Source organism: Apodemus sylvaticus, chromosome 3 (genome assembly GCF_947179515.1).
Source record: "Apodemus sylvaticus chromosome 3, mApoSyl1.1, whole genome shotgun sequence".
In the NCBI taxonomy this organism is placed as follows: domain Eukaryota; kingdom Metazoa; phylum Chordata; class Mammalia; order Rodentia; family Muridae; genus Apodemus; species Apodemus sylvaticus.
In genome coordinates, this window is record NC_067474.1 from 132,918,342 (window position 1) to 132,979,289 (window position 60,948).

General features: G+C 49.0%; 2 protein-coding genes across 6 annotated transcripts in view; both read right to left on the minus strand.

Annotated features, from left to right (window-relative positions):
• Positions 1–12,489, minus strand: part of St3gal3 (ST3 beta-galactoside alpha-2,3-sialyltransferase 3) — a 206,034-nt gene extending 193,545 nt beyond the window's left edge. For 2 of the 3 annotated variants that reach the window (XM_052177154.1, XM_052177151.1), the window contains exon 1: positions 11,939–12,489. The gene's annotated coding sequence lies outside the window, so the exon portion shown is untranslated. The remainder of the gene's footprint in view (positions 1–11,938) is intronic. The other variant, XM_052177152.1, reaches the window with a different exon arrangement.
• Positions 12,490–14,542: 2,053 nt separating this feature from the next.
• Positions 14,543–60,605, minus strand: Kdm4a (lysine demethylase 4A). 3 transcript variants are annotated; one of them, XM_052177162.1, is made up of 22 exons: positions 60,449–60,605; positions 57,598–57,779; positions 55,704–55,879; positions 50,506–50,620; positions 49,131–49,324; positions 47,364–47,413; positions 45,991–46,094; positions 45,526–45,663; positions 43,493–43,737; positions 42,744–42,943; positions 40,253–40,623; positions 31,734–31,854; positions 28,609–28,790; positions 26,918–27,122; positions 26,403–26,479; positions 25,895–25,950; positions 24,051–24,159; positions 23,577–23,762; positions 20,472–20,642; positions 16,427–16,546; positions 16,041–16,133; positions 14,543–15,924 (listed from the first exon to the last, which is right to left on the minus strand). In XM_052177162.1, exons 2-22 carry the CDS (start codon positions 57,733–57,735, stop codon positions 15,784–15,786), a joined length of 3,192 nt encoding a protein of 1,063 aa, XP_052033122.1. In that variant the 5' UTR covers positions 57,736–57,779; positions 60,449–60,605; the 3' UTR covers positions 14,543–15,783. The 3 variants fall into 3 exon arrangements, with proteins under 3 accessions (XP_052033122.1, XP_052033124.1, XP_052033123.1); XM_052177164.1 differs by having other exon boundaries at positions 60,418–60,605; XM_052177163.1 differs by lacking the exon at positions 60,449–60,605 and adding an exon at positions 60,160–60,248.
• Positions 60,606–60,948: the final 343 nt, after the last annotated feature.

Sequence of the window (60,948 nt, forward strand, 5' to 3'; positions counted from 1 at the left end):
TCAGTGGCTAGACACTTATGATTAAGGCTTACAGCCTGACAACCTGAGTTAGATGCCCAGATCCTGCAGTGGAAGGGGAGGGAGAACCAACTCTCAAAGGTTGTCCTCTGAAGTGCGGACAGGTACCACAGTTATGCCCACTGGCCCACCGGCATTAACACACACACCCCACACATACACATGCAATCATAACATGCACTATACATTGCTCATGCTTGCTAGGAGTTAGGAAAGGCTGAAAGAAGGGGCTCGTGCCTGTAGCTGCACAGCTTTTTGGAGACTGGGAAGGATATGGGGAGCGAAAATCCACAGAAAGAAAATTTTTGGTTTTGCACAGGTGAATTCATCATCACTTTTACTGGAGGGAGCTGGGAGTCTTCAGAAAGAAGCTGTTAAGGTATGGTCTTAATATGTGTGTGTGTGTGTGTGTGTGTGTGTGTGTGTATGTATATACTGTTTGTCTCAGTGGTGTTCAGAGGAAAAAGTTGTATACATAATTTTTATTAGGAAAGGTGACTTCTACGAGAACAACCAGAAAGCTAAGTGGCCCGCCTGAAATAGAGGGGTAGGGGTCTTGTGGAAAGTCAGGCTGGGAAATGCAGTATGCCCAGAAAACAGGAAACCACACTATAGCTCAAAAGCAGCTGCTAACATATGTAACTGAAGGAACATGGCTGTGACCCCTACAGGCCAGTTCGCTGTTGCATGCAGATGCAGAACGTGTAACCCAGACTGGAAACATAGGTGAGGAGAAAAAGCACTCAGAGCCAAGGCTAGCTTGTCTCCAGTGAGAGAAAAACACTAGGGAAAACACAAGAGGGCCCATAAAGAGAATGCAATGCTCTCTGTCACAAACCCCAAACTGAAGCCATGGGACAGCCTCAGATTTAATGAGTCCCACTAGCCCTGCCGTTCTTGCATCTATATGTATAGATTTATTTTTAACTGTGTATCTGGGGGTGGGGTATGCACATGGGTGGGTGCGGGTGCTGGCAGAGGTCAGAAGCATCAGACAGATGCCCTGGAACTGGAGGTACACTTGATGTGAGTGCTGGGAACCAAACCTGGGTCCTCTCTAAGAACAGCCCTGACCATTCTACGCTTACATGTCCTGAACAGTCTATGGTTGTAAATGTGAGGGAGAAGCTCCTTCTGGCTCCTTCTCTAAGACCTGTATGTTTAAGCCTATGCAGTGGCTCCAGATTGTTTACACATACATCTTTTAAAACAAACAAAAAGCAAAAAAAGAAACAATAGTGGCCAGTCCTCGGGAGCCAGAGGCAGGCGGGTCTCTAGGAATCCAAGCGAGTCTCCTCTGTATAATGAATTCTGGGCCAGCCAGGGCTGCACAGAGAGCCTGCCTTAGAAGCACAGAGTGAGTGAAGACGAACCGCCGTGCCTCAGGATTGAGGACAGCCACGCTGGAAGCCTGCTATCTTATCAGGGCAAACAAAGCCATTATTTACCTGCGCAGGGATAACTGCTGCCAACCGCTGTGAAGCTGCTGAACAAACAAGGCTCAGACATTATGGGATGGCGGTAATTAATGGCCGTCGCTTCCAAGAGGTGATGCCTGGACTAGCCTGAGCCTGGGAAGCTGGTACCGTAACCCTGCAGGGGAATGCGAGCTTTCTCCGGCTGGCAGTAAGGGACCGCTACGGGATTATGTAGGGAAACATGCTCAAACCTCAACCCGAGGACACAGGACAGAACTGTGCCAAGACCAACATGTGGCCACCATAGTCTCACGGGCCACCTGCCTCCAAAGGGTGCATCTCCAGGGGTGCTCAAAGTGATCCAGCAAAACTCTGCCTTTGTAGAAATTCACCCAACCTTTCACTTCGCTGGCACTGTCTCCCGTGGTTCATTAGTGAGGGCTGCACAGGTGAGAGGTGGGACACGTCACTTCCTATTGTAACTGTCCATGCAGTAGTAAACGACACCGAGGTGGATGTGAGCGAGTGCGGAACAATCAGATGCACAAAGCAGGATCATCACCACATGTGACAGTGAATACGGGGACACCACAGACTTGGTCAGCCAGCATCCGGACAGCTTCTTACAAATCCCCGAGAACTTAGCTGGCGCTTATGCTGTCTTCCCTCCATGGGATTATTGGTTTTCCTAGTTTCCAGACCATGTGACCCACCTGATATGCCAGGAGTGCACACACCTGCCCTTCTAAGACAAAGCACCTGTCTCAGCAAAGGCTAGAGATTAGCTTTCTTCACAGGAAACCCGCTGGGTGCATCTGAGAGAAGATTTAGTTTATCAACCCTACCATTCTTGTTACTTTGTTAGCAGAAGCACATAAAAAACATCATATAAGCACTCTCAGCTTCACATACACATACTGAACACACCACACTACACACATACATACACACTCTATACACATCACACACACACACACACTACACTATACACACACCACACTACTACACACACACATATACACTATACACACATACACACACTCTATACACACACAACACACATACATTCTGTGTATACACACACACCACACATACCTAAACATCTCACACACACAAAAATACATACACATACACTCTATACACACCACACACACTATATATATATCAAACAGATACCAAACACTCTATACACACATACCACACATGTTCTGTATACACACATTCAATGCACACAAATATACACATCATACACTATCTACACACACAAATATACACACCACACACACTTTATATACACACACATCATACACACTACACACCACACACACACACACACACAGAAACAATTCTCAAAGTGTATTCCAAGGACCTGTGACCCCAGAACTTTTCAGGGACTCTATTTACACAATTACTCTAAGATACTATTCTTCGTTCACAGCCACTCTCTCATAAGTATGTGGCAAAGTGTCTTGGGACCACACAGTATGACATATAATACAACTGCTCTCACAACTATTGGAAAACATGCCTGTGTATTCTTGTGATCTAAAGTTTTCTTAATAGCTAATAACTTTTTAAAAATGATTTATTTGTGTGTGTGAGGAGGGAGAGAGAGATGGGGGGGTCAGGGGACAACCCAGTAAGCCATCTCACCATCCCTCTGGTAAATTTTAATGCATTCCCTATATCTAATACAGTAAATAATTAATCAGCAAAACTCATGGAGATGCACATCCTGTGGGAGTATTTAATAGTTTTAACTGTTAAGGAGATCCTGAAGCCAGCCCTCTCTGTGACACTTGGTTACAGGCTTTCACTAGTCTTGACTTTCTAAACAAAGGGGCTGGGCGATAACTCAGTGGGCGTGCACCTCCCGAGCACTGTAACCCCAGCAGTGGAGGGAGGGGGCAGGGAGAGATAGGTGGACTCCTGTACATCCTTGGGGCTCACCACCAATCAGCCTAGCCTAATCGCTAAGTTCCAGGTTAGTGATCTCTCTCTTTCTCTCTCTCTCTCTCTCACACACACACACACACACACACACACACACACACCCTACAATACAACACAACACACAAAACAAGAACAAACAAGCAAAAACAAGGTAATGATTTCTGAGGAACAACTAAAGCTGACCTTTGGCTTCCTGCACACACACAGGCATGAACTGAAGCACACATATATACACATACAATACACTTCAGGTAGGAAGTTGGCTCAGTGAGGAAAGCATTAGCCATGCAAGTGTAGAGACCTGAGTTCAAATCCCCTGAGCCCATGTGAAAGTGAGGCGCAGTAGCACACCAGCCTGGAATCCCAGTGCTCCTAGGTCAGCAAACCTGGCATAGCTGACAACAGACATCCTGTCTCAAACGGAATGAATGGTGAGGGTTGACATGTGAGGCTGTCCTCTGGCATCCACATGCCTGTACTCAAACACATGAACACATGCATGCACTCATAACACAAGGTTGGTAGGCATGGTGGCACACACCTTTAATGCCAACAGTTAGAGGGGGCAGAGTCAGGAAGATATTGTAAGTTCGAGGCCAGCCTGGTCTACAGAGTGAGTTCCAGGACAGCCAGGGCTACACAGAGAGATCCTGTCTTGAAACCACAACAATGCATATGAATATGCCACTTTATCATTATTTTCGAGAAAGCCTGACATGAAGGTAAGAGCGATGAACTGATACAGTGATCGGTACTGACAGGCAACAGATAAAGAGTCATCAGGACAAAATACAACAAACTCTGCAGGGTTCAGAAAGCAACTGATGCTCAGCAGGGACAGCTGGAGAGGAAGCTGACAGAAAAAAATCCAAATTAAACCCTAATTAAAAAAACAAAAAACAAAACTCTTCAGAAGGCAGAAGGAGAATAAAATCTCAAGGGAAAAGACGTCAGCAAGAACAGACAGAGCAAGAAGCCAAGGCGTTGGCACCCAGCATCATGTCACCATCGGTAGCTCACCGCGTGCTGCACATGAGGTCGCATCCCCGTGAGCAGTGGGAACGGAATCAGTGAGCACTCAAACACTGTTTTAATTGGTATGAGCCTCATATCAATTCTCTCTTCTTAATGTCAGAATAAATTCCCTTATGCCTAACGCTCCCATACAAGCTTCATCAATCACTGAAAAGACATTACCAAAAACAAAACAAAACATGAAGCAGGCGGTGGTTATCTTTGGTGAAGGGAACTTAAGGCAAATGATCACTACCACGGCTGACGTAATATGCATTAAATGTTAGGAACAGCAAAATCATAATTTTTATTGCAAGACATTCTTTATAGGACTGTGGGCATGGCTCAGCTGGTAAAATGCTTGCCACATAGCAGGACCTGAGCTGAATTCCTCAGGATCCATAAAAGCCAGACTGTACTAGTGTAAGCTTGTAATCCCAGCGATGGAGTCGGTGGCCAGTCAGCCTAGCTTACTCAGAGGGCCCTAGGTCAGGGAAAGACCACCTCTCAAAAGAAAGCAATGTGGACAGCTCCTAAGGAACAATATCCAGCTTCTTCATGCAGCCACAACATGTTCGTGCCTCCACCACACACATACACATTCATACCTACAAGAGAGACAGAGACTGACAGACAGTCAGTCAGTCAGTCAGTCAGAGATCCTTACACATCTAACAGCACAGGCCCAGGCCCTTTACCTTTTATTCTATGATGATCATCACAGTAACTGTGGAGGGTAACAAATTTTATCTCTAATTTTCAAATCTGGAAATCAGGAAGACACAAGAGGTTTGCAGCCCTCCCAAGGTCATACGTTAGAAACTGGCGAAGCTGACTGTACGCCAACAGCTCCACTGGCTCTTATCTGCGCTTCCGTAGGCCACGGACTGCACCTGGCACCTGACGGTATCAGCCTCTAGTATCCTTCCTCTCTCTTACCTCACTGTAATCTCATCTATAAATCTTTTATGACTAGTAGTAGGCTTGGGACTGTGGCTGTAAACCTCAGAGCTTTCTGCATCAAGATCATCACCCTCCTCTCTCCTCCCTCCTCCTTCCAGTGATCCTCCTGAAAGGCAAAGCTGATAATGTCATTTCCCACTGGCCAGTCCTTTCCTGGCCCCTAATCACCTTGAAGCTTTAGCTCAATCTTCTTGACTGACTCTTACTTCATTGCCCCACCGACTGAAGACATCCTGCACTCCTACCTTAAAGTGGCCTCAGGATGTAGCCATGTTCTTGGGTCTCTGGGCCTGGGGATACACTGTTTCCTGTGTGAAAAGCCCTCTAAACCCACATCCACCTAGCTAATGACTGCTGGTTAATAAAGACTTTAATTAGGTATTAATTTCTCTAAAAAGCCATAACTTAATTCTCAATCTGACACCTAGCCCCCTTAAGACAGCTACAAAACTCTCAGCTCAGCCCTGTTCTAAGGTGGCCAACCCTCCACCTTTGCCTGTTCCACATTCTATGTCTGGGAATCCGGAGAGGTGGCTGAGCAGATAAAAGTATTTACTGTGCAAGCTAAAGGGACCAAGTTCTATCCCCAGAACCTACATAAAAGTGGAGGAAGAGAATCAACCCACAAAATTATTCTCTGAGCTCCACACACACGCTATTGGCACCCCCCCATGCACACAAATAATAATATATATAAATAAAATTCTAAAATACTGTATTTCCTGCAGGACTTGAATACAGTTCTCAGTACCCAGACTAGGGAGCTGAAAAGCTCCTGTAGCTCCAGCTTCATGGACACTCTCATCTCTGCAGATACCTGTGTTCACACTCACACACACACACACAAACACACTCACACACACACACTCACACACACACACACACACACAGAATCACACACACAGAATCACAAATTTGTGAATAAGTTATGTTTGATGGCCATGTGGTATACGCCTGCTCAGCATCCAGGAAGAAGCAGAAGAATAAGAAGTTCAAATTTATCCTCAGCGATATAATGAATTATAGGACAGCCTGGACTAGAGACCCTGGGTTAAAAAAAAACAAAACAAAACAAACAAACAAGCAAACAAAAACGTGTCTGAGGCGTTGGAGAGATGGCTCAGCAGTTAAGAGCACACTGACTGCTCTTCCAGAGGTCCTGAGTTCAATTCCCAACAACCACATGGTGGCTCCCAACCACCAGTAATGGGGTCTGATGCCCGCTTCTGGAGTGAGTGAAGAGAGGGACAGTGTACTCACATACATAAAATAAATAAATAAATATTTAAAAACAAGCAAAAACTGTGTCTGAGCCAGGTATTATGGGTGGTTCAAGCCTATAATCCCTACAGGTAGACAAAGACAGGAACACAAAAAGGGTTTACAGAGCATTCACACTGTATCGGAGGCATAGTCACAGGTCTGGGGTTATATGTAAATACTAAACTCTCTTAGTAAGAGAGTTGCACATTCTCAGAGGTAGGTACACTCAGGGAGTCTAGGAAGTTACTCATGGGTACAGAGAGTTGATAGTACCACACCTGCTGGTTTAGCTTAGCAAGTCAGAGATGTATCATTCCAATCTGTAATGCTACAATGTTAGAGGCGAGGCCGCACCAAGCCATGTTTAAGGAATACAAGGCAATGACTGGAGAATCTGCTGGAGTGGCACAGAATGCCCAGCACAGCTCAATACCATGTACGTGTAAAAATAGAACACATACAGTAGCCGGATATGGTGGCACACACCTTTAATCCCAGCACTTGGGAGGCTCAGCATGAGCTCTCTTAGTCCGAGGCCAGTGTGGTCTACATACTGAGACTGTTTCGAAAAGGAAAAGACAGGACAAGACACTAGATGGGGATGTGGTTCAGTGGCACCACTCTTACCCAGCATGAACAAGATCCTGGGATTAAACTCCAGCACAAGAAATTAAAACAAAACAAAAAACTTGTTAAATGTCAGACAGGTGATGGTGACAGAGCCAAGACCCAAAGCCAGAAAGTCAGCTCTTCTGTCTCCCAAGTCAGAGCTCCAACCAACACTTAGCTTTATCAAAAGCAAGCCCAAGTACCAAGTTTAAAGCCTCATTTAAATCCAATTAAACCACTTAAATGCATCTTAAAGTTTTATACTCTTGACTTTTTTTTTTTTTAATTCTGGGACAAGGTCTCACATATGTAGCCCAGGCTATCCTTGAATTTGAGACTCCTGACTCTGCCTCCCCTTTCTGACTTCATAAATGAAAACACTTAAATATGATACTTACTATACTTATTATTTCTTCTTATTTGTTTGTTTGTTTTTACACAGGGTTTCATGTATACCAGGTTGGCTTCCTGGGACTTCGAACCCCTGCCTCTCTCCACCTGGATGCTAGGTTAATAGACATCCCATACTCTCAGTTCATAGTGATAGGCACTGACCCCACCCATAGCCCTGTGCACACCAGGCAAGTACTTCAGCAATTAAGCTACATCTTAGCTGTTACTTAATTTTGAGAGACGTCTGAGGCTAGCCTTAAACTCTAATCCTTCTGTCTCTGTTCTTGAGTGGGTAGTACAGGTGCGTACTTCCTAACATCTCAGAATGCTATAGCACTTGAGAGGTACAAACAGGAGGATTCTGAATTCAAAGTTATCCTCAGCTACATAGAGGATTTCAGGCCAGCCAGAGCTCCGTGAGACACTATCTCCAGACAAAACAGACTGCTAGCAAATAGTAATCCTCTAGGGAATGGCTGCATTATCATCGGGGTGTGATTTATTGCCCTTGTACTTCTAGCCTTGGCTTATGAGCATTTAAACAGGTTCTGATGGAGTATTGGCCCTGAACACACCCTTCTGTTTCTTGCTGATATCTATATACTTGCCTCTAGTGCCCGTCTGACTTACTCGCTCTGATCTTCAATGGTCTGTGATTTAATACAGATATGTAGTAGCTGTCAGTGCCAAAAAAAAAAAAAAAAAAAAAAGCTTTAACTCTTTGTGCATTAGTCATAAGCTAAGTCTGCTATTCCCCACCCTGCTTTAAAGTTAGGTAAGGCCACATGCCCCTCTCTGACCAGCGAGATACCCGAGAAGCAACAGAATGGAAGCTGTAAAAGCTGGTACCCACTTGACCACCCACTAGTTTCCAACTGGCTCCATCCCTGATTATGTGTGACAGTCAGAGCTCTCTGGGCACTCACGGTAAACGGGCTACGTGAACAGGAAGCCGACTTAGGTACTGTTAAGCCACCAAAATCTTTAGTTTTTTGTTTTTTTTTTTTAACTCTAAATTGCCCAAACCAATGCTTCAGATCTCTCAGTAAAGCAATCTCCCCTATGGTCAATTTACTTGCAGGTTTTTATGACAAATATTTTGACTGCACAAAGGATGTTTTTGTAGCTATCCTACTTCAAGACTATTTTCTTTTCTTTGAGGGGAGTGGAAGTGGAGAGACAAGATCCCATGTAGCCCAGGCTGGCCTCAAATTCCACAAACAGCTGAGGATCTTGAACTTTTTTGTTTTTAACTTTTGTCTCTCTTTTAGGTTTGTTTGCCCACCAGACAGCACCCACGTGGCACTCAGAGAATCAGTTCTTTTTTTTTTTTTTTCCTAACGTGGTTATTCCAGGAATCAAATCCCGGTCGTGAGGCCGACACCAAGTGCCTTTACCAGCACAGACAACAGATGGCTCCTCAGCACCTGGGCTTCCTGCCTCCACCTCCAGAACACTGGGATTGCGAGTATGTCCTACCATACCCTCTTTATGAAATGCAGGCATGGAACTCAGAGCCTCATAACTGCCTAGCAAACACTCAACCAACAGAGCCCCTCCCCCAGAGTCCCACCCACCCTTTTTCCTTTTAATTAGAATAGCTTTTGAGTATGCTGCAAGAGAGCAGTGACCAGTAATTACAGTGGGCAGGAGCAGTAGACAATAACTATAGTATTGCCTGTATCAAAATACTGTTTTGTACATAAAATGCATACACCAAGTACCTAACTATATAAAAACACTGTGCCAGACAACAGGGAAGACAGTCGTGTCTTTTCTTTTAAAGTAGGTCTAGCATTGTGAGAGGTAGTAGTGAGGCAAACAGGCAAACTTTGAAGCCTGCAGAGCTGAGGGGAAAGGAAGATTCTGAGTTCAAGTCCTCAGCTGTTTGAGGCTGACCTAGGCTGCCCGAGGTCTGGTCTAAAATGGAGGGTCAAGGGGGAGTTCAAGGCCAGCCTGGGTTAGACAAGATCTTGCCTCGAAAAAACACCAAACACACAAACAAAACCCACCCACACACCACACCCAAGAGAACCGAAGTCAAACAAATACAAATACAAAAGGCAGAGCCCCAGAATTACAGAGAGACAGCTCATCTAAGTGGAGGGAAAAATACAGAGGGCTTTACAGAGCAAGTTCCGTATGGAACGGTCATAAAACACGGGCCAGGGTAACAACAGAGCACTAAGGGCTCATTTAAGACATAAAAAGCCAACACATGCAAATACACAGAGTTCAAGAAACAAAACACAAAGCCACATGGATGAAGGGACCCAGAAAGGGCAATATATCAAAGGGTATGGCAATAACCTGCCGATGCCAGGCCGCCTCGGGCCTAACCAGAGCCCTGGAGGCCAGGGAATCGGCGTGCCTATCTGTGATGGTGGCTGAGGAGACATGTTAGGGGATTCTGGGGCAATTCCCAGAAATCCCAGGCCCCAACCTGTGTGATGACTGTAAGAGGTGAAAGAAATCTGTCAGCGCAGTGTGGTTGCAGACCTAGGACCTGTCTCTAAAAGCACGAAGCTAGTAAATGACAACAAGACACCACATGGACTCCAGCTCTGTGGTGGCGGAGCGAGGCAGCTGCAAAAGTGACATCCATCCAGGTGTCTTTCCTGCCAGGTCCTGGTCCTTATGATCATTGGTTTAGCCTTTGATCCTCATAGGACAAAGGTGCTTCTCTAACCTGCCTTTGGGTTGTTTTTGTTTAAGACAGGGTCACTAGTGGCCTAGGCTAGCCTCAAGCTCACTGTGTAGTTAGAGATGACCTTGAACTTCTCATCTTCCTGTCTCCACCTCCAAACTTGTTAGGATTATAGGCAAAGAGTATTGGAAAACATACAGGAGCCAGGCCTGGCTTTACGTGGTACAGAGGATCAAATCTAGGGCTCCCTGCATGCTAGACAAGGACCCTACCAACTGAACTGCATCCCCAACCTCCAACTTCTTTTGTATAACCTCATCTCCTTTTCTTTTTCTGCTGTGAAAGCCCTGGAGCCATACACACACACACACACACACACACACACACACACAGGCATTGAGTCCTCCTCTGCCATCTTCCTTCTGCATCCTGGATGTTCATTGGCTCAGTTCTCCTCCAGGCAGCCCTCCTACTCTTGGTAGTTCAACTCAAAAAACTTCAGTTCTGCCATGAAACCTTCCTTAAACACACTCGCTTCTCCTCTCGGAATTCTAGAGGCCATACCTTAAGTTCATCATTTGTGTGCTTCGTTCCCACAGCCTACACAGGTCTAGAGAACAGCTTCCATATTTGAATTGTCCGGTTCAGGGCACTCGCTCGCCTGGGGAGCAAGCTCTCCAGTCTCAAGGAACACAGTTGCTTTGTTTCATCATTAATAACTTACTTGTTAGGAACCACAGACATCAGATTTATGAAATGGAGCAACTAACACCATTTTATATTTCAAACTGTTACTTTTGAAAGTATATGAAATTCCCATTTGGTCATAAGGTTTTACTCCAATTTTTAATCCTCCAAACTTTCTTCTTTTCCTTTCTTCAGTATTTTGAGACTGGGTCATGCTATGTAGTTCTTGTTAACCAGGTACTGTTCTACGTAGCCCAGGCTAGCCTCTGAAGCAATCCTCCTGCTTCAGCTTCTGAGTGCTATTACAGGTGTATCCCTACCACCCTAGGCTCTGATTCCTCTGAGTCTTTTTTTTTTTTTTTTAAGATTTATTTATTTGTTATATGTAAGTACACTGTAGCTGTCTTCAGACACACCAGAGAGGGCGTCAGATTTCATTTTACAGATGGTTGTGAGCCACCATGTGGTTGCTGGGATTTGAACTCAGGACCTTAGGAAGAACAGTCAGTGTTCTTAACCGCTGAGCCATCTCACCAGCCCATCCTCTGAGTCTTTAATTCAAAGTTTAGGGACACAACTGGAATTGTCATGATGTCTACTATGCTACATGTCGAGAACCTATCTGATGGTTTTTCCCACCTTCATAGTCCATTATCTAGTAATAATTCAAAGGACCTCTCAGAGGTCCTTTCTGGGATAACAGTTGTTTCCCTTCATCGGTCACTCCCTGCCTGGGTTAATTACAGTGACTCAGTTTTACCACCTCCCTGTACTTGAGAGAAACAAACGAAAATGAAATTTATTGAGGAATCATAAAAATGGGTGCTACTATAAAAAAAGAGTCTAAACACATCTGTGGGATATCCTAACCAAATCTGTCATCCCAGCTAAGCTTTTCTCTCGCAAACAAAACCACTGGGAAGACAATGGGGAAACACTCCAGAAGAAAAGGTAGCGAGAAGAGAAGACGTACTTTGACAAACTGACCCGGTCGCTCCGAGGAGAATCTGGCCCCGGGGAAGGCAGAGATGACAACCGCTACTCTTGGTGACTCCCGCTAGGCTTTCCCCGGACTTTCTTGCGCTTGTCCCACAGCCGGTCCCGGGTGACCGTGACCCTCCTCTGTGCCCAGACTCGCGCGCCCTGGGGCACTGCACACAGGTGACCTCGGCGCGCTCGGCCCGGCTTGCACGGCCCTCCGCAGGCCTGGCCCCCACCCGGGCCCGGGCTTTGGTCCCCAGCGCGGCTCGGGCCGGTCTGGTCCGGGGGAGGGGCGCGGCGGCCGAGAGCTGCGTCGGGGACGCAGGGCAGGCCTTACCGCAGCGGAGAGGGAGGCCGGGGGCGGGTGGCGCCAGGGCGCACGCAGAGCGCGAAGGCAATTGCAGCGTGAATAGAGGGGACAGCCGAGGGGACCCCAGAGGGAGCCCAGGACGCGGCAGGCTGCACGGGCGCCGCCATGGTAGGGACGCAGCGGCAGGACCACCAATCCTGCGGTCCGCCTCGGCGGCCGCGCCGGGGGTCGGGCATCGGCAGCCAATGGACGCACCGGAACCGGGCGGGGCGCCGGGCAGACCAATGCGAGGCTTCGCCGCAGGGGTGGGCGGGCCCGGACCCAGAAAACCCAATGGAAGCCCGAGGCCGAGTGCACCCCCCTCCCCATCCCCGGCTGTTCTTGGGGCTTGGGAGGAGCGCCTCGTGGAGCTGCTGTGCGTGGGGCGGCCCGGCTGCGGTCAGGTCTCCTCTGGTTCTCAGAGGAAGTCTCCTGTCCTCACCGCTCTGCTGTCAGACCCGGCCGCTGGTGGTACCCACTAGAATGCCTCCCGAAGCCCTGCCCAATCCTGTGAGCGTAAGAGGCCAGCTAAGTTCAGGCTTGACCTCGTAGAAAGGTCGCAAATAGGCCACAAAGCCACCCCACATATCCACCAGTTCAGGAGGCCGTACCCTCGTCCTGCAGCTGAGTGCATTATCCTAAGCAGAATTTAATACAGAATTTCCCCAAAGAGGAGGTGGGGACATAACTTGCCACTCTCTGATGCCAATCCAAACACTGCACCTTATACAAGATATATGAGACATATGTTTCTGCTTTGGCAAAAAGAAAAGTCTTTGGCTATGGTCGGTCATGAACCCAGACTAGACTGCGCTGGCCAGGAACTGCCTAAGGCAGAGCCAAGTCTCAAGTTTAGCAAGCTCAAAGCCCCAGGCCATCCCCAGCACCAGAACAAAAACCACAGGCCAGTATTATAAGACTTGGGAAATTCCCATAGTTTTGTTTTTTTTTTTTTGAACTGGGAATTTTCTTATAATTACATAGGCCAAAAATGTTTTTGAATGATTGACTTGGCTAATCACAGTGGTGGTGGTATGTACTTAACTACTCTGTAAACTGAAGCAGGATTCAACATCTTCGTGGGTCCCAGTGTCTTTTTTGGGTTTTGATTTTTGTGTGTGTGTTTTAGTGTCTGCATGAATGCATGTTCTGGTGCCTGTGTATCCCAGAAGGCCTCAGAGCCCCTGGAACTGGAGTTACAGGCAGTTGCAAGCTACCAAGTGGATAGTGGCAACTAAACCTGAGTTCTCTGTAAAAGCAAGTATTCTTAATGGCTAAACCATCTCTCCATCCCACAGTGGGCCCACCTTTAGGGACAAAAAAGAAGAGAGGGCTGTCAGTGGATATAGCTTGGCAGTAGAGTGTTTGCCTCAAACATTCAAAGGCTTGAATTCAATCCTCAATTCCCACAGAGCTGGGATTACACCAGGCACAGATGATCTGGTCCTTCAGCAAGGCTGTGGTCTCGAGAATCCTGGGGAGGAACTAGGGGTTCCCCGGGAAGATGAAGTTTTCCTCTCTTCCAGGAAAGCTCAGCAATACTTAGCTTCCCCGGCCATTTTCCCCTGAAAATTCCTGAGTGAAGAATAGAGGGCAACCTTCTTTCCTCGGCTCCAAGGAGTTAGCTTTGAAAAAATATCTTTGAAACTCTTCTCTCTTTCCCCACAACCAATACTAAGTGTAGCTGCCAGGATGCAGGAATAGCACACACATTGTCTAGCATGGGGGCGGGGGTACAAAGCTGAGGCCAGCTCTAATACGGAGGCTGTGCAGAAGCCTTGCACCAGCTAGGATGACCTATTCTTGACAAAGACTGGGTCTTCCTCAAGCAAAGCACTCACCAACTACAGGCATTGCAGAGAGCAGCTTCTGCAATCCACGGGGAGAGAGTGTATCTCTTGCTTTTCAAACACCTAAAGTATACTCCCTCCTGGTTCCACATGAATGGAATTCTGATGCAGGTGCAAAGTAATTTGCATACCAGGATACTGATGACATCAGGAGGGGTTTAAGTGAAACCTCTCTTGAGTGGTCCAATCCTTTCCAGTGGTCCAATCCTTTCCGTTAACTTCTCTAGGAAAGGAGCCACAATGCGCTGGATGCCCACGGGCCTCAGCACTTGGCCCAACACAGAAGGTCGACACCCACCTCAGTGAACTTCCCAGTCCCAGAGCTTCCCAGTCCCTGCTCCACAGCCTGACCCTGGGCCACTTGGGCTCCATGGGGGGGGCAGACCACAGTCAATCCTCTGTTCAATCCATTTTATTGCTAAGGACAAGGTAATGCACCAGTTTTCAAAATAATTTGGTTTATAGAGTTCATACGTAACAAAAAAGGGGAAGTATTATAAATCTGACTCCTGTGTACAGAGCAAGGTATGAAGCCCTCCAATATTGGGCCCAGGCAAACAAATTCAAGAGGAGCAAAAACCTGTTTAACCCCTTCAATGTTGCCCTCTAGTTCCACCCCCCCACCCTTAACCAGCCCCGCCCCACCCCTGACCAAGGGCTTAGCTACACGGGCCCTTGGCCTTCAGTGGCCCCAGTTCATCCTAACCCATAGATAAGCCCCTGCATAACTGCAATTTTCCCCTGCACAAAAATCACCCACCAGGCTCTGCCTGTTTCCATCATTAAAATTCTCCCTTCAAGGCAGTCCCCACCCACACCCTCTAACACTGTGCCACGGGGCTTCCTTCCATGCCTGAAGTTTGTGGGCTCGTGTACACAGCCTCTGAGTTCTACTTCAAGGCTGGACAGAGGTGGCGGCCAGCCCCTCAGCTCCAATGCTGCAGCTTTGCCAGCTCTCTCTTGAAATCGGTCCAGGGAGGGACAGATGGCAGCCCACCTCTACCCATCCCCCAGGGCCCTTACTCAGCTTGGCTGAGGGCAGAATTTCACATTTTGTTTGCCCTGCAGAGGCAAAGAAGAAAGTGAAGCCCAGGGGCTGGCAGAAGCTAGTCCTGACCAAGCACACACGCACTCATGCACACCCACACACACATTCTCAAGCACACAAACACACAGGTGTACACTCGCACGCTCACACACAGGTACACACTTGTGCATGTGCACACTCACACACGCGTACATAAATACAAAAGGGGATTGATTGGGTCAAACACCAGCACCTCTCTGCCTTGCTGGTGCCGGTGGGCGGTAGGAAGCAAGTCCTAGGCTAAGAAGAGCAATCTGCCCCGCAGGAACAGCTGACCCGTTTGGACTGGGCGCCGATGTAGCTGCAGCATCCCAGCATCAGCCCGTCAGTCAGCTGGGGATGAGCAGCTGCCGCCAGGCGCCCACAACCGGCTTGTCTTTTCACGGCAGAATGCATCGAGGGTGGAGTGAGGAGGTGATGGGTCGGATGCGTCATTCCTTTTCTGTGTACAGCTTCACTTCCTAAGTTTCTGAGTTCCAAGTGTCTGCTGTGTGTGGAACCCTAGAGTGCTCTCGCCTTGATGGCTGGGAACCTCTTAGATCCTGGAAACTCTACTCCATGATGGCCCGGTACAGGGCTGGCTCGATGTAATCCTCCCGGTACCTCGAGTTGATGACCCGTTGCCTTTTCTTTTCTTGCTTTACTTCCTTCTCCGTGAAAATCTCATTGAAGCGCATGTCTGAAGCTACTGACTACAAAGGAAAGGCAAGCAAATCATCACTCTGTGGCCACACGGACAATAAGCATCAAAAGGACAGGTTTCTGCCATGTTCAAGACAGGTGCTCAGGGCCCAGACAGCTCACTCACCAGTCTAGACTTGACTCTCTTAGGAAGCTCTTCATCCAGTGTGTACACATCATCTCTCTTAACCACCAGCTGCGAGCCATCCTCAAACTCCACCTGACAAGCAAGCAAAGGCCCTTTAGCTAGGGTACCAGAGTCCCTCGGGACCTGCATGCACAGTGGCAGTTTCCAGCAGCTAGAGGAAGGTGACACAGCAGTATGATTTCCCATGTAGGTACTGACTGCCATGCCTGAAGGCACCCCAAAGTGGACACCCCAGGGCTCCCGATCTGTAACGGCTGAAAGTGACGGGCAAGTTCTTTCAAGAACAAAGACAAGCCCAAGAGTTAACACTAAATTAATGGAGTACCCTCCCCGCCTCAAATGCCCATTCGAGAACCTTGGGCTACCTGGTACATCTGGATGGGGTGGGAGGCCACGAACTTAGCGCCATAGACTTGGCCGTCTGTCCATCTGACTTGAACCACTTCGCCTTCAGCGGGAGGCCCCAGCTGGAGACAGTCTTGACTCTGCAGAAAGGGCAGAGAAGCGAGTGAAGAACAGCTCCACCCAACCACACGGGCCAATGACTCGGGAAGGACTCCTGTCCAGGCTGCAGGAAAGGCAGCTAGCTCGGGGCTGAAAGCCACAGTAAGTCAACCGAGGTCGGCCTCCTTCTATCTGCCCTAATCGCTGCTCCCCTAGGTGGGCGAGCAAACAAACAAACAAACAAACAAAAAGCCCCAGTCAGGTACAATAAAGTCAGTAAACGTAGTAAACCCAGAAGCAGGGGTGGGTTCGAAGCCACGATCCTCGTGTCCTCTCAACTGGGCTGCTTAAGCTTCCCCGGGCTCTGCTAAGGAGGAATGTTAGCACTGCATTTGAGTGCCGTCTAGACATGTGCTTTTGAGATAGAAAAATGCGAAGAAAGGAAGGGACCATCTAGCTCCCAGCAGAGGAGGCTCCCACGAGATGGGCAGGAGCTGGGGGAAGTTCAGTGGTGTGACCTGCTGTGAAACAGACAAAAGATGCCTAGAGATGCAGCTCCGGCCTGGGGCCCAGAGCCACAAAAAAATAAGAACAAGACACAAACAAACCAATAGCCCTTTCACCGTGTTGATATTTCCGACAAAATCTATGATGTATATAAAAAGGCCATGTGTGCAAATCAAAGACACCAAACTTTCCCAGTTTCTACTTGTGTTCGTTACTACTGTGGATACCAAGCCAGGTTTCACAGAGTGGTAATGAATCAAGGGGTATCTTCACGGCTGTATTTTACTGCTGTGTGATGTATGTGAGTATCTGTAAGACACGTGAGGCTATAGGTACTGCGATGAGTGGAAGAAAACCACTCATCCCAGTGTCTAACCTGGGAGCGTAGTTCAGTGGGAGGTCTCTAAGGCCCTGGATTCAATCACCAGTAGATGGAAAGAAAATCACTTTTGACCTGTGCAATTGTGTGATTACATACGCTTTTAAAAAGAGAATACCAGCCAGGCAGTGGTGGCGCACGCCTGTAATCCCAGCACTCTGGGAGGCAGAGGCAGGCGGATTTCTGAGTTCGAGGCCAGCCTGGTCTACAGAGTGAGTTCCAGGACAGCCAGGGCTACACAGAGAAACCCTGTCTCGAAAAAAACCAAATCCAAACAAATAAAAAGAGAATACCAGCTTTGGGCTGGGCATGGTAGCATACATCCATGATCCCAGCACTAGGGAGGCGGGAGATAGTCGGATCTTTGAGTCCCAGGCCAGCCTGGGCTACAGAGAGTACCAGCTTTATTTGGGGGAAGAGAGTGAGTGATAAACTCCAGTTACTGACGTGTGTGTATTTGACAGACACCTTCCTAAAACATGTGGAGAGAGCATCTTACGTCAAGGAAAATGGGAATTCTATCTATTGCTAATAACAAAACTCAACTTTTTTAGCAAAAATTAGCATTCCGGAAAAGTGGTCCTCTTACTTGTGAACAGAAAGCTTCTCAGAATTAAACCATGTCTGTGATCCACGTGTGCATGTACCATGGTGCACTGTGGAGGACAGAGGGTGACTTGCCAGAGCTGGGGACCTCTCTGTTATCTCTAACATGTGGGACTTGCGGTTTGCACTCAGGTCTTCAGGCTTAGTCACAAAACAAAACCTTTACCCACTAAGGCATCTCCGCCCTTTCCAGAATGTACTCTTCCAGTGAGATGGTAATGATGTGAATTTGATTTTTAAAAATGTATTTATAATAAACTTTAGCATCACTTGGAAAGATTGCCACAGCCCAGTATGGCAGTGTTTTCTGAATGACCAGCAGACAGTTTAACAAATCAGACACAAGACCCACCCTCAGTGAGACGGGCGGACAGACTTCACGTATGTCTCACATAAGGCTCAGTGGACTTCACATTGTTTATAACTTTTTTTTTTTTTTTTTAAAAGCTGCTACTTGGTCAGGCATAGTGGCATACACCTGTGCTGCCAATACACAGAAGTTCAAGGCCTTCCTGAGCTACATTAAAAAGCTAAAAGATCAAATTGTCCCAGTAACAAGACCCAGTAACATAGGACTGCAATCTCAACCAGTCAGGAGGCAGGAAGCTCAGGAGTTCAAGGCCTGCCTCAGCTATAGATAAATGCTATTCCATATCTTAAAAGCGTGAGAGGACCGGGCAGCTGCTCCACGGACACAGCTGAGGTCCTAGTTCCAATGCCCCGTTCCAAAAAACCTCATTTCAACTCTCGGAAATGCTACTAAAATGTCCCTCTCAGGGGACCAGGGACAGGGGAATCTCTGTGAGTTCCAGGCAGCCAGGGCTACACGGTGATACACTGCCTCAAAAAAGAAAATGTTACCTCCAATCCAACTGCAATTCTACGGCAGGGTTTCTTTCTGCACCTTTTTTCTATTTTTCTTTTTTCTTTTTCATTTTTTTTTCTTTGACATAAACTCACTGTGTAATCAGGACCAGATTTGACCTCTAGAGGCCCCTGGCCTTAATCTCTTATGAGCTGGGTTCATAGGCAAATGCCATGCCCTCTACGTTAATCAAAACAATGTCCAATCAGAGTGAATGGAGAATTGACGTCAAAAAGATTCATAAAACTGGAGAAATATGGCAGTGTGACACACACACACAGACACAGACACACATATACATATATTGGAAAGGTATTAACTAATCTTAGTTTTAATTTCTAACAGAATGACTATTGATAGGTAAAATTTATAAATACACAAGCTCTGTGAGAGCTTAAAAATCTCTCAGAACCAAAAGCACTCAGACAGGAGCAGTGTCCTGAGTTAGAGCACGCGACACTTCTCAGCGGGTGGGTGCGTGATGAGGGAGACACACTGACGTACAGCACAGCGCCAGGTCTGCCTGAGAGCTTACTAGTCCCTGACCGCGGCACTGCCACTGGCCATCCTCATCTGCACAGTGACACTCTCTGCCTGTGACTGCCTGCGGTGGTGTGGAGGAGGGCGGCCCCTCGGCTCCTCAGTCCTTCGTTGCTGGAACTACATGGGGGAGATTAGGAGATACAACCTTGATGGAGAAGGTGTCCACTGGGGGAGGGCTCTGAGACTTCAAAACACTCTTAACTGTCTGTGCGCGAGCGAACCTGTGTCGTCACACGCACCCCCACGCCCCTGTGTCCTACTTGTAGATCAATGTGAGCTCTCAGCTCTTCCGGCTGCCATGTCTTTACACCATGGACTCTGAAACCATAAGCCCCAAATTAAGTGCTTTCTTTTATAAGTTGCCATGGTCATACTGTTTTGTCAGAGCAACAGAGAGTAACTACGACACTAATTAACATGCTGTTAATTAGTGATGGCGTTGCTCATGTAGTATAAATGCATGAAGCATCATTAGGGAAGAAATGGCTTTGCCCTTCTACGCTGGGCACAATGGCTAGCACCTGAAAAGGAAGGGCAAAGGCTGGGAATCTGAGCTCGGTCCAGTACAGCGAGCCAGGAAAGCCCGGCTCAGGCCCAGGCAGGGCTCTCGTGTTTCAGGTGGTGAGAAAGCTCTTTTAGGTAGTTTCTCTGTAGCTCCAAAGCCCTCACCTGTGAAGAGCCCAAAGCAAACTACATACACACCCTGAGAAGGCATGGCAGACACAACGGTTGGATGGTTCTTTTAAAGCATCGCACAGCTTTAATGCAATGAAACTGTATCTGCACGGGTCGGTTTGCTTCCTGAACTAGATGCTATCAGAAATCATCTAGTCTGAGATATAAGCATATTTCAGTGGACTGCAGGAAACACTGCCTCCCCGAACGTCTCAGGGAAGCCGAGTACCCCAGCAGGTACACTCTTCCTTGAAAGGAAACCTGGGAATAGAGGCTTCTTTCTGTTTGGGAACTGACAAGGCGCAGGCAAAGAGGCCCCAGCCACCAGCTGGCAGTACCCAGAAGATGCCCCCGTCCCACAGTGCCCCCAGAAGCCACTTTCAGTCATTACCACTATGTCCTCGGGGTAGAGGTTGTCACTGAAGGAGCCGTCATCAAAGTTGACTTCGTAGAAGGTCTCGGTGGTGAGCCTGACCACCTCGCACTGGTAGAAGCGGCCGTTCTTGTGCTTGCTGATAACCTTCTGGCCAGCCGTGATGCTCAGCAGGGCTCCCTTAGCACGCTGGAACACACAGCCTGGGTTAGCCGGGACCTGACCACAGCTCCCATGAGCTCCCCATGGGGGACGGAGGAAGAGTGGCCAAAGAGAGGCCGAGACAAATGGAAGGCAGAACAGGCCTTTCCAGACACCTGCCCTCCAGCTATAAACCACTCACGTGAGCGCTGAGCTCCTCTGATTAACAGCAATATTCTGCCTCAGCCGTGGTATATCTTATCCAAAAACCTATGAACTCACTACCCTTCATGATTTCCCTGAAACTAACCAAATAATACATTCTAATGTGTACACCTCAGGTATGTGTCATACCTTCTGGATAGACTTAATAAGTAGCTGGTGCCCTGGGCCCTAGACCCTGACCATCACTACACAATCCGCTACCTGGGCATTAGCTCTACCCTTGGGAGAAGGGCATGAGAACTGAGATCCTGCTCCAAACAAACTGCCCTATTAACAGGGCCTTGCCACTGTGGTACCCTACGTCACAGGGCCTTGCCACCATGGTACCCTACTTCACAGGGCCTTGCCACTGTGGTACCCTACTTCACAGAGCCTCACCACTGCTGGTACCCTACCTCACAGGGCCTTGCCACTGCTGATACCCTACCTCACAAACGCTTTTCATTCTGACTCTGCCCTTGATGTGATGGCTCAAGTCCAGCCAAACCGTACCCAGACACTGCTCCACATACGCCTCTTCACTATTCACCAAACGCATGTGCTACTCATGTTCCTACCTCAGGGCCTTTGTACGGCCATTCCCTCTACCCAAGATGCTTCACTACACACTTCACTGATCCTATTCCTCACAGGCTACTCTTCCACATCTCTGACCTGTACTGACTTTACTCACTGCACCGTTCATGTTCAGACATACCGTGTACTTGCTAGACCTGACTTGATGTACCTCATGATATTACATGAGGGTTACTAGCTGGTGCCCTGGGGCCTAGACCCTGAACATCACTACCCAATCACTACCTGGGCATTAGCTCTACCCTCGGGAGAAGGGCACAAGAACTGAGATCCTGCTCCAAACAAACTGCCCCATTAACAGGGTCTTGCCGCAGCTTGTGCACTGGTGAATTCCTAGCTGAGCCAGGGATGTGGCATATGCTTACCTAACATTTGCAGAATGAATTATAAAAGAACACTAACAGCGTGAATTCCATCATGGCCCCAGCAATCTGCAGGTATAATACTGAAGATAATCCTAAGGCTGCCACCTTGTTTCATGTCCAAGCTCAGGTTTCCCAGCTACCAAATAGAGTTTGATGCTATCTCAGGCTTTGACTCCAGCACAGCCTGTCCCGTGGTCTCATCCACACCTTCATGAGGAACTGCAACGAAGCCCACCTCTAATCTCAAGAACCACACAGACGGGCCAGGGTGCAGGCTTGAGGTTAGAGCTGACTGCACAGAGAGCATAAGGGACCCAGAGTGAAACTCAGTCAAAACCATTGCCTGCCCCGCCAAAAGGCCAACTCTACCAGACGACTGCTCTGTGCTCCCAAATGGCAGCATGGAGTGTTCCTCCTCTGGCCTGGCTCTGTCCTGAGTTCTTGACTCGCCACGCCACACTGTGAGAGAGCTTGTGTGGGGGATAGCCACAGCTCATTTTTCAATGAAAATGGAAAGGGTCGAAGCATCCTGCTGAAAATAGCCTGATCTTTGCTGTCATCATTACCCAAAGCTGCCTACTGGTTGCTCACAGCGGCTCCTCAGGGGCCAGTGCGGTGGCTCAGCATGAAAACTACTTACAGCCCAAGCCTAAAGATCTGAGGTCAATCCTAGGAACTCACATTTAAAACTCACAGCTGGGCTGAAGAGATGGCTCAGTGGTTAAGAGCACTAACTGCTCTTCCAAAGGTCCTGAGTTCAAATCCCAGCAACCACATGGTGGCTCACAACCATCCGTAATGACATCTGCCACCTTCTTCTAGGGTGTCTGAAGACAGCTACAGTGTACTTACATATATAAAATAAATAAATCTTTAAAAAAAAAAAAAAACCATAGCCAACCGTGGGGGAGCACATCTTTAATCCCTGATTTTTGGAGATAGAGGCAGGCAGATCTCTGAGTTTGAGGCCTCCAAGGTCTGCATAGTAAGTTCTAAGAAAACCAGGACTACAGACTCTGTCTCAAAACAAAACAAATGGCATCCCCTGTGACAGGCACAGTGAAATCACAGTATGCTTGTTTCAAGGTGAGAGGTGTCATCTGGAGAATCGCCTGGAAGCTACGTGGCCAGCTAGCCTGGGTGGGAGATTCGAGAAACGCTACATCGACAAGGCCGAAAGAGAGAACCGACTCCCAAAAGCTGTTGTGCTTCCCACATGCACTCCAATGTATGTGCACAGCTGCACACAAACAACACACAATCATGACCTTCCAGAAGTTATCCTCACTCAGAAAGAGAAGGAACCTTCGATGTGGCGGCCCAGGGCCTCCCTCCCCCTTGGGCGCTGCTCACTTTCTATGACGACCTGCCAGGTTCCTAGACACCCCCCTGAGTGTTCACTCTAACTCCCTTTTCCTTCCTCAGCCCCCCCCCCAGGCCCCTCCAGAACTCTACAGGTCAGGCCCCACATGTGCTGCACATGCCACCTCTGAGGGAGCTGTGAGCTCCCTCCTGTGTGGTAGGAAATATCCGACTGTCAGAGGTGAGGTATCAGCTCTTGCCACTTCCAGGGCCCTTGGGCGAGGATGCTCAAGACTTTAGCAAGGAAACAGGTAAGCCAAAGAACCAAGCCATGGCTTGATTAGTACCACTGAACTGTGAAGGCCACGGCAAGAAGTGGGTCAGGCTGAGCCATATGCTAATTGCTAACTCATTAGCATTTTCCATCAAGGATATGTGATGATGTAATAAACTGGCAACACGCAGAGGAAAAGGCCCAGAAACCTGTCAAGGACTCTCTCACTGGCCCTCTCACCTCCAGATTGGGAATCCTGTGGCGGAAGCACGTGATGAAGACAACAAAGGGCCAGTCGTCGGGCTGCATCATCACCCCAGCAGCCTGGGCACAGCTCACGTGGAAGGCAGTGGGGCAGCGGCCGTGGGAGCACTGCACACAACAGCCGGCATTCCGTTTTCTCCGCTTCTTACAAAAGACGCACTTCTACACAGGGCACAGAGGGAGAGGGAGAACACGATTCTGTGGAATGGCTAGCCATCTCTTCTAGATTTCCCTCCGAAAAGCACAAAACCAAGCCATCAGAAGCCGACCCCGTCCCAGTACATGGGAGCACCTGGGGCCTGCTCTACTCCTGTGCCCCGTGTAAAATACCCATGAGGCAATTCAGCCGTGGTGGGGATGAGACTGACCAAAGCCAAGCCGAGATCACTCAGCTCGGGTGGGCTCTCGTCAGTGGGGGAGCTCTGCACACCCAAGCCCACTCTGGCTTACCAGTTTGAAGCGGGGCAGAGGGATTTTGCTCACATCCACCGGACTTCTTTCAGCAATGTTGACAAACCTTGCTTCTAGAATTGCCACAGCACATGAAACATGAACCCATCTGCCAAAAGAGCAAGTTTCAGGCGCCTGTTTCTATAGCCCCGGGGGCCTACTGGCCAAGCTTCCTCCACACCCAGCATGACTGCTGGGTCACCCAGGTCCCAGGACTCAAGAGGGAAAGTGTCATTTACCACCATAGGTAGTGCTGCGCATACTCTGCCCAAGGCCAGTGCCGGATCGACCCACTTAACCACCTCCTTACTCTGGCAAATAAGCAGAACCATGGCTGACCGAGAGCGGTGGGTGGGCTTTTTCCTCCCAGACACCTTTTGGGAAGCAGACATGCCGGAAGTAGAGAGACCCAAGATTGTGGAATGTTGGGGTTCCACTGATGGCATATGTCAAATGCACAAGGCCTTGGGTTCAGCCCCAGCTAGGTCCACTCATGAAAACCTACAGGGGCCATGGAATCACATGGCTGCATTACTAGTAGGGCTGTTAGTGGGGATGGGAACAGGTCTGGCCTTAGAGGGCAGAACACAGATCAAAGGTTAAAGGGCAAAGGTAAGAGGTTCAGTGGTCTACAGAATGAGTTCCAAGACAGCCAGGGCTATATATACAGAGAGTCTTGTCTCAAAACCAAAAAAAAAAAAAAAAAAAAAAAAGTAAGATATGCAAGCAGAACCATTTCCACTTAAACAAATAAGTGTTACCAGCCAGCCCCTACCGCCCTGGGACAATCACAGTGACCACCATCTGTAAAGGATTGAGGCTCAGCCACACAGCCATCCACCACAAGCAGTATGGGAATCCTGCAAGGGTGGGAGGCTGGACACCCGTGAGGTTTTATTCAGAGGCAGGCTGTCCAATGCTGGCTGATGGCAATCCACGTGTGCTACTCTCTCCACAGAAGCCCTGAGCGAGCAAACCCTCAACAGCTTGTGCTTCCTCCTCAGAGAAGGTAGACCCAAGTCAGCACAAAGATACAACTCAATGAGAATTAACTGTATGGTGGCTGACAAGCCCATACGCGTTTCCAGGTCTAACAGTGGGTGGCCTGCCTAAGCTCTCCTTGGTGCCCAACTGTGCCCCCTTGAGGACATTTGCCTGATCTCCAAACAGCAGGTCTAGCTAGGTAGAGTTAACTCTGTGGGAAAGTGCTTGGTGCTGTACATGTCTATAATCCCAGTTTGTGGGAGGCTGAGGCAGGAGGATCAACAGTTAGATGCCAGCAGGGACTACACAGGACATTTCAGGAGACCCTGTCTTGAAAGAAAGAAGCAGGGCCAGAGAGCTAACTCAAAGGTGAAGAGGACTGGCTGCTCTTCCAGGGCACCTGGGTTCGATTCCCAGAACCCACACAGCGGCTCACAACCGTTTGTAACTCTAGACCCAGGAGACCCAAAGTCTTCGTCTGGCCTCTGTGGAAACCTGTGCCCAAGATACCCAGATATACAATGCAGGCAAAACGCACATAAAATAAGTTTTGTTTAATAAAAAAAAAAATAAAAATAAAAATAAAAAATAAAAAGGCAGGCAACTGTAACCAGGTCAATGTCCTCACTTCCAGACCACAAAATGTCATTTTCTCAGGGCCGTCATCTCAAAGAAGGACACTACTTACACCTCTGCCTCTGAGGAAAAGGTAAAGTGAGGCAAGCAGGCAGTCTAGGGCAGTCTTGCACATTCTATTCCAGCCCCATGCCATGGGCTGCCGAGTCCTCACCACTCCCTCAGGAGCACTGCATATGCTTCAGGACTAGGCCTGGGCATCACAGACTTCCCAGAGAACTCACCTGTCATCGTTTGCTCTCTGCAGGGCCCCTCCGCGCAGTGAGCATAAACAGCAGTCCTGTCCGGAAAGCAGAGGGAAAACGGTTACCAACAAACAATTCACCACACAGAGTCCACCCTCCTGAGACTCCCTGTGGACAACTAAATTCTGCCAGGAAGAGGTGCAGTGGCAGGTGGGCCTTCAGGGTTATGACCAGTGATCAGGACACACACACACACACACACACCTGAAGAGACAGGCCATAATGCATAATTAGAACTACGTAATGAATCACTTGAGCCCCATTCTGAGACTCCAAACCCAGAGCCAAATTCTTCAAAGGGAGTGCTGGCTGCTCCACGGGACTGCCCTCCACGGGACCGCCCTCACAGCACTAACACAGCTCTGTCTCAGAGCACCAAATCCTAAGCCAGCTGCTGTAGATAGAAAGAATGTCCAGCATGGGAAGAGGCTAGCCCCAAAGCCACCCCAATCTTCTGGAGAAGATGGGAAAAGCATGGGATACTCACTTCCTCTAGGGCGTTGGCTGAGCATCGAGAGCACATCCATTCTTCAGAAGCCTTTGCAGGGGGCACCCCATAGCAACCTAATAAGAACGTCAGGAAGAGCAAATGAAACCTGACCCGAGGCTGGTGTTAGAATGGACATGCATGGTATTCTTCCATAGACACCATTCCCAAAGATAGTAAATCCTACAGAAATCCCTGAATTCGGGGCCAGAATCCCCAGGGCTCAACATACAGTATGGGCCCAAGACCCAGGAATGTCAGAAACTGTGGATTGATTCCTCGGTGCATCTCCCTAGTAAGTATCTAGGGACTAATCTATAGATACCCACAACCCAGGAGACCCCAAGTTGACGGGCACTGAGATGGATGCTAGAGCCACAAGGCAACTCATCTACCAGTCACCAACTCCCCAAGAAGACAGAAGCCTCCTTTGCAGCAGGAGCCTGGGAAGGCCATTCAGCGACAGCTTGCAGCAAGCAGGAAGTTGCCCGTGGGAGGAGGTGAGAGGTACTCACTGGCATGGACCCGGACGCTGCACTTCTTACAGGACACTAGCATGCTGGTGCCATCCTCCTCTAGGTAAGGGGTGGACAGATTGATGTCTGTGCTGCAGCCAGTTGTGGTAAAGCACATTTCGGGGATCAATGGCTTAGTCCTCTGAGTCTGGGCAGCTGGCTCTGAAGCATTCCCACAGCTCTGACTGAAGGCTCCAAATTCCACCTAAGCGAATGGCAGTGAACACACGGCACAGGGAGGTGAGCACGCGGCTGCGCTCCTAGCCTTCCACCTGCTCCATCAGCGGAAAGCTGGGCCTCTTACGGCTAAGACTGCAGCTATAGCTCCCGGGTGCACAGCCATTATCCTGAAGCGACTAATTGAAGTTACCTCTAATGACTCAAATTCAATTTCTCACAGCGGCATCAAACAAAGGGCCCTGGGGGACAACTGAGAAAAGGGAGCAAGTAAGAGGCACCTGGGACTTCAGTCTTCCCAAACCAAGTGATAATAAAATGCACCGGGACTCCAGCAGCAAGGCACTGCCTGTCCCCCAGGTGCCGAGCCACATGGCAGCCCCACTCGGAGACAGCACCCAGAGTCCCTGCTCCTAACAGACCAGCACTGATTGCCTCTGCCGGGCCACATCAGCAGGTCACCTGAACTGTGGCAGGCACTGTCACATGGCTGGGTCCCCGCCTGTGATTCCTGGCTTGAGGGCTCTCTAGAAAGAACATTATGTTTCATACTGCCCTTGGCAAACTATAGTCACTACAAATATCCTCTGGCTCTGCCACTGGATGGCACCATGATCCCCGATCCGAGGACAGAGGCTGGACGCGTGGCCGCTCTCTGAGCCTATGCCGGTCAAGAAACTCTGGCCCCCACCTAGGAGATCTGCTGACAGTGACAATCAGGCAGTCATGGCCCTCACAAACCAGGCACAAACAGTTCTTTGCTTTGCTGCCAGTTAATACAAAGAAGTAGCTGTTGATCAGTGTGTGGGTCTAGATGCCATCCTTCAGCAAGCCTGAGCCTGGGACTTTGCCAAGCTCAGGACAACTCTACCACTTTACCCACCACAGGGAAACCGCCCACCTACTGCCACCCTGCGGAGGACCCATCGAAGCCAGAGTTGGTTACTCGGCACCTGCTGCTGTGGATTCCTGTCTGACCCTCTGGAACTCTACCCAGTGTGACCCACGATGTGAGGTCCTTTGTGGCCCGGCATGGGAAGACCACAGTGCAGCCCAGCCTTCCCTGTGTCAGAGCCTCTGCCCTCCCGCCTCCCCGGCCCAGCTGCCTTCTGGGCAGGCAGCACTTACTATGACAATCAGGAAGGGGAAAAAGAAAATGGCTTGAGAAGGCCTGGCTCCTCACCGATGGCTGATGCCAAGCGGGAAAGACACTGCATTCTTGTTCCCTAAGGGACCAGGACTGCATAGGATTGGGCAGAAAGAGTCCCAGACCAGGAAGATAAGAAGACACACTATGCTTTGCAAACACGGAGGTCTGTGTCCTAAACAAGGGTCACCAGATCGAAGCATCTTAAGGGTTATCTGCCTGGCAGAGTCACCCGAGCGCTAACAGAACGAGGGTGCTGGGGGAAGGCCCCCTACAGACAAGCAGTGACAAGCCTCGTACCCGTAATTAAACCCAGCTTCCTCCGATTGCTGGCCCAGGATGCCTAGCAGCGGCAAAGCACACTCACCTGGTGGTAGGTCTGGAAGATCATACACACAGCACAGTGAGGGGCCTGTTGGGCCATGATCTCATTGAATTCCTTTTCAGCCTCAAAGTTTGGGGGTCGGTTCTGCCACAGCTGGCTCAGAGGCTTGGCCCAAGCCTCTGTCTCCTCAGCCTCTTCCTCCGGGGTCAGCTGTTCAGAAGTCTCTAGAGGAGGAAACAGAAGGGTGAGTTAGCACCGGCCTGCACACGGGAGGTCTGCCTGCGGTTCAGAGGAGCTCAGCCAGCGCCCCTGGTCCCAGGTTAGGACTAAACTCAAGATCCCGGAGGGTGATAAAGGGCAAGGGCCAATCACCAGCTGACGCCCTTCAGGCCCGGTCAGCTAGCTGAGAAGCGAGCTGGGACATGGGGGAATAGGGCGGCTGTCGGAACTGCTGTCTCTGGTCTCTATTCTCCCTCATGTTTTGGGTGCCCATCCCACTCTGTTCCCTATAACAGCTGCCACATTCAACCCTCTGCCCTCTGTGGGCAGCAGAATAAAGCAGCAGCCTGCCAGAACCATGCTGTTTGCTGCCTCCAAGATGCCAGCAAGTTGAGTCCTTTCTCCTCTGGGCTTTCCCTTGAGTTGTCCTAGGGAAACACGGGGACACAGAGGACTGGTAAGGTTGAAAGATGTCACATCACAACCCTTGGTCAGGACTTTCCAGCTCAGTCTGGGAAGTCCGGGACCTGGGGGAAGAACAGTCTGCCCATCTGGGGCAGGACGTTCCGGGACCTCAGAAGACGAATCTTCTTCCTGGCCATTAACTGTCTATGTCACCTTTCAACCAGGAGCTTGTGAACGGAGAGCTGCAGGCCTAATCCAGCCAGTCAGGAAATAAAAATGGCTCCTGAATGTCCAAAGATTGGGGGTGAGAGAGAGAATGCTAACCCTAGAGACCATCAAGTACTGTAAAGCCTGAACCAGTAACTTGCTGGCCTTCCTCGGAGCCCTGAGCCAGAGACCCCTCATCTCTCTTCAGTGTGCTGGGCAGCAGGCCTCAAAACTCAGGCACCCTTAACCACAGCCAAGGAAAAATCCTCCTCTGGGTCCATCCCTCCAGAAGAGTGAGACTCTCTGCAGAATGGAAAACAGTAGGCGTAGTCTCACAAAGCAATAAAGGCACGAAGCCCACTAGTTCCTGGCGCACACAAGGTCAAGGAGCAGGGCAGAGCCTTAACAATTCTCAGTGCTGGGAGGGGGAGGGAACTCTGATGGAAGCAGGGGCAAACACCAGAACAGATTGCTGCAATAAACAAGTGTGGTGGCTCAAGCCTGTAGACCTGCAGCAGATGTGGAGACGAGAAGCCCCAGTTGTAGTATCCCTCCTATCCCTCTGGCCATGCATTCAGAGGCTGACGGGAAATCTGCTTTGAGGGGCGCCCAGCAGGCAGGGCCATAAGGCTACAGCCCGGGGGTAAATGTGTATTTGCAATCCACTGCAGTGCTACAGGCTAAGAAAAAAAGCACTGCTTCCCCCAGAGGCCGGAGATCTCTGCAAAGGAGCCTAGAGGTAGCTGAGGAGGGCACACCTACACTAGGAGTCCATCTGCTCACTCCAGGCAGCTCTAGCACAGCGCAGATGAACCATTCCTTCCTGCACGCTCACAGTCAGGTGTCATCTAAAGGGATGTGGCAGCTGTCATTGTGCACAGCCAGTCCCCAGGAAGGGCCACTGTAGCGTAAGGAGGTCAGTGTGCACGAGCCAAGCCGCCTCTAAGAGCCCCGACGTTCAGAGGGGAGCCAGAGTGCCTGACCCAAGCACGAGGGACCAAGGTAGTGTGGCAGGGATAGACACAGACAAGCTCATGGCCCCGTCTTCACAGACTGACATCTGCTCCTCTCACAAAGCCAAAAGTGGCCCGAGCCATGCCAAGGGGAGACTTTCCGCTGTGTTAAGTGGAAAATGCAGGAATCAGAATTTTAACAGTTTACATATGTAAAGCTTCACAGAGCCTCAGAGTCAATATGTTCATCTCAGTGAAAATGTTGTCATTCAGATAAAAATGCTTTTTAAAAAAAATTCAGAGAGAGAGAGCAATGGTGGTGCACACCTTTAATCCCAGCACGTGGGAGGGAGAAGCAGGCGGATTTCTGAGTTCGAGGCCAGCCTGGTCTCGAGTGAGTTCCAGGACAGAGAAATGCTGTCTCAAAAAATAAAAGAGGGGTTGGGGATTTAGCTCAGTGGTAGAGCACTTGCCTAGCAAGCACAAGGCCCTGGGTTCGGTCCTCAGCTCTGTTAAAAATAAAAATAAATAATAAGTAAATAAATAAAAGAGGAGAGTGAAGAGACCAGAGAATCACATCTTCCTTTCAGGGACACGCCAGGTGTCCAGGAGAAGCGGAGGCTGCCAGAGCAGGCTGTGCTGGCCAGCACCTGAAAGTGAGGCAAGAGGGCCAGGAGCTCAGGGCCAGCCTGGGCTATATACCCGGTGTCAATAATGTACCAGTAGAAAGAAAGCAGACAAACTCACAGAAACGTTCTGATAACAATGAACACATGGGGAGACCACACAGAGTCTCCCTTCACTTTGCCATAACTGAACACTGCTTATCACAAAAAGTAGAGACAGATGACATCAGTTACACAATTCCAAAAAGACATACGCAGACAACAATTTCTACCTGCCTAGAAGTCTATGTCCTCAGTATTCACATGCTTCCCTTTGGATAATTTCCCTTTTGTCTCTTGGAAACTTTTTCCCTATGGTTTGTGTCCTTTTGTCTGATTGGATGGTTTTTGCCTTTTTGCGACCAAGTTTTTTATTCTGTGTAGCCCTGGCTGTCTTAGAACTAACTTGCTCTGTAGGCCTAGAACTCAGAGACCTGCCTCGGCCTCCAGAGTGCTGGGATTAAAGGCGTGTGTCACCACTGCCTGGCTAGCCTGGGTCATTCTAAAGCACTGAGGCAGAAGCTCTCTGAGCACAGGCTCAGAGGAACTGCTGGGACAACTCATAGTCTGGCCAACCTTCTGATCCCAGGGCCTGTTGACTGTCCCTGCACCCAGGCTGTCACATACTTTCGAAGAGGAAACTGAGCGATGGGCCGTGACGTGAGGGGAGGCTCGCAGTGGGGACCTGCTTTCCTTCTAGGGAAGAGAGACGACTTACCATCATCGCTGCCGCACTCCTGCAACACGAGCGGGTGGTGGCGTGGGAGCTTGCTCAGGGGCTGGCGGCGACCCTTGGTCTTCTTATTCTCCTCCAGGGAAAGCATGTACTCATCTGCAACCTGAGCACACCGGGGCCGTGCCGATCAGCACGAGATGAAACTGCGGGGCTATGGTGGCACACCCCTGTAAACACCTGGCAGCCTCAGCTCTGGGAGGCCATGGTCAGAGGACAGAGAGGTCAAAGGCCCCATGGGCTACATGTGGAGTCCAAAGTCTCATAAATAGGAGGAAGAGAGGGAATGCAGGAGAGCTGAGGGAAAGGGGAGCTGAGGGAGAAGAGGGACACAGGAAACAAATGTAAAAATGGACACACACAAAAATCAATTTGGGGGCTGGAAAGATAGCTCAGTGGTTAAGATGCTCTTCCAGAGGTCCTGGGTTCCTGACACCCATGCAGCAGCCCACAACCATCTTAAGCTCTGTTTCCAGGAGTTCAACACCCTCCTCTGTATATTTTTCAGGCACTGTACACATGAAGTACACAGACATATATGAATGCCAAATACTGACACACAAATAAAATAAAAATTTAGAGAAATTTTAAAAACATGTCTCAGGGGCTGGAGAGATGGCTCAGCGGGTAAGAGCACTGACTGCTCTTCCAAAGGTCCTGAGTTCAAATCCCAGCAACCACATGGTGGCTCACAACCATCCGTAATGAGATCTGACACCCTCTTCTGGTGTGACTGAAGACAGCTACAGTGTACTTACGTATAATAATAAATCTTTGAGCCGGAGCAAGCGCCCCCCCCCCCAGAACAGGACTGGAACGAGCAGAGGTTCTGAGTTCAATCCCCAGCAACCACATAATGGCTCACAACCATTACAGCTACAGTGTACTCATATACATAAAATACACGAATACATCTTTAAGAAATAAAAACAAAAACCATGTCTCAGAAGGCATAAGCCACAGAGCTATGCAAACTAGTCTCTACCAGTGCACTTAGAACTGAGGGCAAAAACCTGTTCTTGTCTTGCTTTTCAGAAGCTGCCTGAGCAGGGCGGGGACTCTCCCATTTAAGGTCTCTGCCATCAAACACCTCAGGACATGAGGGGCGTCAAAGCACCCCTTTCCTTGGAGGTCAGCATCTGGTGCAATGCTGGCAGCTGGGCCCTCCATCCTGAGAACTTAGAAGGCAGACAAAGGGATGTGGCACAGATGCCATTGCAAGGATGGCGACCCAGCTCCAACTCCACCTCCTACCCCACTGAGACTGGGCTCTATGGCCACCGCCACCAGCCTCAGTGACGTGAGCTTCCTCTTAAAGAGCATCAGCCAACAGAGTCTGCCCTCTGGTCCAGACAATACAGGAAGGTTGTTTAACACTGCATTTGCATCATGCCCGATAATTAGGTTTAAGACGTACAGGACTGATTAATACTCCAGGAGTTTCTTTTTAATCAACATACTTAAATGTTGGTTATACTGACATTACGAGACACAGACTTCGCAAAACCATTAAGGGAGGAAATGAGGCCTAGAAGTCTGACACTTTTCGACACTTATGCGTTGGAGCTACAGAAAAGTGGAGGCTCTCCAGGGCCACTTTAGAGGTCTGCTGGACCCATGGAATACAGAGCACCTCAGAGCTTCAAGACAGCACTTGGGATCTCAAGAGAGAATAGTTCTGTCCTGGCCACATTCAAACAGAGAGCCTGTTCCTGCGAATACAAGTGTACCAACAGGTTACAGGGTCCATGAGACCACCCATTCAACAAATGCTAACTCAGGAACGGAGGGTGTGCGAAGCAACGGACTCACAGGACAGGATCCAGACTCCCTGAGTGAAAGATCTTTGGAACACATTGGAAAGAGGCAGAGTAAGGATGTTTGGTAGGCCCTGCCTGTGACACACAACCAGACTTCCAAACAGACCCCACCCATATGATATGCCCAAAGCAGTGTTTTTCTAACATACAATGGGGTACCATGGTGTAGTTAAGGGGCACTACCCCTGCTGAGCAGGTCCAGGCCAGGCTTAATCCTCCGCATCATAAAGAGAACAATGTATGTAAGAAGATCCCTCACAGCTGGGAAGGCTCCCCAGGAACTGCAAAAAAGAAGTATGGAGTCCCACAAAGCTCAGAAGGCTTCCTGAAGGGGGAGGCACCCTGCCTTATAAAGCAGAGGGGGGCCCAGAACGCACGACAACCCGGATGTCTAGACCTACTGTCTACTTATCCCAGCAGACAGCAGGAACAGGAAGGAATCACACCTCAGCCCGGCTCTGGGGAGAGCAAGAGAAGTTAGATTAGTCTGAGGACAGAGTGGTCTCCAGGATGGACCATCGAAGCGTGGTCTATAGGCAGAGAGAAAGAAGTCAGTAAAATGGAGATAGCAAGACACGGGGCAGACAGAATGCCCAAGACGTAACCCTGTGAACCTGTCATGTTGCTGTGACATGGAGGCCTAAGTGTGAGACCCAGGCGGCTGTATAACGGGCTACACCAGACAATCTGGGCAGGAGCAATATAGTCATCTCTAAGGCACATACAGCAACGGCACCAAAGAGCGGTCAGGAGCCTTGTGCAGAATGTTCCAGGCAGGGGCCTTCAATAGAGCTGGGCCCCAGGTTCCAGAAAGTTCTGCCTCTTCTCTAATGTGTGGTATACAGTGTTGCGGGAAATATTAAAAACTGATAACCCCACCAATTTCCCCAAGGCAGTGCCGGACCAAGCTCCCGATCTCCTACCACTGCCAGGGACTCTCTGAACTGGTCTCAGCCACTCCCAGAGCATCTGGCTCGCTTGTCCTGCAAGCCGCTAGTTCCCTGTCACAATTCCCTGTAACCGGAGGTTCCACACTCTAGTAACCAACTAGATCCGCCATCCTCGTAGTTAGATAACACAATATACAGTAACCTGGTAAAGCATGACTCTTAATCTTAGTTAACCAATTAGAGTTATCTGTATTATAGACACAATTGCAAGATGCCAATACAGTAATTCCAGAGCCAATTAAAAGTGATAAAGCTTTATCCCAGTATTTCTGACCTAATGAATTCACACAGAAAAAACGTCTGAAGCCATCCTGGTTCTTCTCTCTTCCTCTTCGTGCGCCCTCTCCCCACAACTCCTAGCTCCGCCCCCAATTTCCCCATCCAATCACAGACCCTCTCTGTACTGATGAACTTGGACAGGAAAATTCCTGCAACAGTACAGAGTTGTCGTCAACATTGCCAATGAGGCTTATCTTGCACAGAAGCATCTGTTCCCAGTCTTGCCGGAACAAACAGTTCTGGAGCGGACGATCTCCATGGCCCCCTGAGCCATGGGAACCCCAGGCCCTGGCACTTGCGCAGGGCACTGTCACCAAAGCTAGCCTACCAGATGGCTCTGGACAGAGCCTGGATGTGGACAGCAGCATATACACTGAAGGCAAGTGGCCCAGTTATAGCTAGAGGACACCGGGGGACGGGTGTGAGGGCCTGAGACACACCCGCTCTCAGGAACCCTGAGCTTTCCAAACACACAGACGGTGCTGTGGGATCTTCGGGGACAGGAAAGCTGCTGAGCTCCATGACGACCTAGCCATACTCCGTGCTGGCTTCTCACTAAAACAAGCCTGACCTCAGTCCCTCGCTCCACAAGTGTGGGAGAGCTCATGGGCCGAGCTGGGAGGGTCTTCCTGGAGCTGAGAAGCGATACCTAATGGAGGAGGCCAGCTTCTCCGTGCCTATCTCCTTGGCCGGCCTGATACCTGCAGAGCTTCCAAGGAGAATGAACTCAAGGAAGAGAAGGGGCTTCCGACAAGAGCTGGCTTACACTGAGGAAGAAGCCCCTGGAAACAACTCCTGTCTCCTCCCATCCCAAAAACATCTACTGAACAGGACACTGGAAATGGTAAATCTGCCATCATGTTTCAGTACACTGAAAAAACAAAGCTGTGTTACATGTCGGCCATACTGTCTCTCAGTCCTGGGTTCCTGCCTTCCAGAAACCCAGGTGCTCCTTCTGTCCCCACCAAGCCGTGCAGCCTAGCCCCACCCTCAAACCATAGGAGTGGGTTCCCAATGGCTTTTCTTCTTCCTTTTTTTTCCCCCTAGCTTTTAGAGAGGGTTTCTCTGTATATCCCAGGCTGACCTCAAACTCACAGAGATCCTCCTGCCTCCGGAGTACTGGGACTAAAGGAGTGTGCCACCAAAGCCTGGCCAAGAGCTTTTTCTTTTTTAAATTGTTTTTCCTCCTTTCCTGGAGTACAGTAAATAAAGCTGGTTTGGTAGCTCATTCTCCTTATCTCAGCACCGGGGAGGCAAAGTAGTCAGATCTGTGTATGTTCTTCAAGGATAGCCTTGTTCACAAAGTGAGTTCCACACTAGCCAGTGATACACAGTGAAACCCAAAAGATAAGGAAAATATTAAAGAAGGAAGTTGTGAAGCATCTGGGTTTAAAGTAGTAAAAGGCAAATGGAGAATTAGGCACAATGAGAGCCTGAGGTCAGATCTGCATGGCAGGCACCTGCAAACGCCCCACAGCACTCACGGTCCATCTCTGTACATCTCAGAGTCTCTAAGCACAGCCCGCAGAGCAGACATATCGTTCTCTGACCTCAGTGTGTGCTACTAAAACCATGAAGAAGAGAACACTCTTCTCTCCCAGACTCCTGTTCTGTTCACCTTCTATCTACCTGGTGAATTCCTCCAAACTTCAAGACTGAAGCCAAAAGTCTCCTTTTCGACAGCCATGCGGAACTTTCAGCTCGGCCGACCCAGCGGGCTGCCAGCTCTTTCGATGGGAGCTCGATTACCCATCATCGCCCAGTGCTGGGACGTTTGCTCCTATCTGCCCGTACTTAGAGCTCTCAAGGAGGTCCTGGAAGGCAGTCCTGGCATACAGAACACAGGCCCTAACGACTCCACAGGAGAGCATGCAGGCCGATCAAGACCTCTTTGGAGAACCTAAGTAGTTCGAAGCTGCCAGCGCATACTGACAGAGAACAGAGAAGAATTACAGAATGAGAATCCACAAAGAAATGGGAAGGAGGCTGAGCACACCGGCTCTCTGGCAGGACGGAGATGCACCCGGAGAGAAGCCTCCTGCCCTGCGGGTTACTGTGGCGAAAGCATCTTGGCTTCTGTCCACACCATGGACACTCAGTATGCAGCAGCGAGCTGCAATCTGCCTGCTGCAGCATACTTGCTAGTCTGCAGCCTCTCCGTGCGTGAGCTTGGGCAAGGCTTTGGGCATCCAGGACAGCCTGTCCCTAAGTCATCCATCTATTTGAACGCAAAAGAGAGGCAAGTAGGACCATTTATCAACAGTTAAAAGAAAAGTCACTTTGTTCAATCGGATTTCTTGATAACAGATGACACTTAGCCCCCATATGCCCATGTTTTTAAATCCATCACTTAACTGATATCAAATATAGGAAGAAAAGGAAATGACTGATATTTATTGGCTCACTGCAGGCTTTCCAAATATAAAAATAAAAATCACACCAAAAAACCTCCAGTAACATTAATTTACAGTAATGGACTGAATAATGTTCATACAATATTTAGGATCCATTACATCTTTGCTGTTGGCTAGCTACTCTTTGGACTGTGACTGCGACTGGAGGCAGAAGTCAGAATTCTGCAAGCACAGGAGAGACAGGGAGAGCTGCCGTGCCACAGCAGGGCAGGCTGGCACCTGAACGCTTGTGAGAAAGAACGAGGTGGCAGCAGCAAGGGCCAAGAAGATCTCCAAGCCAAGGCGTTCTCTCGTGGGTGCTGCAGTAAAGGTTCCAGAGAGCAGCGACCACAGCCGCAGAGGAAACGTGAGGTTATCGATTCATTAGCCTGCCACCGCTGCGAGATGCACAGAGGAAGTCTACAGAAACTGAGTCTTGACACTCAGAGGAAGTGGAGAGAATTATCTGGGCACTAAGGACAAGAGATGGGAAAGCCATGAAATGGCTCGGCGGGGAGGGGCACTACCCACCACCAAGACCGTCGGCCTGTGAGTTTGAACCACAGGATCTGCACAATGGACGAGGAGAGCTGATTCCCAAGAAAGATGAAAAGCACGGTATGCAGCGAGAGCCGCAGTCCCAGCACTTGGAAGGCCAGGGCTGGAGGATCTTTAGATCAAGGCTGCATGTCGAGTTCCAGGTCAGCCTAGGCAACTTAGCGAGAACCTTAATAACAAGATCTGAGTTCCAAAACGATGGGTGTTGTGTACAGAAGCAGGAATCGGGAGGGCACAAAAGCTCAGGGCCAACCTGGGCTATATCAAACAGCAAGATCCAGGGCCAGCCTGGGCTATATCAAACAGCAAGATCCAAACCTGGCAACTTGAGTTCTGTCCTAGTAACCCATATGAAAAGATAGATGTGGTGGCAAATGTGTGTAATCTCAGCACTAAGGCAAGATGGGAGGCAGGATTAGCCAAAAGTCCTCAGGCCACATAGCCTGGAGCACACTGTAGCAGCAGTACCAAGGCCCTACCCTAACAGGGTGGAAGTAGAGAACTGACTCCTCAAAGTTGTCCTCTGACCCCCAAGTGCCATGCATATAGGTACCCACATATCACATACATACATACAACATACAACCCTCTCCCCTTGAATCCTGAAAAAAAAGTTACATAGCAAGATCCTAACCAGAAAACAAAACAAAACAAAAACAAAAAAAAACCCCAAGATGCTAGAGATGTAAATTCACAGCTGAAGTTATATAAACCCACACAGAGAGTACACACATACACATAATTCAAAATAAGTATTTTTTTAAATATAAGGGGGTAAAAGAAGCTTAAATAAGGGTGAAAGGCAACACTGGGGAAATCTGGAAGTGAGGAAGAGAAACAAGCCAGCAGCGTGTCTACCGGGCCATAGAGGAAGGTTCACATGGCCGTCGGCGGGGACGAGCGCGGATTCACGAAGCATTCCTGTTTTTCAAAGATAACCAACCAAACAAGTTACTTAATATGAAGAGAAAAAGAAAGCCAGGTAGGTCTCTGTGAGTTCAAGACCAGCCAGGGGTACACAGTGAGATCTTGTCTCAAACAACCAACAACCAAAGTACAGGCAAAGGAACGTAGACACAGTTCCTCGTTCACCGAAGCACACATGTGGAGTGGGGGATCAGAAACACCTTCAGGGCTGGATCTCTGCCTACCACTCAGGTTCAGAAACAGAAATTTGGTCATTAGGCCTCTTGGCAGGCATCTTTACCTACTGGCCAATCTTACCAGTGCCTTTTGACAATTTTCTTAAGACAGGGTCTACTGCAGTCACAGGTTGGTCTCAAACTATTATGTAGCCAAGGGTGACCATGAGCGCCTAATCTAGCCTCATCCTCCCTCACAAATGCCGGGACTGCAAGTGTGCAGCATTGGGCCCAGGTCTCCCACTTTGCCCTGACTGGAATCTGGGGAGCCAGGGAATGAGGTTATGTGGAGAGGTCAATCAGCTGCAGCACAGGAACGGCCTTCTCAGCACGGCAGACCTGCTAGGAGCCACGATGTACAAAATGAGCCGGCCTCTGATGACGGTGGGTACGAGGAGGGAACCTGAACAACCAAGGCTCTGAGTGCAGCTTTGGGAAATCATGCTGGTAGACCGATGACAAGCTAGGATCCCACAGAGCAGGGAGAATTTCTAAGAAGCAGATGCCCCTTGAATATTAGGGTGAGAAAGGCCACTATGGTGGTTTGACTAAAAATGTCCCCCCAGGCTCATATATTTGAGTCCTCAGTCACCAGGGAGGGCCACTATTTGTAAAGACTAGGGGGTGTGGCCTTGCCGGTAGAAATGTGTCACTTTGTAGTTTTAAAAGCCCATGCCAAGCCTAGGTGCCTCCCTTTCTGCCTGCAGATCAGGATGAAGCAACTATTTCTCCAACGCATCCCGCCATGATGATGAAGAAGGACTAACCTCTCAAACCGTAAGCCATCCCTCAGGTAACTACTTAAAGTGTTTATAAGCATCTCTTGGAAGTACTGTAATTACCTCTTGTAAGTATTTATAAGAGTTGCCTTGGTCGCCCTGTCTCGTCACAGCAATAGGACAGTGACTAAGACTGCCACCTCATCTCAAACCTCAAAACATCTGGGCTGCAACAACAAACACTCAAACCTTCCTGTCTCTAGGCGAGGAGTCGGAGGAAGAGCTCCCATCTCACCAGAGCATCCAGCCAAGCTTGGGTTTTACTCGGCACGGCCCCTGAGCTGCTGCTGAGGTGTGGACCTCTGGATTGAAAGGCACACAGAGAACAGGTCAGAGCCAGCGAAGAGCAAACTGGAAAGACAGGAAATAGCACCTGGCATTCTGACACAGCAGATGCAGCAGCAGATGCAAGATGAGAGGAGGGAGCCTCTCCTGCCCTCCCACACACGGCAGCGCCTCCGCCCTCACAGGCCCCCTCCACCCTCACAGGCCCCCTCCGCCCTCACAGGCCCCCTCCGCCCTCACAGGCCCCCTCCGCCCTCACAGGCCCCCTACTTCACCAGATAACTCGCAGGGCCTGTACCTCTGCCAGCTCCTGCTCGCTGATGCTGCGGGGGGCACTCCGCTTCTTCTTCACACTCGGCTCGCCCGTGGTGCCCTTGCCATCCCCTCGGGCATAGCTGTGGACGGTAAGAACTCCTGCTTTCTCCTGGCCCTGGCAAGAGCCAGGCTCTGTGGTTTCAGAATCGGAGGAAACTGAATCCTGAGATGAAGTGGAGCCCAGGCTGGAAGAGGATTTCTTTTTGGAATCCGAGAAGACAAGGCGTCCTCCAACGGATGCAGGATTCACAGAAAGGTCCAATGCGGCTGCCTCGGCCTCCTCCTCCTCATCTTCCTCTTCGAGCTTAACATTCTTCAGCTCTTCGAATTTGACTTCAGTGGGGTCAGAGTAATCTGAAACGGGTGCATCAGATAGGATCAGGCGGGTAAGCCTGAGGAGGGTGGACTGGTAAACGACAACAAACACGGCCTCAAAGTGAGAACTGACTTTACATCCTGGCCCTCCCTGACAAGGCCGCCGTGTGATTGGAACCAACTGGGCCCCCAATTTCTCCCTCTCCTTGCTATGTGAGGAACCTACCATTCATTTTCAGGAGTCTCAAACCCAAGTCCTGCTGGGCATGGTAGCACACGCCTGTAATCCCAGCACTCTGGGAGGCAGAGGCAGGTGGATTTCTGAGTTTGAGGCCAGCCTGGCCTACAGAGTGAGTTCCAGGACAGCCAGGGCTACACAGAGAAACCCTGTCTCGAAAACCAAAAAAAAAAAAAAAAAGAAAAAAAAACAACCCAATTTCTGGGCATACAGTGTCACATATAATAGAGTTATGCGCACGTAGACGCCGCCATTCCCTCACGCAGCCGAGGCTCGGCTGCCAAAGGTAAAAGGATCTGCTAAGAGCTAGCCGAGCTCATGACCACAATGTCATCTAACCATCAGACGGACTAAGCAGACTCCTTCAAGTCCAAAAGAAGCCTGTCCCTAATAAATCCAGACTTGGTGTTTATCAGAGTAGCTGCTTCCAAACACCACGCCTCCTACGACACAGGTCCTCCAGCCTCCGAGTAAACAAACACTACGATGGCCGGTACCCTCATCTGACGAGACGCTGTATGCCTCCAACATGGTCAGTTATATTTAATTAAGACTTAAGATGGACAAGGTAGTGTTTGCCTGCGATCCCTGAATTTGAGAGGCAGGAGGCTAGCCAGTTGACGGCCAGTCAGGGCTACAGAGCAAGACAATGACTAAAAACAAACCAACCAACCAAGGCCAGCGGCGAGTGCCTAGAACCCCAACAGCCAGGAGCCCAAGGCAAGAGAATCCCCGGTTCAAAACTAGCCTGGGCTACAAAGACCCTGCTTCCAAAACCAATATGCTGGAAGACAGAGGAAAGCACTTCTCTGTGAGTTGGAGGCCTGCCTGGCCTACAGAGCTAGTTTTAGGACAGTCAAGGATATACAGCAAAACCCAGTCAATCAATCTATCTATCAATATTAAAATAAATAAAAGGAAGGAAGGAAAAAAGAAAGAAAGAAAGACAAACCAAACAAGCTGTAAGCCAGGAGTGGTAGTACATACCTACTCTACCAGCTCCTGGGAGGCCACAATAACCAGAAAATGTGAACTACAAAAAGTCACAGGACAGAGAGGAACACATAGAGCCCATCTAAAAATTTAAAAATAAAAATGAGTACACTGGGGCTGGAGAGATGGCTCAGCGGTTAAGAGCACTGACTGCTCTTCCGAAGGTCCTGAGTTCAAATCCCAGCAACCACATGGTGGTTCACAACCACCTGTACAGCTACAGTGTACTCATATATATAAAATAAATAAATAAAGCTTTAAAACATGTTCCTCCGTGCACGCATGCAAGGCACTAACAGCAATAAATAAAAAATTTTGCAGTTGGGCGGTAGTAGTGCACGCCTGTAATCCCAGCACTCTGGGAGGCAGAGGCAGGCGGATTTCTGAGTTTGAGGCCAGTCTGGTCTACAGAGTGAGTTCCAGGACAGCCAGGGCTACACAGAGAAACCCTGTCTCAAAAAAAAAAAAAAGCCATGGCTTTTCTGTCCTATTTATTCACTAATTTATTCGTTCATCTATCCATTTTTGAGACAGATTCTTACTGTGCAGCCTTGGCTGGCCTGAAACTCAGTATGTAAACTAGGCTGGCCTCGAACTCTCAAGAGACCCACCTGCCCCTGCCTCGCCAATGCTGGGGTTATTTGGCCCCATACATAAAGTTTTTTAAAAATGGAATAAATAATAAAATGGCAGCATCCCTCCAATCGTCTATCTCACCCCTCTTATTCAGCATGGGCAGACTATATCCATTCTTCCCAACCAAACATCAGATTCAGAGGAAATCACCAAGGGCCCCGGGAGATGACGATTCTCACACTCCAATACAAGGCTGCCCACAGACCGCTCACCCTGCAACTCAATACAGCGTTGAGCCTCAGACAGACAGGTGTCAGTCAGTGCTGCAGACAAACCAGCCTTGTCAGCTCACCTGGGAAGGGAAGGCTGTCCTCGACTTGCCGCACGGAGCTGTGGGTGGGCCGCACTGGGGCGAGGGTGGCCTGGCACTCTGTCACCTCATAGTGTCCAGAGCTCAGCTCTTCCTTGGGGAAAAGCTCGCTCTGACTGACCTCCTGTGGTATTTCCAGACAGACTCGGTGTCTCTTTGTCCCTATCCGGTGCTTGGCCAGGCTGCAAGGAGACAACAACCCTAAGAGCACACACAGTCACCCCTTCACCGTCCCCCGAAGACTGTCATACATGCCACGTGCAACCCAAAGCAAATGGCCAGGCGGTCTCAACACCTCTCAGCCTATTCCATCATCTGAACAGTGCAGACCTTGCTGCCCACCTGGGACATGAAGACTGGGGAGGGTATGCAGGACCCCCCAAATCTTCCCACCATGTGTACAGATCCTCTGGTTCAGACCCTGATAAACCCTGTTACAACTCCTTATCTCCCCAGAGTGGGTCTCACTTTTACCACAGTTCTTTCAAAAGATATTTATGTGGTGCTGGGGAAAACTGACTCTGCGTCCAGCAGCACAGGCTCACTACCCTCATTCCTGACCAAGAACCACAGGAAGCTGCTGGGTCATCAGTGCTGTGGCTTCCAGAGCTGTTTCCGAAACTTGCCTGTGTGCAGTACAAGCAACAGAGAACACTCAAACTGTGGTGACCCCCCTCACCCCCCCACCCCCGACCCCCGCCCCAGAGCCAAGCCCACGGCCCGCCCAGTACCTTCTCTTCGCATCGCCCTCCTCTCCCTGCTCTGCCGCTTCTGCATCCTCCTCTGGGCACTCCTCATTCCCCACTCTCGGGGTTAGTCCACTGTCCTTCAGAAACTCGGCTGCTTCCGGTGTGGGCAGAGTGTGGTCAATAACTGTGCTGTCCTTCCCGGCTTTCCAAAGTTTGTAGCGTTCTGGCTGGAACCTCCTCACAAACACGTCCATGGAGATCTTCACCATATCTTTTCTGCAGGAGCACTGCCACAGGAGAGTAACAGTAAGGTCACCTCCACACCACCCTCTACCTTCTGTGTCCCATCCTACAGTGTGATTCAGGCATTTCAAATCACAGCTGGGGCAGGGCACAAGAGAGGATAATGGGGGAAGCGTAACCTAGGACATTTTAACGTATATAAAAATGACACAAGACAGTGTCATTTTAATCCCAGCACTTGGAAGGCAGAGGCAGGTGGATCCCTGTGAGTCTAAGGCCAGCCTGGTCTACATAGTGGTAGTAAGTTCCAGCACAGCCAGGGCTACATAGTAAGACTGTTTCAAAAAATGAATGAGTGTGTGTGTGTGTGTGTGTGTGTGTGTGTGTGTGTGTGTGTGAGAGAGAGAGAGAGAGAGACAGAGACAGAGACAGAGAGACAGGGAGGGACAGAGAGAGACAGAGACAGAGAAAGAGAGAAGATGGAATGCATTATTTTGTATGATAGATGCCTTATTTAATAGACCAAGTTTAGCTGATGCTGAAGTTCAAATCCAAGCAAACAGGAAAATCAAAAAGCAGAATGCATAGCACGAGGCTCAACCAACCAAACCAAATGGTCTAAGGAGAGCTGGTGGAGACAAAATCTACAAACACTTCCCCAGTGGGGAGCAGCTACCTACCCCTGGGTATCTACTCACGCCAGGACCAAACAGGCAAGTCTATTATTTTAGAGTAACAGTCTAGGCCCTGCAGCTTGCCCTAAGACTCTCACATGAGAGACATCTAGCTAAGTAACAGTACCCAAGCAATCCGAGCTATCTGAGAGACCCAGGAAAGACAATCACAAGCTCAAGGAGAACCTGGTCTATAGAGCAAGACCCTGGCTCCAAATAAAACATTTCAAGGGGAATTGAGGCTGAGAGTGGTGGTACAGGACTCTGATCACAGTGCTCAGGCAGAGGGCAGAGGCAGGCAGATCTTTTATGAGTTAAAGGAAAGTCTGGTGTACTGAAATTCTGTCTTTAAAAAAAAATGGCTGAGGATATTGTTCAATGGCAAACACTTGTCTAACATTCAAAACACCCTAGGATCAGTCCTCAGTCCCAGTTAGCAACATATATGTACATGTGCACACAGGCACATGTGCTTACAAAGTGAGTACTTTTTTTCTTCAGCTAATTAAGTTAACCAGGTCCTGGTATGCAGTGGTTACAAATAATAGCAGCCTCCTTGAAAGTGTGTCCTAAGCCACGTGGTGGTGGCGCACGCCTTTGATGCCAGCACTTGGGAGGCAGAGGCAGGTGGATTTCTGAGTTTGAGGCTAGCCTGGTCTACAGAGTGAGTTCCAGGACAGCCAGGGCTACAAAGAGAAACCCTGTCTTGAAAAAAAACAAAAAAAGAAAGTGTGTCCTAAATGGGTTGCCCTAGAGGACCTTGGGAGGGTAGTTATGCTTTTTAACTCAATGTTGTACCTAATGTATGCTCTAGGTATGTACAAACGATATCTTTGTGAAGCCCCAGGGCAAATTGGTCACATCTCACACTGGTCAGGACAGCATGTCCCAAGAGTTAAAAAAAATGTTCTGACTAGAATGTTCTCAATCGCCGGGCGGTGGTGGTGCACGCCTATAATCCCAGCACTCTGGGAGGCAGAGGCAGGCGATTTTCTGAGTTCAAGACCAGCCTGGTCTACAGAGTGAGTTCCAGGACAGCCAGGGCTATACAGAGAAACCCTGTCTTGAAAAAACCAAATCCAAAAAAAAAAAAAAAAAGAATGTCCTCAACCTGACACTTCTGCCCGTAGTGTTACGGACGAGCTCATGCAGGCTTACCAGTACAGCTTGCTTGCCGTACTCAATCCATCGACGGGTGGCAAAATTGGTGGACTCTGCACAGTTGAAGCCGTGGTTGAAGCCAGCATGGTAACCATAGGGGAAAGTGATCATAAACTCTCCAGCTTCTTGGGTCACCTGAAGTAGAGCAGATTTGAAGCAGCTGCCACACCTGGCAGAGGCCTAGCACAGATCTGGGCTCCTGGGTCTTTCTTCGCTACCACTTAGGTGATCAACCAAGGGTAACTCAAAACTGCCAGGTCTCGAACTGTCGCTTAACATATCACATGTATGCTAAGAGACTAATTAACCAACCCTCCAAATTAATCCTGTGCTCCCTCAGCACCAGGAGAACACATTAGCCACCTGCTGTTATCAAACCCCACCCTAGAGACCAGAACAATAGACTGCAAAACTCTTCTTCGGAACAAAGACCCGAAAGGGTGGGGGCCTGGGCCAGCTCACCTTGTCAAAGGGGATGCCATACTTCTTCAGCATTAAAGGGGAGATCAGGGTCATCTTGTGGCGGAGAAAAGCCTCACAGCTTTGAGCACTCCCTGGGAAAAAGCCTGTTTGAAAGGATAGGTAGTAGGTCTGAGTTAATGAGGCTCTGCCCAAGCTCCAGGATTCTGGGGTTACCCCCCATCTGCAGAGCTCAGTAGCGATCGGCGAAGGACAGTCACCAAAGTGATACTAAGAGGGGCTAGGGATATGGCTCAACAGTTAAGAAAACTTCACCTACTGTTCTTACAGAGGACCTGAATTTGGTTCCCAGCACTCATGGTGGGCAGCTCACAACCACCTATAATTCCACTTCCAAGGACTCCAACATTCTCTTCTGGCCTCCTCAAATGGTACTCGCAAACACAGACAGATACTCAAGCATGTAAATTAAAATTATAATTAAAAAAAACTGTTTTGGGGGGTGGGAATTGTTATTGTGTAGCCAGGAACTATGAAGATCAACACTCAAAGAATGGACTGGAGAGATGGCTCAGTGGTTGAGAGCACTGACTGCTCTTCCAGAGTTCCTGAGTTCAATTCCCAGCAACCGCAGGGTGGCTCACAACCATCTGTAATGGGATATGATATCTTCTGGTGTGTCTGAAGATAGCTAAAGTGTACTCATATAATGAAATGAATAAATCTTTAAAAAAAAAAAAAAGACTCAAAGATAAGCCTGCCTCTTCTGAGATTACCTAGCCTGGCCAGAAAAAAAAAAGTGCTGATGCTGCTCCAGTTGCAAGAAGTCTGGGGCCTCAGGTGAGCCTGCAGCTCTCTCAGGTGGCCTCTTACCTGGGTAATCAGACTCTGGCAGCACTCAGACACTCCAGCTGCCCTTGTGCTTACAGCACTGAGAACTACGTCTCATCTTCTCCTGGCCCAAGACTGAACCTGTACCTCAGCCTTTGGAAGGCAGTACATCCACAGTTTGATCTACCTAGCATCTCTTACAATAGGAAAGACTCTCTAGGGGCACAAAACTACCAAAGTCCACTTAAAGGAACCTAAACACACACACACACAGCTGCTCAATCTGGCGTTCAACATCTGAAACTTGGGAGCAGACTCTAACCAAATCTCTTCCTAGTTGAGGGTTGGAAGGATGTAGGCAGAGAGAGCAGGAGAAGAAACAAGTCCCTTCACAGACAGACTAGGCAAGGCTCAGGCTGAGCCTGGTCCCCTAAGGTATGGGGTCTGGCAGCTGAGCATACACACCCCACCATATCTGCAGCCTGTGAAAGGTCACAGGTCATCTGACCACAGAGAATGAACATCTCAGAACAAGGAGTTAGATGGGCAGAAGGCTGACCCTGTACCTGGAAGGGATACAGTACCTTTGGCAAGACGCTCCAGGCGTTTCCCATGCTCAGGTGGAACAGAGTACCTGCAATCACATGAGAGGGTCAGGCACCATCATAGGATAAGGAAAGGAAGCGAGAGACTTGCTTTCCCTCAAAAACCTTGAAGGAAAAAGATCCTGAGGGTTCCCAGTTCAAAGATGAGACAAACGTCTGAGGTGATAGGGATACCATATACCCTAACCCGATTGTTACACGTCACACACGTGTACTGAATGTATGGCCCTAGAGCTCACGAACATGTACAATCACTGTGTGCAAGCTGAAACTTCCTTAGGGCGGCGGGTCTCACTATATGGCAGCATCTTGCCTGGAACTCAATATGTAGACCAGGCTGGTCTCAAATTCATGGATCTGCCAGCCTCTGCCTCCCTGGTACTGGGCTTATAGGTAGTGGTTTGTGTGCCACCACATCGGGCTTAAGAATGTATTTCCTAAGAACACCTAGAACAAAGCAAACCCAGGAAGGCTGAGACAGGAGGATAAAGAATTCAAGGGCGGCCTGAGCTATATATAGGGAAGGAACTCTAAAAAGCAATCTATGGAAATAAAACACTTTGAAACAAAGGAGAGAGAGACTCCACAGCAGAGTGAATGCATTTCTTCTATACTCACTCACTTGGCACGATGGCTACTGAGTGAGAACTTACAGAGCAGAGTCTGTCTCCTTACTAAGGTGCTCCAGTAACAACATTGTTTCCTGATTTGGGGGAGGCGCATCACATCACTATGAAGGTTTTCATGGCGCTCCTGAAGGGTGGGAAAGGCCCAACAGAGCACGGCGGGCAGAGCACCGGACACCTTGACACTGATGGGTCCATTTTTCTACCATACAAGCTACACTGATTACCCAATAGATTTAATTACTCCTCCATGCACCATGGTGTCTGCTGCTCTTTGTGTAAAAACAAAGGAAATAGAGACACCTGGGACTATTAAAACGTCTACTAAACTGCTAAGCCTTAAATTCAGCTACCTCATGTTAACCTTCATGACTTATACTGAAGGCTATTTCCACTCAGCATGGTGGAACACGGGTGTGGCCCTGGCACCAGAGAGGCAGCACTGGCCCAGGACTGTCTCCTGTACACACCGGTGGACTTCTAAGGACATGTGCCTGACAACCCCAGAGCCCTGCACAGGCAGTTCAGAACCGGGAAGTGTTTCCCTCACGCCCCTGCCATGCCTGCCGCCGTCCCACCCAGCTCTGTCCTTCTCCCTCACAGGTCTCAGCCCAGACACTTTACTGGTCTACAGTAAAGTGAGTTTCAAAATAGCCAGACAGATGAACCTTGTCTCAAAAAGGAAAAGAAATGAGGAAAAGAAAAGGAAAGGAAATATCAGACCTCCTGTGAGGAGGGAATGAGCCAGCCTCAGCCGCTGCCCTGGGACAGTCCCATGACTCTGAGCGACTCCACTGCCCCAGGAAGCGAGGTTCCAGACAGTGCAGAGCAGGCTCACCTCTGAGTCCCTCTACTCAGCCATGCATGGCGGCATGCACCTACTGATTCCAGAATCTGGGAAGCTGAGAAGCAGAAACCTCTCAAGTTTAGGGTCAACCTGAGCTACAGGGTCAAGACCCTGTCTCACACAACAAAGAACAACAAAAGTAGAACTTGCTACTCAAAGGCACGCTGGGGTCCAAAAGCACTTCAAAAGTTAACTCAATGCAGGCTGCGGCTCCTCCTCAAGCCCGGTGCCCAGGCGGGAGGAAGCGCGGTGCTAAGCGCAGGCTGGCTTTACCAAGACTTGGGCTCTCCGAAGTGCAGGTAGTTGATGCTATACAGATCCATGTCCTCCGTGTGCCAGGCAAAGGACGTCTTCCACATGCCGAAGTACAGGTAGGGGGTGTTCACCCCCTCGATGGTGATCCCGCTCTCCTTTTCCACCAGGTCCAGGATGGTCTTCAGCCGGCCGATATTCCACTCATCGACGTGCTGCCAAGAAACCCGCACCCAGGGCACACAGGTGAGGAGACACGACACGGCAGCCTCGGGTAAGCCGAGGACTAAAGTGTGGCCTGTCGAAGCCACCGCACCCAAAACAAGTCAGTGGCCTGGCATGGAAGCACACACCTTTAATCCCAGGAGTCAGAGGCAGGTGGATCTCTGAGTTCGGTGCTAATCTGGTCTATACAACAAGTTCTGGGCAGCCAGGTCTACACTGTGAGACCCTGTCTCAAAACACTAAAGGATGAAAGATGACAGATGGACAGACAGATAGATGGAAGGTATGCAGGCAAAATTAGAAAACTAACAGGTCATCCTGACCACACCACATCCTTTCCCTAAGTGGCCATCTAGGGGCTCTGTGAGCAGGTTCTGAAGCCCATGCGGCACCCTGCTTTCCTGCCACCACCTCAGGCACTCACAGCCCACGCCTCCTGTCACTCCCACCTTCCGCCCACCTGTGCATCCTTCCATGTGGACCCTGGGACCCACTTCCTGCCCTCTGACCTTTTCCTTCACCACCCTGCCACCCATCCCTCCATGAGTGACTCCCTACCTCCGAACTGAGGTCAACAAACTCGGATTTCACTTTTTAAACTTTTCCCTTTCAATAGTTTATGCCACGTCTAAAGCCAATCTGAGATATAAGCCCTGAAAAGCCTTATACGTTTCTTTGGCCACCCAAAGACAGACCCAAATATTCCCCCTTCTACCACCATAGTAAGACAATCTGTTAGCTCAAAAGAGCACATGATCCCAAGTCTGTAAACGTGGTTAAAATAGCTCCTGGTAGAGCGGCTCACTGGAGACCTCTGAAAGCTGAACACACTTCTCTTCCTAGGTTCTCACCCTTCCATTTGATTAGTCAGAGAGCTGCTTCCTGCAGAGACCGCCCGCTCCTCTCACTTTTTGTGATCTATGCCACCCTCTCAGGAACTGATCATCTACCACCCACACACTATGGGCCCAGCCTTGAAAAGGACACCACAGCACCCATTTCCCGTGAGACGTGGAAGGTGCACACTCCGGCCACACAGAACTGCCAACAAGGAAGACAGAGCAGCGTGTCGGCAGGAGAGCGGTCCGTGCTCATCTGCCCACTCACCAGACAGCTGTTTAAGTACCTACTGTGTGCCAGGCACACACTGCAGGATTCTCAAGGGTCTCACCTGTTCATAGAGAGTACCATTCACATCTGCTCCATAGATGGGAGGATTGAATGTGAGGTTTTTCCAGTATTTACGCTCAAGTTCTTCAAATTCGCTGTATCGTGGGGTACAGTACCTTTCAAACATAAAATAACAATGTTAGCCAGTTACAGAGAACGATGCCCATAAACCCATGCTTGAATACTTGGTCCCCAGTTGGTAAAACGGGTCAAGAGTAGACTCTGTCCCGTCTGCCATTTGAGATGTGAGTGCTCAGCTGTTCCCAGCACCGTGCCTTCACTCTGCTAGTACGGGACTCTCAGCCTCTGAAACCTTGAGCCCAATTAAATGCTTCTTTTATAAGCTGCCTTGGTCACAGTGCTTTATCACAGAAGAATATGCTATTAAGCATTATGAACCATGTTAAGATACAAGCCACTATTCCAGGGACAACCAAACATTTCAAAAGAATAAGACACAAAGGCTGGGAATGTGGCTCACAGTGCTAGCCTAGCATGCACAAAGTTCTGGGGTTCAAACCAGGCATGGTGGAACACACCTGCAACCCCAGGACTTGGGAAATGGTTTCGACCAATCGAGGCGAGGTCACCTGCTACCTGAAACACTGTCTCAGAGAAACAAAATGCGGGCTGGAGACGCAGCTTGGAAGCTAGAACATGTAGTGCTCTTGGACAGGACCTGACATCACTTCCTAGAACCTGTACTGGGCGGCTCAATCCTGCCTGGAGGTCTAGTTCCAAAAGATCTAAGGACCAAGGCCTCAGCAGGTTTCCAGGTCTTGTGTCTAGAATCACAGACACACACTAACTAAAAATAAAATATACCTTTAAAAAGACAACTGTGGGGGGTTCAGGGGGGGCTGACCATATGGCTTAATGAGAAAGGTTCTCAATTTGCAAGTCTAAGTCAATGCCCAGACTCTACAGAGGCAGGAGAAAAGTGACTGGGCAGTGTGGTCCTCTGACCACCAGACAGGGGCCATGGCATATGCAATGCCCCTCCCCATCTCCTCAAACACAAACAAAAGTGATAAATAAAATTGCTTTAAAAAAAAAATGCCTCCCTGGCTGGAGAGATGCGTGGTTAAGAGCAGTGGCTGCTCTTCCTGTGATTCCCAGCACCTCCATGAGGGCTCGCAAGACTTCAACTCCAGCTCCGGGGGAATCTGATGCCCCCTTGTGGCCAGGGTGAGTACTTTGAGCACCTGCTATATACAAGCTGACCTGCAGGCAAGCACCCTTACACATAAATTTTTTTTGGTTTGGTTTGGTTTTTTTGGTTTTTTTTTTTCCGAGACAGGGTTTCTCTGTATAGCTCTGGCTATCCTGGAACTCACTCTGTAGACCAGGCCAGCCTCGAACTCAGAAATCCACCTGCCTCTGCCTTCCAAGTGCTGGGATTAAAGGCGTGCGCCACCACCGCCTGGCCATAAGAAATTTAAAACTTTAAAAAAAAGTGTTCTCCCCTTTGAACCTCTCATTTTAAAGAGGTTTTTTTTTCCTTCATTTTTCTTTAATAAATCTGTATTTGTTCTGCTTTGTAAAACAAGCAAGTGATCTTCTTGCCTTCCACGCCCTAATAGAGTCTCGCTTGCATACTCAGGAGGTTAGACAGAATGAAAGCCTGGGTTACCTGGGTTACACAGTGAATCCCAGGCAGATCTAAGACACAGTTTCTCCCTCTGGAGGCCTTGGACAGGAGGAAGCCTGGGGAAGGTCCCAGGCACAGGTGTGAACCCACTCTCCCTAAGGAACACAGTACCCTCTCCTCTCTGGAGAGGTTGTTGCACTGCAGGTCTTGGAGTGACGTGGGAGGCCAGGCTTTCAAACACAAAAGCCAAAGTCAGGAACCCAGCCACACCCAGACACTAACCCTTCCGGCATGGAAGGAGGCCGTGGAGCGGCACCAGCCAGCGCCCCTCACTCACAGCAAGGACACTGCTCCAAGCAGCTGCCTTCTCAATGCTGTGTTCCCAGCATCCTCTAGGAGGCTAACGCTCAACAGATAATTAGTGGGGCTGAAAACAGTATTTGAGGGAAAATACTTAGCAACAACAGAAATTAGGGGCAAAAAAAAAAAGCTTTTTATATATCAGGGTGGTAGGTGGAAATGGAGCTCATTTTAGTAAAGGCCTTACATGCACACAAAAAAAGGGGATAAATAATATTTTTTTTAAAAAAGGATACCAGGGTGGAGAGAATAATCTGTGTGATTTAACATAAAAATTATGTAAAGAGAAAAAAAAAAGTAAGTTGGGTCAGTGGTGGCGCACACCCTCAATCCCACACTAGGAAGCAGAAGCAAGTCTATCTCAGTGAGTTTCAAGACAGACAGGGCTACACAGAGAAACCCAGTCTCAAAAACAAAAACACAAACAAAAAAGGGAAAAAACTAACATGTGCTCAAATCACAGCCGAGAAGCCATGAGGCTGGAGGCATGGCTCAACAGTTAAGAGCACTGGCTACTCGCCCAAGGGACCTGGATCAGATTCCCAGCACCCACGTGGTAGCTCACGACTGTCCCAAGCGTTCGGATGTCCTCTTCTGGTCTCCGCAGGCACTAACTATGCACGTAGTACATACACATACCTCAGATTATGAAAGTTTTCTCCAAAAGAGAGAGGAGAGAGGGTGAAGCCCTGAGGACTCCCCACACAGCAAGCAAGCATGCAAGCCTGCGCAGGGCAGGGCACAGCTGCAGCTCAGATGGCTCAGACTTTCGTCCACACAGCATGGCACACTTCGAAAGACATTTGGATAAATTCACTCACTGGCCAGGTGTTTTAAGAGTTGTGAAGACACCCGTAAGATCTCGATTAGTATAGTGACAAGAAACAAAAGAAGGCAGAAGAGCGGAAGACACGGGGTGGGGTGGGGGAGGTGATAGTAAAGTATACTGCGCATGCCCAGGGGCTTGCAAAGGAGGTGCGCCTCCAACAGCCAGGCTGAGATCAGAATCAGTGAGCCAGCCAAGACTCGGGGAGTGAGGAAGGGGAAAGGAAGGAATTCCCCGTGGACCCTCAGGCTGATGAGGAAAGTAGGAAGTGCGGAGACTAGGAGGATGCGTACGGGAGCAGAGCGCACGGAACAAGAGACTCCAAGGCGGTGTGGCTGAGAAGAGCGGAGTCTTAGACCCGTAAAGATCAGAATGGCTGCAAACCACCGAGCAAGCAGAGACACTGGGAAGAGATCAGGGCAAGGCGGCCTGGGGAGCGCTGGCAAACTACTCATTCAGATCCAGAGCACCCTGGCAGCAGCGAGCTGGCTGCGCTGTGGCAGACAAAAGGGGGATGGGAATGTGCAGAGCCTCTTACCCACGAGCAGATGGGCCAGATCTAGTCCGAAGCGGTCCCTTTTGCCTCACCTCCAACTTTCCTCTCTAAGACTATGCAATGTTCCATAGTCAAAAACATACCAGACTGCTGGCATGGGAGCTATAGGCCATGTGTCTATACAAGAGGCCTTGGGTACTATCAACACCAACAATTTTTTTAATTAAAAAAAAAAACACCAAAAACAAAACAACAACAAACAAAACAAACAAACAAACAAACAAAAAACCTTACTCAACTGGGGCAGAGAGATGGCTCAGTGCTAAGAGGGCTTGCTGAGGACTTGAATTCAGTTCCCAGCACCCACACTGGGTCACCCACAGCTGATTCTCCAGCTCCCCTGGGTGTGTCTGACACCCTCTCCCAGCCTTGAGGGTACGTACATGCTAGTATGGATACATACAGACAAACACAAATAAAAATAAGATCGTATTTTAAGATGCATGAGACACATTGTTTCGACTGACCTGAACTTACTATAGACCAGTGTGACCTCAAACTCAGAGATCTGCCTGTGTCTGCCTCACGATTAAAGGTGTGTGCTATTATGCTGGCAAAATAAGTCTTTAAAAGAAAATCACTGGTACTAGAGAAATGAATGGCTCAGTGGTTTAAGAGCACGTGTTCTTAAACAAGAAAAAAGAGGGCTGGGTAAATTCCCAGCACCTGAACAGTGACTCACAACTACCTGTAACTCCAATGTCAGGGGAATCCAACATCCTCTCTGGCCTCCACATGCACAAGGCATGCACATGGTGGACAGACATACATGCAGACAGAACACTTACACACTAAAATTAAATTTAAGAAAAAAAATTATTGCTAGCGATGAGAAAAACAACAGGTTCACTTTGTATAAGACCAAGGGCTGGTTGGGGCTGGGGAGATGGCTCAGCGGTTAAGAGCACTGACTGCTCTTCCAGAGGACCAGGATTCAATTCCCAGCAACCACATAGCAATTCACAATTGTCTGTAACTCCAGGATACAACATCCTCACACAGACATACATGCAGATAAAACACCAATGCACCTTAGAAAAAATAATAATAAAACATGTTTAAAAAGAACAAGAACAAAGGCTGGCAGGGTAAAAGGCCTTGCAGGAAAAAGTCACTGCCTCTACGTCTGCTGACCAGAGGGGGGGGGAGAGGGAGAGAGAGAGAGGTCACTTTAAAAAAGAGCAGATGTGCTAGGCGGTGGTGGCGCGTGCCTTTAATCCCAGTACTTGGGAGGCAGAGGCAGGCGGATTTCTGAGTTCAAGGCCAGCCTGGTCTACAGAGTGAGTTCAAGGACAGTCAGGGCTATACAGAGAAAACCTGTCTCGAAAAAAACAAATTAGGAGAGAGAGAGAGAGAGAGAGAGAGAGCGCAGATGCTGGGCCTTAGCAGCAGCTTAATCCCAGCACTGGGAAGTAGAGGTTGAAGGGTCATGAACCAGAGGTTAGCCCAGGATATTATAAGACCCTGTCTCAAAAAAACAAAACAAAGGTGTGGATAGCACACATCTTTTTTTTTTTTTTTTGGTATTTTTTTTTTTTTTGGATTTGATTTTTTCGAGACAGGGTTTCTCTGTATAGCCCTGGCTGTCCTGTAACTCACTCGGTAGACCAGGCTGGCCTCGAACTCATAAATCCGCGGGCCTCTGCCTCCCAGAGTGCTGGGATTACCACCGCCAGGTTTAAAAACTTAGTAAAAGAGGCAATTCTAGGCCTAGGTGTTAAGTTGGGGGGCGGGGGGATATATTTCTACTTGCTGAGCCCCAACTGCTACGCTTAGAGGATGAGGACAGCCTAGGCTCCACAGCCGAACCGTGTCTCAAAATCACAGCGGAACAAAATGAAAAACCCCAGAAGCATCTCCACTCACTTATCACTATTGGCGATCTTGCGGAACTCACGAACGGTCATGGCTTTCTTCTGTATGTTGTACTGAGTGAAGAGGCCAGACTGGCCAGTCACCAGCTGCTGGATGGGTGCAGGGATGACCAGATCGTCAATATCATCGTAGGATGTTCGAGGCTTCCACTCTTTGGGAGGAACGACCTACAAGGCGCAGAGGAGGAGGAGGAGGCAGATGAGGCTCCGGCAAGCCAGAATCCTGCAAGTGTGTAAGCCACCATCCAGGCTACGTTCCCCCAAACCCAGGAAGTCACACTGTCAAGTGAATGCTGACCACCCTATAATCTCCGTGACCTAAACAAAACAGAACTTGAAAACCTAGGCGCCTTATCAGATTGAAGAGTAGGTTCTTGAACAGCCCACAGGGCTTTTTTGCAAACAAAGCAACAGAAGCAGATGTGCTGGCCCAACACCCATCACCCTAGTACTCCAGGCTATCTCCTACTTGAGACCAACATGACTCCCTAGTCCATGCTAAACTAGCCTAGGCTACCAGAAAACAGTAATTATAGTGGCTTTTATGAAAGAAAATAACGGATATGCATTATAAAAATCCAAACAGCTTTTATATAAAATCTAATAATTGTATCAATTTATACCTCCACTGTATGTTGAAAGCTATACTGTGGGCCACACAGGTCCTACTACTGTCTGAACGAGGCCATTTCCACTCAATTTGAGAAAACTGACAGGAGCCTCAGAGAAGACACCAAGGTCTAAGACTAGTCTTCATCTTTGGAACTGAAGTCCTTGGGGGTTTGTGTATGTATTTTTTTCTTTTTCTTTTTCTTTTCTTTTTTTTCTATGTCCAAAGAGTAAGTAAGGGCTAGAAAGAAAAGTTCAGAGATGGGCATGGTGGTGCATACCTTTAATCCCAGCACTAGGTGGCAGGGGCAGGTGGATCTCTAAATCTGAGGCCAGCCTGGTCTACAGAGCAAGTTTCAGGACAGCCAGAGCTACAAAGAGAAACCCTGTCTCTAAAACAAACCAAAACACCCAAAAAGGTAAATAACTCAGAGGTATAGTGTTAGATCAGAATCTTTAGTCCCATGAGAAACAAAAACCAAAAGTGAACATGTGCACATATACATGAATACGTGTGTGTATACATACATACACACACACACACACACAGCCAGGCATTCAAACCTGAAACCAAGCAGCTCCCCTTGGTTCAGAGGAAGTCTCTGGCATCAGTTTGAAAGAGTTCCTCCAGAAATGCAATCGCTTTACCGTGGGGGACTCAGAAAATCTCAAGAGTGACTAAACATAGGAAGGGTTGACTTGATTAGGGGTAGAGAGGATGGTCCTACTTCAGTGCATCAAGAGAAAAGAAACCAATTTCAAACTACAGAGACCAGAATCCTTATGTGGTGTGGCCAGTGGTTCTCTCCCTTGAAGAAAGTCCTTTAGGGAAACCGAATTCTATCAGTACAGGGGGCACCAAACTGAGAGGGGCAGGTGTTGGGAACTCCAGGGGCATGTAAAAGCTGTGAAACACCGAGCCTCAGGCCAGACCTGCAGACACTGGCTCTGCATTTCCCTTTCCTGTCCCACCTGCATAACAAGGATCAGCTAGACCCTGAGTCTCAGGACAACTCAGTTTTTCTGATGTTCACTTAGAAGAAAAAAAAAGTATATATATATGTATAAAAAATATATATATATATCACTACCATCCAGTTCATCTTTAGGGACTCAGGAAACATGATTGTCACAAGCTGTATGAGAGGATGATTGGACTGGAGAGAGAGAAATAACAGGAATTCAATGCAAATAAAAACCTGCAACTAATTTCCAATTACGAAGACCAGAAATAGCAGCACCGGCTGCCTAAGCAGGTTCACAAGCCCGCTGCCTACCTTGGCCAGCCCAGCCCGGTGAGCGCCTTGGGATTCTATGTAGGCAATGTACCGGCTGAAGTTCCGGAACTCTTCCATGGTGGGGTAAAAGGTCATGATCCGAGCGCTGGGGTTCAAAGTTTCCGATTCAGAGGCCATTTTTTCTTCTTTTTTTTTGAGGCTGATTTGCTTGGATTAAAAACCTGAAGTGTTAAGAGAACACAGGTAAATGACAAGGAACTGCCCCGGGATGCTTATTTAAGTGGACAAGACACACATGCCAAATCCCTTCCATGGAAAAAGAACCTGAGGAAGCCAGAAGGCGGCCAGAAGCCTGTAAGCCCAGCACTAGGGAGAGAGAAGGCAGGATCTAGAGTTAGCAAGCCAACATCTACAACAAGTATACCTGGCCAAGGGGGAAAAATGTGGTGGTACACTCCTTTAATCCCAGCACTCAGGAGGCAGAGGCAGGCCAACCTGGCTTACAGAGTTTTAGGACAGCAGGAGCTACATGGAAAAATCATTTCTCAGAAAACCAAACCAAACAAACAAAAACCTGGTGTGCCAAAACTGTCTCTATCCTGACCTCCCTTGAAAAACATTGTTTTAAGAAAAAAAAAAAGGCCCAAGCAAACAAAGCTATTATCATTTAGTTATTAAACCTATATAAAAATACAGTTGACCTAGTTACCTTTTAATTTTACCCTAGCTGCTTTAAGTTACTCTCCTATTAATGTAGCCCTGGCTGTTCAAGAACTCCCTATGTAGACCAGACTGGACTCAACCTAACTCTGCCTGCCAAGTACTGGGATTAACGGTGTGTGTCACCACAGAGCAGCAGTAATCCCTTCATTTTTATCTATTTATTTGTTTGTTTGTTTGTTTTGTTTTTCAAGACAGGGTTTCTCTGTGTAGCCGTGGCTGTCCTAAAACTCACTCTGTAGACCAGGCTGGCCTCGAACTCAGAAATCCGCCTGCCTCTGCCTCCCAAGTGCTGGGACTAAAGGTGTGCGCCACCACTGCCCGGCAGTAATCCCTTCCTTCATTAATCAGACTACAACTTGACCTAACAATCTTCCTACGGGCTCTTTTCTAGAGCACAGCTTTGTAAGACTTCAAACTAGTGACAAGTAACTTAGCTGTAGATTATAAGGCTTCAGGGGTTTCAGGTTTTAAAAGTACTTTTGATATTAAACAGTATGCTCGGAGTTTAAAACACTACAGTGAAATTGTTCTATCTAAATCAAAATGGTTTCAGCAGTACTCAATGACAGTGAAATTGTTCTATCTAAATCAAAATGGCGTCAGCAGAACTCAGTTGGCTCAAATGCACTGAAACCAGGCAATGAGCAGACAATGCAGGACAAAGCTCCCAACTGCAGAGAGAAAATACACAGAGATTTTTGGACGAGCTCCTCATGTAAGTGGTCAGAGCCTGAGCCCGGTGTTGGTCATACAACAGATCCCCACAACCAGCAAAAGGCAATGCATGCTACCAAGGAGCCAGAACTGGTATGCCCTTTACTGGACCTCCCCACTCACAGCCCAAGAGTTCCGTTTCCTCAAAGCCACTTACTTTATGGGAGAAAACTGCCCACGACCCTCCCACAACCTAGCATGGGATTTGGGAAGCAGCATGGAGTAAAACCATCCAAGAGAGCAGAACAGAAACTCTGTAACTCTTGGGCTTCCATTCCACTCAGAGTGAGATACTTTTGGCTAGGCAGTTTTCGTTAACTTTGCATAACAGATACACTGTTATCCCTGCTTTACATACCAGGAAATGTATCCAGTCCCCTCCCTAACGCATCTTCCACCACTCTCTACCTCAGCCCTCACACTTACCTGAACCTCTGCCAGAGAATATTCAAGTGTGGAGGAACTTGAAGCCTATTCAACTTAGGAGACTTTCCCCTCTAAACGGAAATTTTCAATAAATGCTACTTTTGAAATTTTTACAAAAATATAACATAAGTATCGGACTGGAGCTCCTCCCCCGGGCTTCAAAGGGGGTCATACTGTTGCTTCGTCTATCTCTAGCTCTATTTATCTTTTGTGTGTCTAGAACCCAGAACAATGCACGCCAGAAAATAGGCACTCGGTAACTGCTGAATAACTCATTTCCTCTGCTCACTTTAGCGGATCATCCCATTACGTTAACCCTAGGGTCCTGTTCCTGCGATGGTCCTGTTCCCTTGGGGAAATCTGCTCTGGGGCACCTTCCCGAACGCATTCAGTAACAAAGCAGAGTACCGGGATCTAAACCTTTGGCTCTAGAGTGAAAACTCTGAATAATGATCTGATCTCTGCCACTTTTGAACACCTTGGCTGTGTGAATGGACTGGATGAGTCTCAGTTTCTCCACCTGCAAAATGGGGATCCCAAACCCCTGCCTTGCTGGATCGTCTGCTTAACTCAGATGATGCAAGCGAAACCTAAACGCTAGGCCCGGTAAGCACTCGATAAAGGCAGCTGTTGCTAACAGTGGCCTGAAACTCCCGCACTCTCCGCCCCCGCAGCCACCCCCGCGGCATCCCTCCAAAGGCAACCGGGTTCCCAGTGTCCCCGCACCACACCACTTACAGACACTGCCCCTCCCGGCCCCACTGCTTAGGCGAGGGAGGCCCGGCCGCAGGAAGAAGAAAATAAGGCCCAGTGGGCCCGCCCCCCTCTCCCGACGCCCATTGGCCACTAGAGATTGGAAGGACCCAATCGCAAAACTCATATTAGAAGCTCCTTTTTCTATTGCTCAAACCACATGCCGATCAAGGAGCACAGAAAGACCCACCTCACCACCCTCCCCCACCGGAGCTCACGGCCAGGGTTTTGGCAGCATCAAACCTTTGGGGATCCAAAGCCCGATGGCTCTCACCTGGAGCCTAAAGCCCTAGCAGGGCTCAGGCTCGATTCCTGCTGTCGCCACTCGCCGATCCCACTGTCTTTCTTGAGGGCAAAAAACAGTGCTCCGCCTCCTTTAAAGTCGGACTCTGCGCAGCCTCGCAGAGCCTATAGTGAACCAACCCAAGAATGGCTTTAAATCCTCAAATAACCAATGAATGCTCACTACAGCTGCTCGGCGTCTGGGACTACGAGTCCGCTTAGCCTATGAGCGTCGTTTCAAGCTGTTGCCAGGAGAAAACGCTGAACCTCTTGGGACTGGGGCCACTGAGCATCAGGGCTGGGTCCAGAGTTAGCCTATCAGAAGCTGACTCAGATCTCCATAGCTAAGCTGGGTAGAAAGAAGCGAATACCCTGAAATGGGCTGGCCGGTTATGGGGAAGGGCGAGCAGGTGGTTATAAGATGTTTCTAGCGAAAGGATAAGCCTAAGTTTTCTTGGAGTAACTCCTGTGCCTAAGATATAAAGACAATGG

What these genes read in the sequence shown, in the direction of transcription:
- Kdm4a (XM_052177162.1), bottom strand. Translation starts at nt 57,735, where the DNA reads ATGGCCTCTGAATCGGAAACTTTGAACCCCAGCGCTCGGATCATGACC. An exon ending in GAGGGCGATGCGAAGAGAAG is followed by an intron (nt 42,944 to 43,492) that starts GTACTGGGCGGG and finishes GTCTCCTTGCAG; the next exon opens with CCTGGCCAAGCACCGGATAG. An exon ending in TCTTCCAGACCTACCACCAG is followed by an intron (nt 27,123 to 28,608) that starts GTGAGTGTGCTT and finishes CCATTCGCTTAG; the next exon opens with GTGGAATTTGGAGCCTTCAG.